The sequence below is a fragment of the Dysidea avara genome, chromosome 3 (assembly GCF_963678975.1).
Source record: "Dysidea avara chromosome 3, odDysAvar1.4, whole genome shotgun sequence".
Classification (NCBI taxonomy): domain Eukaryota; kingdom Metazoa; phylum Porifera; class Demospongiae; order Dictyoceratida; family Dysideidae; genus Dysidea; species Dysidea avara.
In genome coordinates this window covers 15,519,228-15,591,316 of record NC_089274.1, presented here as the reverse complement: position 1 = coordinate 15,591,316, position 72,089 = coordinate 15,519,228, and the positions used below count along the sequence as shown (strand labels likewise).

Genomic DNA, 72,089 nt, shown 5'->3' with positions numbered 1-72,089 from the left:
TGGTGACACTAATACAACAACCAGTTACACACTAATCCACACATCGTGACAGGATGTATGTTGTCATACATTTCATTATTGGCCCCATTTACAGTCAGCCACATATAGTGACCACTAAATGGGGAGTCTCCCGGATAGTAACAGATAGCATATAGTTCAAAGGATTTCTTCTATATATAAAAATAGACAAGTGGTTATATATACTGACTGTGTCATGTGTATGCACTGGTACTTTCTTGTAGTTTTCTGTGCTATTATAGCCTTCATGTGCAATATGTCCACGAAGGAAAACTTTGTCTTAAGTGATTATCATCAATCCTGCAGTATTGTCTTAAACATTTAAAACAAGTTACTTATATAGCCTGCCAATCGCTAAGTATGGAAGAGGGTGACATGTTATTATTGTTTAGACTTGCATAGCACACATGCAGCTATTTTCTTACTTTAACATGAACACGTCTTCTTGCATTCATCCTGTCAATCAAAAATGTGAAAAAGTTGTGAGCATTTTGTTGGTAGTAAGTAGTTTGTCTATGCGCACTATTAATATTCAACACACATTCTGGTCTTGTATACCAATGGACCTGTCTTAGTCCCACTGGAGTTACAGAGGGAAAGGAATTTTCTACCTTTGCACATATTTATCATCAAATGATAAGTTACAGTATTAATATGTCACATATAATATAATATATATGCACACTTTACCAACACTTTGTAAAGATCCCATCTCAATGGGATATCAGTGACATGGACATACACTTTTGGTCTAGGTGTTCAGTAGCTGCAAGGCACTGTAGAATATTATTCATGTAGCGCTACCTGTATACAGTCAAAAGTTATTATAAGTCTATTGTGGATGCATGCATGTGTTTCTACATTCCTTTCTATATCAAAGTGAAGTTATTGCTGAAAATAAGCCATCTAACTGTCGAAACTGCGTACTGAGTTAGCTATATGGATTCAATGTCTTGTTAACAAGGGCTTTCGAATTGTAATTGTGAAGTTGAAAGACCATCTGCAGTTACTGCCATTACTTTAAATTCACATCTCTCTAGCCTTGACACGGTATCCCAAAAGGGGTGAACCATCTGTTTTCCAGTGAGTGCAGCATAAGTGTATATGGAAATTCTAGCAATCCTGTCACCACAAATACCAAATGGAGTCTAGCATTGGTCGTGGGGGAGTTGAATCATATATAGACATTTGATATTCCAATAAGTGGTTGTTTATATATCCCCAATGTTGATAAAACCCGTCAGTGCTATACATATATGTGAAAGGATCAAACGCTTTTATGGCAGTAAATGTGTGTGAGTGCATATATACCCTTTTATTATAGACAAATTGTTCTTTATGTGCATTTCATTTACTAATATTAAATTGTTACGTATTTCTGAAATTCAAATAAGATGCAATATTAGCTGCTTCAATCAACTGTCGATCTACTGAGGTAGAAAATCTTGTAGCTGCTGCAACAAAGTATAGTGTAGTTTTTCAGCATTTGCTGAGATGGAATTTTAATTGCACTTTAAATATTATATAATTTGCATGCATTCCTTGTAATACATTTGTTTAAACACATACCTGAATCCTGAAGTAATTCATATGCACCGCTTTGATTTGTGTTAAAGGTATAAACACCACTTTATTGTCAATGGGTGCCACCTCATTGCTCTGGAGTCCTTATCAAATGCAGCTTGCATGTGCTATCCCCAAAAAAGATTTGGAAATGACTGTGGTGGAAATTCTGCTTTTTCATGATGCACACAAGATCGTCATTCATTTGTTGGCCAACGTCAATCCCTGTATCATTTATTGATTGAGTGAGCTTGTCCTTTAGGTGTTACAGTTTTTTTCGTAGGTGAAATTACACCATTGTGGAGTCTCCTCTTTTTTCACTAGGTGACAAGTACCGGTAGTTTGTGTGACTACTAATACTGGACAGGTACTATCACTGGACAGGTACTATCACTTCATGATTGCAGTTATCTTTGGTGTCGGTTCACCATAACATGCAGGGATTTTCTAAATTTTGGGCAGCAATCTCCAGATGTTGAACTCAAAAAGGACTTCATGAACATTTATTGTGTGTTTGTTATAAACCAACCTGCCTGATCTTTAAAGACTCCTTATCTGTTTTCTGCTAGAACATATCAGTGTTTCCAGTGCAAACCTTGCTATGGTCAATTATTTTCATAACACTGTTAATATGGGCAGCAGTACAGAATTTTGATGGTGAGTCTGTGAAAAAGGGACATTCCTTAATGTGGATAGGTTAATGCAGATGCCAATCATATAGTTGTGACAAATAATTAGATAACCACACCAGTATGTGGTGCACTTGTATGTAAAAAAATATAAAGAGCAATAATTATTGAAATGCATGCATTTCTCATTACTGGGTGATAGCATTCCACCAGCAACTACTTGTTGATGAAACTTGTGGACTGAGTGTGCCTGTGCTGAAGTTTCTATACAACAACATGCATATGACAAGTCATGTTGGCAATTATTGTTGACACCATTTCCATCACAGCACTCTATATATTTCCAATAGAGGCTGGTTCTTTCTCTCTTTGTTCTTCCTGTATACACTTAGTCTAAACTTGTCATCTATAGCTAGCTTTACGATTACCATGTAGGTATTCATAATGTACTGTGGTTGCTTTATTCCTGCTTCCACACAAGGAAAAGTGGTCTGGGCTTAAAACTACAGTCACCAGCTCTAAGAAATATGTGCGGTGCAAGGGCCACAACATTGCTTATTTGGTGACTATCACTCGCAATCATCATTTGTTGTAAAAACAACCTAGACAAAGTTTATAGCTAATACAAAACTTCTACATCAGAATAGTTTATACTGTTCAATTAGGTATACCCACACAAAATGAGTGTTACTAATACCCTCTGTATGATATGTTGCTGTCGCCTGCACTCCCACTAAAGGCTAGGCTCAAAACCAGGAAAAATTTATTTTACAATCTCTCTGTAATTTGATTTGTTTGAACTGGGGGTTGGAAGTTACAAATGGTAGGTGCATTAAAACTACTATAATGTTACCCATGTAGCCATGCACTTAATAATATTCAATACAGTTAATAACATAATAGGAAATATAACATAGGAATAATGTCAGCAAAGAATCTGGTTGTACACAATGTTTGTTGTGTAAGTTATACCATGATGCTTTCCCTGCTGATTTATTGTTGCTGTGACCAGTCTGTGATGTTGCTGTGATGTGTATGTGATGTTGCTGTGACCAGTCTGTGAGGTTGCAGTGAACAGTTTGTGATGTTGCTGTGAACAGTTTGTGATGTTGCTGTGAACAGTCTGTGATGTAGCTGTGATGTGTATGCGATGTTGCTGTGACCAGTGTGTGATGTTGCTGTGATGTGTATGGGATGTTGCTGTGACCAGTCTGTGATGTTACTGTGAACAGTCGGTGGAGTTGCTGTGATGTGTATGGGATGTTGCTGTGATGTGTATGCGATGTTGCTGTGAACAGTCTGTGATGTTGCTGTGACCAGTCTGTGAAGTTGCTGTGATGTGTATGTGATGTTGCTGTGAACAGTTTGTGATGTTGCCTCCGAATGCTCGATTGGTATTACAAATCTTCATGATGTCGTCGCTACTTGTTTTGTTGAGACACTCTCGAAGTATGTCCAACACTTGTACATTAGTCGGGAAACTCAATTGGAATTTCCTTTTTGGTTCTTGTGATGTTCCTGATCAGAAAGATCAATACCTGGCTAAGATGTTATAGTAATGCCGTAAAGTGTGTGTGAAGTTGCGGTGAACTGCGTGTGATCTTGCTGTGATGTGTTTGTGATGTTGCTGTGATGTGACTGTGAAGCGTCTGTGATATTGCCATGATGTGTATGTGATGGCGCTGTGAAGAGTCTGTGATGTGTATGTGATGTTCCTTTGAAATGTGTGTGCAGTTGCCGTGAAGTGAATACAGTTAAAATTTTTTTAATCAAAAGTACAACATTCTTTTGGTACGGCAGCAAAACTGCCTTGTTCCACAGTATAATCATACAAAGGATGGTCCATTTCTTTAGACAATTGCTCTACGCTGATAAGGATTTCAGTACTTTCGATTGGGTTGCCATGAACAATTGTAGAGTCTGTTACAACCCCCATCCCTTCAACTCCATTCCAATGAAATTTCACTGAAGGAATACATCTAGTTAATCGCAAGAGAATGTATATAATATAATATTACCTTTTAACCCCGTAGTAAATGTTTCTCCAGTTGTAGTACTAAATTCTGTGTGTGCCAGACCCCATGTAGGGCCGAAAATAGGCACACATAGAAATTTAGCATGTTCAGCCGTGGCCACCTATAGGATGAGACAAGCACAAGTTTATCATTGACAGGGCTGGATTTAAGGTTCAGGGAGGATGTTCATTAACATTATTACCTTTTAACCCCGTAGTAAATCTTTCTCCAGTTGTGGAGTGAGCGGAGGAAGAGGGGTGAGCGGAGGAGGAGGGGGAGGAGGGAGCGGAGGAAGTTAGAGCTACATTAAAAGAACAGTTGACACAAGTTAGTGTGAAGCTGCTGTGATGTTGCAGTAGTGTGTGTGTGTGTGTGTGTGCGTGCGTGTGTGTGTGTGTGTGAAGGTCCATGCAGTGTGTGGTCAATTGTTACTCTTACTTCTGATGGGTTTCAGTATTTTTCCATGTTTGTTTTCTGAGTGGTACAGAAATCCGTTGCCTGATTTAATGAACTTTGGGCATTCCTAAATTAAAAAACAAAATACCTTGTAGAGTCTGAGGCATGTACTGCAAAAATATCTTACTTGACAATATACGTGAACATGGAATTTGGTGTGTCCCTAAACAATTGCAAATAACAGTGCCACAATACATTAATGTACTTACATTATCATGGAAAAGATGCGTGATTTGGGACCGCTTAGCTTTCTATCACAGAATACATGATTAAAAAAATAAATCAATGTAACTTACATCTGATAACTCCTCCCAGTCAAGCTGTAGAATATTTTCAAAACTTACAGCATCAATTAAAACAATTCAAACCCACCTGCTCAAACTCTGCCCATCTCTTATCCTACATAAAAGATGATATTTAACAGCAATGTGTTCTTTACATCGCACGCACACACACACACACACACACACACACAGACAGACAGACAGACACAGACAGACAGACAGACAGACACACACACAAGCATGCCCACCTTCCTCATCTCTCGTTTTACTCTTTCTCCTAACATATCCTAGGAAAAATTAGGAAGATTCATAATAACACACTTTAATCTAAAAATATGATAGAAATCATACAGTATCTTACACAACATCACATAAATTTCATAGCAACAGTACGCACACTTCGTAGCAACATCACACAACATCACACAAAACATCACATACTCTTTACAGCAACATCATATACACATCACATACACATCACAGCAACATCACAGACTCTTCACAGCAACATCACATACACATCACACAAACATCACATACACATCACAGCAACATCACAGCAACATCACAGACTCTTCACAGCAACATCACATACACATCACATACACATCACACAAACATCACATACACATCACAGCAACATCACAGATTGTTTACAGCAACATCACATCACAGACTGTTCACATACACATCACAGCAACATCACATACACATATCACAGACTGTTCACAGCAACATCACATACACATCACAACATCACAAACTGTTCACAGAAACATCATGTTGTGGTGAAGTGTATGTGATGTTCCTGTGTGATGTTGCCTTAAAATGTGTGTGATGTTACATGTGTGATGCTCCTAAGAAGTGTGTGTGATGTTGCCGAGTAGTGTATGCTGTAAATTGTGCTAACTCACTTTCTCAGGGACATACAATAATACTTTACAACAAAACACCCCATACAACGTATGTGTGTGTGAAGCTATTGTGTAGTCATGGTGTATGTAAGTGTGTGTGAAGTACGTGTGAAATTGTTGTGAAGCTGCGGTGAAGGGTGTGTGTAAGTGTGCTTGAAGTGTATGTGAAGAAGCTGTTGTGAATGTATGGTGAAGTGTGTGTGTGTGAACTTGTAAATTGTGCTAACTCACATTCTTAGCGACTTTATCAACATTCTCAGGGACTTTATCAACATTCTCAGCGACTTTATCAACATTCTCAGGGACTTTATCAACATTCTGAGAGACTTTATCAACATCACCCTGTGTAAAATATGTACATACTACAACAAAACACCCCATACACATCACAGCAATATCACAAACTGTTCACAGCAACATCACATATACATCACAGCAACATCACAGACTCATCACAGCAACATCACATACATATCACAACAACGTCACATACACATCACAGCAACATACACATCACAGCAACATCACAGACTGTTCACAAAAGCAACATCACATACACATCACACAAACATCACAGACCGTTCACAGCAATGTCACAAATTGTTCACAGCAACATCGCATAACATCAAACACTTCACACACAGCTCAGTAACACGTTACAGTACATCACACACATCACACACACTTCACTCATTCCCTTCATCTTTTTGACATGATCTCTGTATTTCATTGCCAATTTCGTTGATTTTGTTAATGGCTTTGGTGTTTCTGTGGAAGGTGGAAAATCAAAAAATAGACTCTGTATGCATGACATACCTTCTACAAAATAGTCCAGCTTGGTATAATTATCGTCCAGTGAAATCCTGGTAACGCGCATGTGTAGAGTCTCGTCACCTTCTGTAGTACTAAATTCTGTGTGTGCCAGACCCCATGTAGGGCCGAAAATAGGCACACATAGAAATTTAGCATGTTCAGCCATGGCCACCTATAGAGACAAGCACAAGTTTATCATTGACAGGGCTGGATTTAAGTTTCAGGGAGGATGTTAATAAATTTTCCGTATTGTGAAATGGTGAGGCTACTAATTTATGAATGAAACGATCTCAGAACCGGACTGGCAAGTTACCACGTTCATAAATTCTATAAAACAGTTAAAGCATTGCCTCGCTTGTATCTTCAGTGCACGGATTATTGATAATTATGTACATACATACACATACACACATACATACCTAACCGGGAAGACCATGTATTGCCACATCTTCTATATGTCTTAGATGAATGTTCTTTCCCCCAAATTCTTCCATCTGCATCCCTATACATTGACAGTAGTTTCTAATGTGAACTGAAGAGCTTCACAAAGTAGCATGTGAACTATACACGTGCACAAGCATGCAAACCTCCAATATTAATGTACGTGCACTTTGTCCTCATGTTCACAGAAGCCAAACATTGTGCTGACAATTGATGGCAACTTCCTACATCAATGTCCTCCAAGTTGGTGAGGAGATTTAAAATGTTGGCCAATCCTAGTGATAGAACAACAAAATCATATGTACGCCCGTATGTTATAAAAGCCATTGGTATGTAAGCAAGTGGCTTACCTCCATCACTAATGTCACATGATTGCATGCTTAATACCCTTAGCTGGGTACAGCAGGCTAACAAAATTATCCCTTCGCCAGACACCTATGGTCATGATAGGGCTGCTACTTTAATACTAATTAGTACTTACCAAATAGCAAAAGCTTACATCTAGGATCTCCAACCTCCGGCATAACCGGAGGCTGGACACCCTAGCATCATCAATACTATAGCAATGCCTCACGTACAACTCTCTGTAAAATATAACTATGTCTTAATTATACATTTGGTCTGTGTGTGTAAAGACATGTAAACATTTGTGAGATCTTAATCATTCACATGTAAACATTTTGTAAGGTCTGTACCTACTATAGTTTATCCTTCATCTCTGTCCATAGTATCACAGACTGGTCACAGCAACATCGCATACACATCACGGCAACATCACAGACTGTTCACAGCAACATCACAGACTGGTCACAGCAACATCACATACACATCACAGACTGGTCACAGCAACATCACATACACATCACCGCAACATCACAGACTGGTCTCAGCAACATCCCATACACATCACGGCAACATCACAAACTGTTCACAGCAACATCACAAACACATCACGACAACATCACAGACTGGTCACAGCAACATCACAGACTGGTCACATATACATCACATACACATCACAGCAACATCACAGACTGGTCACAGCAACATCACAGACTGGTCACAGCAACATCACAGACTGGTCACAGCAACATCACATACACATGACGGCAACATCACACACTGTTCACAGCAACATCACATACACATCACGGCAACATCACAGAATGGTCACAGCAACATCACAGACTGGTCACAGCAACATCACAGACTGGTCACAGCAACATCACATACACATCACGGCAACATCACAGAATGGTCACAGCAACATCACAGACTGGTCACAGCAACATCACATACACATCACGGCAACATCACAGACTGGTCACAGCAACATCACGGCAACATCACAGAGTAGTCACATACACATCACCGCAACATCACAGACTGGTCACAGCAACATCACATACACATCACGGCAACATCACAGACTGGTCACAGCAACATCACATACACATCACCGCAACATCACAGACTGGTCACAGCAACATCACATACACATCACGGCAACATCACACACTGTTCACAGCAACATCACATACAGATCACCGCAACATCACAGACTGGTCACATCAACATTACATACTAATCACAGCAACATCACAGACTGGTCACAGCAACATAACATTCACATCACGGCAAGATCACAGACTGTTCACAGCAACATCACATACACATCACGGCAACATCACAGACTAGTCACAGCAACATCCCATACACATCACCGCAACATCACAGACTGTTCACAGCAACATCACAGACTGGTCACATCAACATCACATACACATCACGGCAACATCACAGACTGGTCACAGCAACATCACATTCACATCACGCCAACATCACAGACTGTTCACAGCAACATCACAGACTGTTCACAGCAACATCACAGACTGTTCACATCAACATCACATACACATCACGGCAATATCACAGACTGGTCACAACAACATCACATACACATCACCGCAACATCACAGACTGTTCTCAGCAACATCACATACACATCACAGACTGGTCACAGCAATATCACATACACATCACAGCAACATCACAGACTGGTCACAGCAACATCACATACACAACACGGCAACATCACAGACTGGTCACAGCAACATCACATACACATCACTGCAACATCACAGACTAGTCACAGCAACATCACATACACAACAAACATTATAAAAGTGACAGGCCCTAGAAAATGTCACATACAGCTGACTATGTGAAAAGCATGGGCATTCCATGTAAATGCCAGCTCTCACCATGTGCCTTGTTGATGTCTCTGTGCCTTGTTGATGTCTCTGTGCCTTGTTGATGGTCATAGAAAATATATGACAAACACAGTGGGAATTGACACCTAGTTAGTACAAATGGTATTTCACTGTCTGATGATGCAAGTTGGATTCGTGGTATCAATCATCATGCAAGTTGAGATTCCTCAATAACTTCACAACTGCACCAACTTTAAGTGAAAGCCTATGGGGAGGTATTCCAGATGGTGTCAAACTGTTTAAAAAACTCAATTGGATCCCTCTCTTCATTATCATCTGTCAGTATGTCATCTGAGCTAAAATAGGTTCTGGTCTCACCTGGACACGCTAATATATGTATTAACTTTACTTTACCACTGGAAACATTTGAATGGTTCATCATCAGCGCTAACGACATGCAATAATCACATATCTGGGTCATTTTTCCAAGGCTTCATGAAGTGTCTGTTGTACCTGTCTAAGCAAACCTACAAAGCTGTTGATTCACTAGTGGATTCATGTGAGTACTTTCAGTTAATGATCTTAAAGTCATGTGATGCTTTAATCAAGCAGTCCAATTTGTACATTGTCAATAATTGTGTCATGACCATCATTTACTTCTACCTGATGCACTGGTAAAACTGGCAATGATGACTGAAAGTATACTCCAGATAATTATGTTGCCTATCAAGAGTGGAGGTGAATCAGAGTTTTCCGAGTCTTAATGGGAACTCCCTGGTGCAATTCTATGATGTAATGTGAATATCAACACCAATGACAACAGCTGAAAGGGCAAGGAAGATGAAAAAAAGGCACCTAAAGAAGGCTATAGCTAGTACCATAATCAGATCCTCCAGCAAGTTCCATTGTGGTACAGCCCATAGCTTCTCCTTGTAGTAGTGGACCTAGTGGCTGTTTAAAGCCAAAAATTCATGAGCTACAAATCACTACGTAACTTCCACCAAAAGATGCTCCTTCAAATGTAGGCGTACCACTTTGAAATGCTGCACAGTGAAACTATGCTCAAAAAACAATACACATGTGTTTTGTCCACAAAAAATGGGCATGGTACATTATTTAACTCCATAGAGGTAATTATATAACCACCCAAATTAGGCCAATTTAACTACTTTTTTAGCAGCATTGTTATTTATACTCAGAATACTCACATTTCAGTAGAAACACCAACCGAGTTGTACTACTGAACTAGAACAAAGAGTGCACAGAAACAATTAACAATGCATGCGTTTGAACCCATTTGGTTACTATTGGAGTGCATGGTTTAGTTTCATATCCTGAGTAATGAATATATAACCTATGGTGGTATATACATACTTCACTATCATGGTATCAACCAGTGCAAGTTGTCTATATAACGTTGCATGAAGAGATTGCTGTGTAAACACATGAACTATAGTTGCACGACTTTACTCTAGTACACATAGTTAGTATAAATGTTGAACTTGTCCCAGTTATAGTTCCCTTCAATGGCTGTGATGGCATTGTTGTTGACTACTGGTATAGCTACTGAAGATCTAACAGAAGATAATGCACTACTCCACCCAAGATATACATATGCTTAGTCATTTATTGAGAGCCTAGAACCAAGGAGAGAGGGGAAGTATCTTTAGGGTGAGGAGGAGGTGGAGGTAGAGTTTGCCTGCCTCTGAAGAGGAAACTACTTCTAACGTTAGTGGTGCATGAGGTGCGGATATGTTCGACACTGGGTGAATGTAAGGAGGTGGAAGTTCTCACATTTGTATTGGCTAGGCTCTTCAGGTTATTGGTTAGGTCCATCCTGCTGGGAATGGGATGGGATAGAGTGTAGAAATAATTATACAGTGTGACAATATGGACTTCTAATGTGTACATTAACAGTCTCTATATTATATCCTTCACATGCAATCTGTCCACGAAGACCCCTTCTCTGCATTGTTGTATGACTTGTCTTTTTATAGTCAGAACTAGAAAAACTTTGTTATAAATTTTCACCTATGTAAATAATCAATTTAGTGATCATCAAGACGATGATGCAATTCAGTGCATGTATAGCAATCCATTTGCAGTCAAATGTTTGACATTATGCAGTGCTTGTTCCTCTTGACCTTCACAGAAAAATACATTCTGTTGATTTGGTAAGTGGATAACCAAACACAGCATGGGAAACTCAAAGAGCCACCACAGCTTCTGGTGCACTCACATATCATCCACAAATGTACATATCTCATCATGGTCAAGATGCTTGCTGAATTCTAACTGAGCACAATCATGTCCCTTGTACACATAATTGAAAAGGTATTTTACAGATTTAATTGACATGCATGTCTCCACATTAATGTGTGCGTGCCATATTTCTGCAGCAGCCGAGGATTATATGGTACAACCCATCTGTTGTCCACCTCATATGGATATCGATCCATCTACAGATTCTAATGTCTGCTCACTGTATTTCTTAGAGTATCCATTTGTATGCCTTCATCCATACAAGTTTCACATGGCCGGTGTATCATATACATGATTTCACAATATCATGTAACCAAAACAATATCATGTAGTGTGGGATTCTTGTTCACATCAGGTATTTCAGCTGATATTATAGTGTCACTATCATCACAATTTCATCGGGATGGTGACAATGTGGCAATCCACACTTTTGGAATTTAATCGTGTGAATTTTAGCAACTCCTTTACCCATGACATGGCACACTATGATGTTATCAAGCAGTTCCTTTAATTTCAAGTTAAAGTGTAACAAATCTGGTCTATTGAATGGCTGTTCAGAGAGGTTTTCAGTAATTTCACACCACTTTGGATTGCATGTGAAAGTAAAAAATAAATCTAAATACGTAGCTTACCAAACTTTGCTATCATTCTGTTGCAGTGAACGTGGACTTCTTTGAAAGGTAGATGGCAGAATCACTATCCTTCCAGGGTGCAAGTTTGATTCCTCAACTCTATTGCTTAGTTGATCCATTAGATCTTGATAATGTTTCACACGAAGTTGTTGTTGGCTTCTCTGTGTGTAGTCTAAGCGCTGGCTTTCAACTTTACATATTCATCCACCAAGTATTGCTGGAAAAGCTTTTTGCTGTGATGTATTTCACTATACTCATTGTGCATTGCTGGTCTGTATGTGTAAAATTGAAGCATTTTGACATTTGTTGTAATATCACGATTCCAACCGGAGTCACCATTTGCCTTTGTTACCAATTATTGGGAGTTACCCATTGTTACCTTGTTTAAATGTTACCCCTTGACATTAACACCTATCAAATGGTAACCAGTTCCTTTGTTAACCAAATGCTAGCCTCTATCAAATGTTAGTGGCTGTTTTTAACTAACAATATGAGTAACGCACCTTCCTCTGTTGTATCTTCAGGTTGCTTCATAGCTGTGTTAATAACTGTACAAAGGAATTGGAAACGAAAGTGTTATTGAATCGCAATTGGCAGGCTGTAAGATATTTGCTGTAAAAGGTGATCCCTTGGATAGACAGTATCTCAATGAATTGGTGGTGTACAGGTTGTGGAGGCTCACAATCCATACAGAATGGCATATAAGCATATGACAGAGGTAGAGAAATATGAACTGACCAAGTCCACCAATATAAATTGTATGACTCCATCAACACAGCTGCAAACTGGCAAAGACCATTGAAGGTACAATGTACTACATCACGATGAAGTAGCCATGCTATTTGTCAGTGATGATGGTGCATTAAAATTGTTGTAGTATTCAGGTCCTTCTTGTAGTAATTCCCTTGTGGCAGTTCTAACCCCCTTCACCACATATTGCATGACTTACTAAAATAACTTTGACTGTAGTGACAGCATTGTCTGAAGGATTTAACACCACCATCCTGATGTATTTGTAAGGTTCTTGTTTTGTAGGGGCTGGTTGTTCTCATCCCCTATTGGGTTAGGAATGTTTCTTAAGAATTCCTCCATGTCAACATCGTTCAGGTCTCAAATCTCATCTTTCATACTTGTATTCTGTCCACACCATTTCTGACTGTAAGACTACACAGATAATATATATGTTGCACATGGATTGGAAACGACTTCGTAAATTGCACGATACGGTGAAACACTCCTTGTAATAAAATTTACGGAAACGAGGGAATGGCTCCTAAGGAACCGGTACATCAATTTGACAATGGTGTTAGCGAAGCTAGTGCTAGTTCTTCTAAGGATGAAGAATGTAGTTAGTCAGCAGCTGAGTTAAATTGTTGTGAGTCACGTAGCTAGTAGCACGAGTCTGTATCTATGTGTAGGCTCTTAATGCGTAAATACTGAGTCGCCTAACTCCTAGTGATAAAACTTTAGAATTGAAAACTGTAAAAATCAGTTGTATGTATTAAATATTATTGTTGTCATGTGCAAACTACGTAGCACTGTTCTTAATTAGGTAATTTGTGGTGACTCCAAACTCGAGGGAAGAAGAAATGAGTACCACCTTCAGTTCCTAAAGACATTAGAGAGTCTGCTTGAGGAACACAACATTCAAACCACCAAATGAGGCCAGAGGGCAGCTGCACCGTGCAGAGTTGCCATTGAGAATGGAAGCCAGATTTCATGCATGGAATTTTCTGTACTTAGTTTGCAGTAGGATTGAACAGACACTGAAACTCGGGAAGGCCAAGGCTAAAAAACCATCAATTACTATAACCACTGTCTGGAAAAGTTTCCATAAATTGAGATTTAGTAGTGAGGTCCACTACTCATGGCAGAATTTACAGGCATCTCTTGAAACAACATCTATCCTACTCAGTGAAGAAAACTTGTTCTGCCAAATGCTCCTTGATCGACTCATGAAATATTACATTACTAAACAGCTTAGCCTGCTTCATGAAGAGTCACCATCAGTACCATCCCACCCAACAATAACTTTGAGCTCTAGAGAAAAGAACGTAGTACGATATATAGCTGGGTACATCATAAGGAAGCTAAAAGACTGGTACAAGATGAGCAAAAAAGACATAGAGATACAACAGAAAGATCTACGGTATGTCCATATTCTTACAAGAATGCAAACAGACCGGGAACTAGAATACAGTTACGCAGATGAAACATGTGAATGGACCGAACTCCTTGACAGAGGTGGCTTATTTCATGTTACCTGTGAGGCGTATATACCACATTTTTGAAGAAATTGAAATTAAAACTAAATGTTTTCTGGAACAAGCTGGAATGAAGGAAAGTGATCCAATTCAAGGCAAAATAATAACAAGCATCATGGAAGACACAAATATTATGAAACAGTGGGATTTAGTGGCAGCCACTACCACTAACAAGAATGATGAATTATTGGTTGAGATTATAAAACTATGGACAACTGTTTGTTGTTTTGCCTTTGCCAAGAACTGGAATGACAAAGTTATCCAAGATAAATTTCAAAAGCATGGCACCAGAAAGACACTTAAGTTGTATATATAGTGTATACTAGGTGTACCCGTGCAAAATGTGCGTTACTAATGCTCTCTGTATATAGCATGTGGGACACACGCAAATGCGCTTCATTCATATACACTCAATCATCATTACCCATTTATTCAAACTAATGCAATATATTAATCATTACATTGCATATGAAATGCACACATACATCCACAGTGTATAAAATTTTAGTTACATCAACAAAAAATCTGATCATATACAATGTTCCTTGTGTAAGTTGTACCTCAGTACTGTCCTTGCTGTGTAGATTCTACAATTTGCACAAAAACATCTACAAAACAACGGGCTCTAGAAAATGCTACATATAACTGTTCATGTGAAAAATATGGTCTCTCCATATAAACGCCAACTTTCCTGAATGTTTCTTATTGATAGTCATAGAATAAGATAAGCGCAGTTGAAATTGACATCTGGTTAAGGTTACGGGATACTGTAAACCCCACATGTACACTATCGATCATTTTTCATGATTAGGGGTTTGATTTTTCTTAATGCATTGTTATCAAATATTTATGCATTCTTAACTTCTCATAAATCGACATGGAATTCAAATGTTGTTATGGAAACATGAGTTGTCCCCATGCCAAACAGTGAAAACTGTGAACCAAAAATCAGACCAATGAAGAACCATGAGAACTTACTAACAATTCTAAGGTTTGAAGAACATCACTTGTGAGGGACTGACAAGAGGATTTGTGAATAATGTGTATAGTTGCTGAAATATGACTACAATATGGCGTAAAGCAAGACACTGTGGTCACAAAATTAATTTTTAAATTGATATCACAAGCACTAGAAACATTATTTCTAACAAATGGCTCCGTCAGGACCTAGACAAGAAGCCAGACTAGTAGTCTGTTTATACAAAATGTTAACAACTAGTTTGACAGTCCTGATTTTTGGTTCAGGAAAATATCGCCATTAGTCAGCAAAACTACGCATGCGCTTACAGGTGTGCCAGTTGCTAAGTGTGTTGTATCTATGTTATCTTGTACTGTTACGTGTGTTTTCTTGTACCTTGTAACTGTCCAGTCAGCACGCTATTATTCTCCCAACAATTTAAGCCTGTACCAGCTGATACAAAACACAACACCAAGCCCGCCTTAATTACGTAATAAAATTTTTGTTTGACAGTCGCTCACTATCCCGTAACCTTAAGACAAATGGCATGTCACTGTCTGATGGTGCAAGTTGTATGTGTGGTATTAACACTCTGCTGTTGACTGCTGTACCAATTAGGATTGCAGCGTCAATGCAATTCTCATGTAGATGGCATATCAATAGGCATGTGCCATTATACAGTCCCTCATGTAAATTGAGGCTCCGCAGTAGCATCACAACTGCACCAGCATCACAACTGCACCAACTTTAAGTGACAGCCTGTGGGGTGGCAGTGTCAAACTGTTCAGAAATTCAATTGGATATTGTGTCCTCTCCTCATCATCATCCATTAAGATGTCATCAGAGCTAAAATAGGTTCTAGCATCTTCTGGAATACACTGCAGTATGGGTTCATTCAACCTCAATGATTCATCATTAGTTGGGCACGGTATCACATGATCTGCAAAAGCGTGTCCGTCAAATTTATCACCAAAATTAATACTGATGTTACCACTGAATTGGTTACACATCTATAGGGTATTGCAACACATCCTTCAAATGGCTGATTACTCTTCACTAGTAATTCATTATTGTAGTTCTCTTGTATGTACACATACACCATACAAGTGCAGTATACTGTACTTGTATGGCTTCGTGTAGTTTTGGTAAGGCCCATTGCTATCACCAGGTGTTGGTGCATCTCTGCATACAGCCAATCCAATTCTCTGTGCATTTTCAAATATAGTATCGGCCATTGATGCAGCCCCTTTTGTGTATTTACTCTTTGGACGATCATTGGTCTGGAGAAGTGCCCTTGTGAAGCGCCTCAATACCTGTAGAATTAATGATGAGTACTATACATTCAATGTATTCAATTATTGTTTCAGTTATCCTAACACTGTGCAAATATACTGGGCATTGTCAGTCACTCCGCAAAGTAAATTACATTGGGGTGTCCTTAGTATTGAGGAATTTACATTACATAAGAGTCTATGCTCAAACACTCTACTAGAGCATACATATATGCTTACTCTAATAAGCACAAACTTACAATGAATAGTGAAATGGATGGTGAGCATTCAATTGAGGTGTCAAGGTGGTATTAATATAGTTCCTTATCACCATTGCTGTAGTTGGCCTTAGTCAATTTAACAGTGACTTATGTTCAAACAAAACATTCTAATAAAGCATATGCTAACCCTAATAGAACGCACATTCTTGGTGCTGTGCTAACAGAGGTGTCTGGATAACATTATACTCTCTATATTACCTCTGATTGTGTAATTAATGAAGAGTGAGCAGTGATGTGTAAGTGTCTCTTGTGGACTATCTCTGCTTACAGTTGTGTAGGCAGGAGGTGTGGCTTCTTGTCTCATAGTAGCGTGTGAGTGTATCCTGCTAGTTAAAGGTGTCTTGTCTACTGCAGACTCCGTATTCTTTTCTGTGGGAAGTGTCCGTTGCTCCAGTGTATTGCTATGAATTAGCTATCACAATGCTTTGGATCCCTCCTTTTATACTTGCTGGTGTGATTGCCGGATGGTATCGTACACACCTGATCACATGATCTATCTACTTTGTGATTGGTTAAATTAGGAAAAAGCAATTGATCCTCTTTTAGTGAAAGCTTTTAGATAAATATTATTGATGACATCATTTGACTTCCTATTAGCAATGCATGTGTATCGGGATGCCGTAAGATTTTCCGTACATGTTTAATGGCGATTTGCTGAGAAAATTAATGGAATGCAAAGGTACACCCATATGGATAGAAACGAAAACCACCTTATGACACATTGTTTTGGGAGGCTAGAGAATTTGGAGTGAATCAATGATGAATTGTAGGAGGAGTTTGTATTTGAAGTCTTCGTAGGCCTGGATTTTCCAGCCAGGGAACTAATGGGCAAGGCAAGATGAAACAAAGGCACCAGGAGAATGCTAGCACCATAATCAGAGCCTCCAGCAAGTTTCAGTGTGATCCAAGGCTTCTCCTTGTAATAGTGGCTACTTAAAGCCAAAAATCCATGAATAACAAATTTCCACCTCACCTCCACCAAAAGACGTGCCTTCAAACATAGATTAACGGCGCACCCCTCCGAAGTGCATCCGCCCATGAGCCAAGATGCTATGCTTGAAAAATGTGTGCGTGGGCAGTTGGGAATTAGTATATAGATTTATACAACATAATGTATAGTAGTATAAGTTAACTAAACTACTGTAGGTGCCGAGTTTTCTTCCTTTTTGGGAGGGGTTGACTTGGGCTACTTATATGTGTTTCAGTGGTATTGTACTGAACATTCATTGTCTTTAGATCTTTGTAAACACAGGCCTGCTGAATAAGGGTGGCAGTGTTCTCTCTAAATTGCTCTACCGTGGGATTATCTGCCCCTCCTCCACGATGTTGCCGTGAAAAGTACTTTTCCAATGAATCTTGGCTAAAGACTTCATTTAGTAGGTAGTGCATGTTAGGTTGCTGAAGAAGGTCTGATGCCACACTCTGCACATTTTGCTGGTCAATTCCATCAAGTACTAGCTACTCCATTGTTCTCAATTTCATTCATAACTTGTTGTACAGTCTTGTATTTCTTTGTCTTTCAATCCTCTTAGCCTTTTCTAAATTCCTCATTCGCTCATCCTTCTGTTCTGAATCAAGACAACAATAATTGACGTAGCTGTCGTGGCTAGTGTAATCAACAGTATGAGTAGTCTTCTTTCTTTCCCTGTATCTGTCAATATATAATCTTGTTTAAAATTTGAACAACGGTGAACACTCTGATGGCAGATTAATTCACAGTCACTTGTTCTTACAGTTCTTGTGTTATAACTTCCCTGTCTGTTTTCAATAAAAGCAATTAATTCTGAGCACAAATTGTACTTCTCACCTCCTCGATCTGCAAGCAACTTCACAAAATCATCTTCAGTACTCCCAGGGCATAAGCGTGCTTTTTAAATTGTGTTTAAAACTAGCTGAAGACAAGTCTTACTGAGCAGCAAAATTGGAAGTCCTTGAATGACTGAGTTGCTGCTTGATAGTTCTTGTCCAAAAATAAAAGCTTGCCAGCTGAAATCTTGTGACACACAAACTGAGCGCATGACTACAGGTGGATTACTTCCTATAATACAAAACTGTACACTGTCTGTTTCAGTATTGATAATTGTTCATTCTGGTGGTATGATAGAATGTGCTGGTTTCGCTGATTGAAATGTTAATAGTTCAGAGTCTCCCTGTTGCTGTACATTTGATGTTAGAGGTTAAAGTGGTGTCCGACTATTTTCTGCCTCTGTTAGATTCTTACGTAAAGCTTGGCCTTTCCTTTCATCATTCTTTGTTCTCTTAAATCTAGTTCACAATCCTTTCACCTTGCATCCATGCATGGCACTACCAGCAGATACAATTAGCTTTGTAATAACAATAAATATTATGCTTCTTATGGCTATCATAGCTAACTGTAGAGCTTACTGATGTTAATATATAATATGGTACAAATGATCAACATGCAAGTTGAATGGACACATGCAGTTGATGAGTCAGTGCACGAAGTACGTAATTTATAGCTAGTTCACCTATGAAGTATGAGCGCCAAAGGTAAGCACTGGATTAATACGCTGTTAGGTAAACAATTTGTAACACAGTTTGTTTACAACTTTCAGAACAAATTGTCGTAAACCGCAATATCAGCTGGTATAGCTAGCTACGTAGCTATACAGCTACGAGAAATTCACATCTCCGGCTGCAAACGACTGTAATTATCCCCGCCTATCTTGATACCACTTCACGTAATTAGTCACAACTATAACTAAAGAAACAAAACAATTGTTGCTCATTCACATATGGCCAGGCATTAGACAACATCTTATTCCGTTGCGAAGGTTTGCCTACACAAACATAGCATTAGATATACACGATAATTTTGTTGTTAAAACTTGCCAGACCGTCATATAGGCATTTTAAATAGTAAAAGAAATAAAGAAACACAGTTGTTTTTACAGGATATAACTAGCGACTACCACGGTTAAAGATTAGCCTACACAAACATAGTTATACCGTACACTTACCTATAAAACCATGACGTACTATTGAACTACCGTATAGCGGGTTTTTACTGCACCTATAATTTATCACGAATCTTAAAAGCGTGACACAAATTTCCGCGAACGCAGCTATCCGTGAAAATAAAATCCACTGATTTTATTATTTCAATTACTAGAAACGCATTGAAAGAGGTGATGAAAGCGTTGTTAAGCAGTTATATACATGGCTATCATGTTTATAAAGATATTTTGGACTCCTAGCTATCATTGGCGAGGAACTTCCTTGTGGGGATGTGTGCCGCTGCGTGACGACCCAACAGTAGTGGGACACTTACTGCGTGCCCTCTCAAGGATATGCAGTTTGTTTTCGTTTCACGATGGCATAACAATATGTATCGAGTTACAGGGCAGGAAGACACGAAAAGTTGAAAACACACAATATAAATAAGTGCAAATTTAATTATCGCGACTAGTCACTGTTCGCAAAAATATAGTCTTCGCGGTAAAAACCTGCTATACGGTAGTTGATGTATAGCACTGATACAAATCTAGGACGATAAATTACACTCTTTAGTATTAACACTGCTAGAAAGTGCAGATAACGATTTCAAACTCTTAAGAATCGCGCTCTTCTGAACTGGTCCTTCACAACGCATTCCATATAATATCATGACATTGTATTACAAGGACTGTACACTATTCGGCACGTTTCCAATCCACGTGCAACATATATAAGATAATAGTAGAGCGGCTAAGCAAAAAAAATGTTCGCTTTTTGATAAAAGCACCAAACTTGGTACAATATTTGCTTAATTCATACTATTTCATAATAGATACGGTGCCATTAAAGTTACCAATCATATCGTACTCAAAGAACCTGACAACTAAAATTACTAGAAAATGTATTTGGGAAGCCATAAAAGTGCCCCATAGGAAATATGCTGCAACTTTGCATCTGCTTAGACAAGCAAGGGATAGTCATATCCAAAAGCTGATCAAGGGAGATGTCCATCCAGGTCATTAGCTTGCCATGTTAAGAAGCATGGAGAGTCATGGGATATGAAGCCATAGATGTACAATATATTATTTCTATTGGATAGTACCTGTACTTTTAACACTGAAATATTGGCTCGATTAGAAGTGTTTTAAAAAACAGTTTATTTTACCACAGTTTGAAGATTTTTTTATTGCACCTGTAAATTTGAGATACTTGCACATGTAAATTTGAGATACTTAATGTGATTTAAGCAAAAATGTAAGATATTGGATGCACTTGTATGGTTTTCTGACCAGCTAGAAATAGGCTTATAACCCAGTTTAAAAGTTTCAAAACATTCCCTAAGGCAATAAGTTTGACGTATCAACATCCACAGAAAATTTGATACTTTTATCACAAAGTGAACCATTTCATCAAAATTTGTTGCTTAGTTGCTCTACTATAAAGCTTTTCAGTACTTTTGAACAGTCTCTATTGGTGTTACCACATTTGTCCACAGCTATTATTCATCATATCCATCCAAGAAGCATAGACAATATATTAGAGACAAACCAACAGTGCATTTGGTTAGAATGTCATTGATCAGTCAGTGATGTTCACTGGAATTTGTCACAAAAAGTATTGAGCTGTTGTCACAGTGAATGCACGACGCACCCTCTATCTAATATATAACGCTTAATTTGTGCCTACATATCAAACTATAATACTGTTTCTTACTTTGCCACTTCAGTGAATAAGTCTCCTTTGTTTGTTTCATTGTTCAGCCTGTCAATCAAAAATGTGAAAAAGTCATGAGCATTTTGTTGGTGACTATTCTTAACAGTTAGTAAGTAGCTCATCAACTCACAATTAATTCTCTTACAGGTTTAACATGTATTCTGGTCTTTAACCAGAAAGGACTTGTCTTAGTTCCACTGGTGCCACAGAGGGAAAGGAATTCCCTACATATACATTTATGCTTGCCAGATCTATAACATGAGCTTCTCCAACCTTTCTCATGCTTGTCTTTCTCTACTGCTTTTGTCTTCATTGCTATACAAAAGAATTGATGAGTAATTCAGAGTCGTTTATTACAGCAAATATGAATATACATATGCGAGAAAATGCTGTAGTGGCTTTATCTATTCTTGTCCATTTTGGAACTAGAGTACCACTGTTGTCAAGATTCATACGCCTTCCTTTGCCTTTGTCTATAATATAATAAAACATTTGATAACAAACTGCCCACTTTAACATATGAATACACACTACACAAGTACATGTCATCATAGACAACTATTTCACTACACAAGTAAACTAACTGCTACTATATGATAACAATTTTATTTGAGAATGTTATTCTTATTAAATAAGAAAACTAACTTAAACAGTGAATAGTTAGTTAGCATACCAACTGTCAGTTGAACTTCACTAAACTCTGATCTAACCCAATGGTTCCATGCAATAAGAGGTATCCTACTTCTACACTTTCATAATACTTGGTTGACTCTACCTATATAAACTGAAGGAGCAAATTGATTGTTGTTCTCATGTCAATATCATGTTGCATAACATGTTACAGCAAGCAATTGTTGTCTCTTGTTCAGAATGTCATGGGTTGGTTGTTAATTCATTACAGCTTTCTCTTGCATAGTCATTCATGACAAACTTGAAACAATGTAACTGACTATTTACATAAGGTGTTTAAATAAAGAATTGGCATGATTGTATCTCATAGATGCTTGTGCTGTTGGAGTTGGCTGCAATATCATCACAGCTTATAACTGAAAGTCTATGTGGGGAAGCATTCAGATGAGCTGTTCAGAGAGCCTCCTAGATGGTAACAGATAGCATATAGTTTGAAGGATTGCTCCAACTCTTCTATAAGACAATTGTCATGAACATTTGGTCCACTTTCCATGCAGTGATGAGTATTAATTTCTTTATATCCAACTCTTCTAAGTATGGTCACAGTAAAATGAAATTTGTTCAGCTAATTTAAAGATAAAATATATAACATAGTATAACTTGTGTTTTCTTGAGGCATTTGCACTTACTAAAGGGTTCATCTTCCATTTCTCCTGTTTCAGCAAATGATATCCAGGTAATGTAATACAAATCTCAAAAAGTTAAGAGTAGCATACAAGTGTCTTTTCTACCTGTGGAAAGTATAATTGCACCTCTAGTTCACCAACCTGTCGAGCAATCAGTTGTATCTCACTCAAACCGGTACATGTTGTACCATTGGAACCAAGATTAAATTAAAAATTCACTGGCACTCCATCTAAAGAAAACTGTCCTAGATAAAAGATTAGCATGGAGAAAAATAAGACATACTTAAGACAGAACAGATTAGGTTGAAAGTTTGAGTCATGATAGTAACAACATGATGGTCCCAGTGTTTAATCCTCAGTATCACATAGAAAAGTGATCTTGGGGGTGACATCTGGTCAGCTATCATAGTTGTATTGTTTATGGACATAGTCATATCAAATTAGAACCGTTACAATTCCTGCAGGTCAACTCTTGTAAAGGTTATGTAGTGTTAACTTTGAGAGTTGATTTGTGGCTACTAACTTGTTCATATTTGGATGGATGAAAAGATATAATCTATTTACCTTGTTTTCTTGTATACGTATGCATATTGCTATTCACAGTTCTTTCTTTAATTTGTGATCTGCCTATCAGCTTTACTGCATTATTAGCTATTTTTATAGTCAGAACGTGGCAATTACCAATCCTGTGGCATTGTCTTGAATTTTAAAAACCAGACACTATTAGCAAATGCACTATTGTTTTGTTTCTTATATCTTGTTTGTGCTTCTTGTAGATGAACAATAGCTGTGTGTGACAGGTGGTAAACCTATATGTAACGTTTGCAAATCAAATGATAATTAGCACTCTTTATTAGCTGAAAAGTAATCTGTGCAAAGAAACTGATCAACATCTTCATGTGTGTGACCAACTGGTAGATGGCAATCTAGTATGTATAAAAAAATGCAAATCGATTTTCAAATACTACATATTCAATCTGCAAACATTAAGGTAGGGTGGGGAAATTTCATGCGTGGGGCAATTTTGTAATTTCAACTTTGCTGGGCTGTAACTTGTCAACGATTTTATCAAATCAGTCAATATTTACAGTGAAGATACGTTAGGCTATGGGGATTAATTTGCACTAAAGTGGTAGGTTCTGGCTTTGCTGGTTTTTTTGTAAACACAGTTTGATTGAAGCAGTGTAGTGCAATTTTGCTGCAAAAATTAATTTTATACCAAAGCTTACTCCAGGTTGTTTCTTTTAATCATTAGTACCATTGTAATACTTCTACCTGCTTAGTTTTAATATTTAGTGGCTACCAATTTCCAAAATCAAGTTTAATTTGTGGCTCAACCAACGCAACCAAATGATTGCGCATTGAAATCAACTGAGCAAGAAATGTAGCGCTGCAGAGTATCTGTGGCTGTTTTAAGGTCTAACCTTGCTTTGTAGTATGTTTCATACCAATAGGATTGGTGATCTTCGTAGCTTGCAGCAGAAATCTACGAAATTGCCCCGCACTTGTTTTTTGACGCCTCCAGGTATTTTATGCCATATCTCCCTAACAGATATACCGAATCACTTACAATTTGGTTGCATAGAGTGCATAAACACATGGTATTTGTAACCAAGTTTGGTAGCAATTGATTGTGTTGATCACAAATTATCAATGCGAAAGCAAATTACCTACGAAATTGTCCCGCCTTACCTTATACCTTTCAAAAATATCTTTAATACTCAAAAGTCTAAAAGATTATCAATTTTTATTCTGGATTCCTGCATTGGCAACTTGCAGATCAGAATCTATTCATGCATTGCACACCTTCCCTTTGTGTTACCTTGTGTACTGGCTATATAGTGTGGCTAAACTCTTTATGGTGATTGTCTTATAGTATTATTAATTTGATTCCTTTATTTATACCTCATAATTACAGTTAATTGGTACTGCTGCTAAAATTGGTCTGGAAAAAATGATCTGATCACACTATATTTATGGCAACCACGATTGCATGCACAATTTGTTTGCATATGGTGGTTTTATTACACTATTCAGGTCCTTCTTGTGGTCAACACAGATGTAATTCCCTTGTGGCAGTTCTAACCCCCTTCACCGCATATTGCATGACTTCAGAACTTTAGTGTATCAGCATTGTCTTAAGGATTTAAGATGAGCTACCGTTTCATGTATTTGTAAGGTTCTTGTTCTGTAGGGCCGGGCTGGTTGTTCTCGTACCCTATTGGGCTAGGAATATTTCTTAGGAATTCCTTCTGTCAACATCATTCAGGTCTCAAATCTCATCTTTCACAATCTGTCCACACCATTTCTGGCTGTAAGACTATACCTATTGTACTGGTACTAGATAAGATATATAAATACTTTTGAACAATTTCTATTACTAACCAGCCAATGAACTGTTGTTTAGTCTGTTATATATTGTCCATGCTTCTTGGATGGATGTGATAGCAATAACTATGTGTGACAAGTTGTAAATTGTACATGAACACTTTGCAAACCAATTACTGACAATTAAGTTTTAGCCTACATATCAAACTATGATTTTGTTTCTAATTTTGCCACTACAGTGAATAAATCTCCTTTGCTGTTTGTTTCATTGTTCAGCCTGTCAATCTAAAATGTTAAAAAGTCATGAGCATTTTGTTGATGGCTATTTTCAACGGATAGTAAGTAACTCATCAACACACAGCTAATTATCTTGCAGGTTTAACATATATTCTTTAACCAGAAAGGACTTGTCTTAGTTCCACAGGTGCCATAGAGGTGAAGGATTTCCCTACATATATATGACTTTTATGCTTTCTCATGAGCTGTTGCTGTCTCTGCCAAAACAATTAAAATCCTGATCAAAATATTTTTCCTGATGGTTCCAAGCAATAGGAGGTATCCTACTTCTACACTCTCATAATACTTGGTTGACTCTACCTTCATAAAGGAGGATGTTGCAAATCGATTGTTGTCGATATCATGTTGCATACACATGTTACAGCAAACAATTGTTGTCTCATGTTCAGAACGTCATGGGTTGGTTGTAAACTTGAAGCAATGTGGCAGACTATTTCCATGTAAGGTGTTTTAAATGAGGATTTTTACATTATTTCAAAATATTATGCTGTTGAAGTTGGCTCCATGCTTGTTGATGACGTGGGATATACTGGGTAGTAGGACTCAGATGCAGGGGCCTGGGGGCACAACTCGTAGCTTTCCACCATTCCACACTTCAAAGAAGTCATGGATACAACAAGTTGGCTACATTGGCACTGCCAGGTCTATATAGTGTTGGAGTAACAACCATTAACAGTAACACTATAATAGTCGTTGGAGAAAAAATTTTAGAAAAAATTTTAAAGCAGCAGCCATGTCATCTTCATGAACACTCCATATTTACCAACAATGTTGAATATTTGTCTCTGTGCCTTATTGATGGCCATGGAGTAAGATAGTATAGTGAGAAGTGACACTGAGTTAAAACTATAATGACATGTTACTGTTTGATGGCTTGTAATCTATACTCTGGGATTGACTGCTGCTCCTGTTAGTATTTTAGCATCTATGCACTTGTTGTAAAGGAGGATATCATTAAGCGTGTTTCATAACTGAAAGTCTATATGGGAAAGCATTCAGATGCATGAGCTGTTCAGCTGAACGGAGAGTCTCCTAGATGGTAACAGATAGCATATAGTTTGAAGGATTGCTCCTTACTCTTCTACAGACAATTGTCATGAACATTTGGTCCATTTTCCATGGTCCCAGTGTTTAATCCTCATGCAGTATCACATAGAGTAGTAATCTTGGGGGTAGACATCTGCGGCCTGCTTCTTAATCCTTTCATTAGGCACATCTTCAAAGGCTTGCCTCGGCAGTTCAACATTCTTAAGCCCCTCAACACCAGCCGCATAGCAGCAGCCAGTCCACCTCCAATCTTAAGGATGTCATGTTGTTGACACATGCCCTGCATTTACCAACCCACTCTCCCTGTGAAACCATGGCCTCCTCAATAGCATCACTAAAGGCTGGGTAACTTGCTATGGAGTGATCAGGAGCCACAGCTAACATGTAGGCGCCAGCACAGACCAGAGGTCATCATTGCTCCCCAATCGTTTTCACTTCTGTTTCTTGTTGTGACAACTGGGAGACAAGAGCATGGTTCTGAGAAAACCCAACATTAGTAACATGTATTTAGTCCACATATCAGTTTACATCACTTTCGTTGAAACCAAGTAACACAAACTACTTCTCCAATAATATGCAACATCAAGTTTAGCTTGTGTACTCACTGTGGGTAGTGCCATATTCTCCTTTTTCACAGTTGCATGAACAAACTTAAGGTGGGCTTCCTGATTTCTTTGATGTTTGTAATTCTCTATCATCCAAAATATACTTGGTGGATCGTGAGGTGTAAATCTTTCTTTCAACTTTATCCAATTTTATTGCTACTGCTTTCTGTTTGTTCTTTTATGATGCTAACAAAGTCTCAGTAAATAGTAATGCCTGCACAAGAACTTTCTATTAATCAATTTCAAGGGGATGTTTTTCAGTACATACTCCACAACCTTTTAATGATTAGTCAAATCTCTGACAAGATGAACGATTTCAGAAGTTTGGTCTAAATCTATCTCTCTCTGGATAGCAAAAGGGTGCACAAGGAACCGAGGAAAAGCAAGAACTTTGCTGGACGTAGCTCGTCTGGCTGAATATTTTGAATCCTTGACGCTTCTTACGCTGACTCAATGATGACTTGACACTTGACTTGACGCTGACTATGTGGTGAAGTCTGTTGTACCCTTGCCTTTATAGGGCAAACTAATACACAGTATACAATTATGGTCGATGTCCATTGGCTAAAAAATACCACTTGAGCAAAAATCCATGAAAACTAAGTGTTTTTTCTGGAGGTACAATTTTGTGGAGCAGACTACAGCTGTTTTCAAATCTTTATTGATGCACATCTCATGTGCTTCATCAAGAGCAACAGGCTAGGGTGTCCTGTTAAGTTTACAGTGAAGCCTCCTTTCTCAAAGCAACATAACACTATTGAGCTAGATGATTGGGGGTGATTCTAGCATAGTATTCCCTATCAAATGCTGTGAATACGGAAGTTTAGAGTGAAACCTCCTTTCTCAAAGCAATCTAACAATATTCAGGAATCACCGTAAGTATGTAGTGTACATAGCCTCCCACACTTGAAGCAAAAAAATCATGGGTACGTTTAAAGTCAGAGCACTGCTCTAGTGACTTAAATGTGCTACCATTATATCCAGATTAAGCATTGTATAACCTGACGGCTCTTTTGTGCCCATTTTTGTGTGTTTCACTGGTACATAAATACTACAATTCAGTTTGTTTCTTTATTATCGTCTCATTATTGGAAAACTTTTGAATTATACCTTTTGATTTGGATGCACCTATATAGATGTTCTGTTCTTGTTTTCTATTGTAGCAAAAGTTTTTGTTGGAAATTTTGTACCAAACACTTTACTATTATTTTCCTCAGACATATTTACTGTTGCTCCACTTCTCATTGGTAGAGTGATGTGTTGGCTGCTTATTAATTATTGTTCACAATAGCTTTGTAATGTCCCTTATAATATATATTATTTCCTTTCCGGTTTGTCTGCTGTGTATGGATCCTTATACCCTCTCTCTCTATATATATTGCCAGATGTATTGCAGGTACAATAGTTATCATGCAAGTTTAATTGATCTATAGGTAACTTATTTTCTTAGAAAGTAAAGAATTGCATGTCTATAACTGAATTATTAGGAGCTTCTCCAAATATATAGCTATGTCAAGTCTTTCTTGGTTGTTGTGATTTTCCATTTTGGTATGGGAATCAAGTCAACACTGAAAGTCAAGTATATGACCCATCCTTGAAATGAAATATTTGGTAGCCTTCAGCTGGTAGACCCTTATGGGTTATTTTAACAAGTGTTCTGATGTGAAAAGTTTGCCTTTACCTCATTATGATCATTCAATCTATTTTTCCAGTGGTGATCTACCAGCTACCATGAGGTGCTTTATGTGTGACTGTCATAGTTGTATTACAAACCCCATTCCTTTATTTACAAACCCCATTCCTTCAAAGAGAATGCTAAAAATAGATTTCTCTTTGAACTAATTGAAGCTACAATCCTCCATGCACTTGCAGTTTTCAGGAGAAATTTACCACTTCTTTCTAACACATCCATCTTCCATTTCTCCTAGTTTTAGCTACCAATGCTGTTTATAATACCATACGAACATGCTACGAATAATGAAATACATAGTACTGTGTGACACAAGTGTGATGTGAATACCAATGTCCAAGCTAACTCTTAGATCAATGTGTGAACTGACTCAGTATTCTGTCTTCTTTTTTGTCCTTCAGTTGTGTGTATTTGTTGCAAACTCTCTTTGCCATTGTCAAATACTCTTCTGGTAAAGGTCTTGGGCATAAACCATAATAGAACTGAGCTATTTATCCATTGTTGTTCTCATGTCAATATCATGCTGCATAACATGTTGTACATAACATCTGTCTCACTCTCAGCTAGGGCACGCTCCTTCTTCTGTATGCTTATGTCTTTCCCTAGCCAATGACCCCATTCCTCAACCAAATCAATGATTCACTTCCCCTTGTCATACATCTGGTCGTTTTTGTTTCTTATTATGTACCTTATGGCCAGTCTAATCTGTCTTAGTTTTCAGCAATGTGGATGGTTTGTATATCAGTTCCTCCTGCATTACTACCAGTGAATCTCTCCAGAAACGGCAAATTTAATAACAAGGTAAGCTCATGGTTTGTGTGACCACAAGCTTTGTCCATGAGCAGCTTTATACACCAAACAATTGTCTCCTCAGATCGTCATGGGCTACTGTTAGTTCATTATAACTTTCTCTTGCTGCATAGTCATTTAGGATAAAATGGCTGACTATATCCATGAAAGGTGTTTAAATGAAGTGTTTTGCATGATTGTATCTCACAGGTAGAGTTGGCTCTATGATGGATATCATTAGATGTGTCCATTGCAAAAAACTTCATGTGTATGTTACAATATCATCACAGCTTATAACTGAAAGTCTTGTGGGGAAGCATTCAGATGAGCTGTTCAGAGAGTCTCCTAGATGGTAACAGATAGCATATAGTTTGAAGGATTGCTCTAACTCTTCTACAAGACAATTGTCATTAACATTAGGTCCATTTTTCATGTAGTGATAAGTATTAATTTCTTTATATCCAACTCTTCTAAGTATAGTCACAGTAAAATGAAATGTGTTGAGTTAATTGAAGTTAAAATAAAGACAAAATATGTAACATATGACTTGTGTTTTCCAGAGGCATTTACCACTTCTTACTAAAGCATTCATTTCCATTTCTCAACAGATGATATCCAAGTAATGCAATACAAATCTCAAAAAGTTAAGAGTAGCACACAAGCTTTGAGGCAGCTTCTGCTTGCCTTGCCAGGGGACGCGGCTTCTAATGTTAGGGGGTTGGTGGTGTCTCCTGTTTCAGGGATTAGGTTTGGAGAGCGTAAGTTTCCCATAAAGAGATCGTCTAAAAACAGTAGTTTTAATTGGGGGTCGGTGGCCTCAAACCTGGGAATTGGTGGTATCCTTAGTTTCAAGAGTACTTTGAGGCAGCTTCTGCTCGCCTCGCCAGGGGACGTGGCTTCTGGGGGGTTGGTGGTGTCTCCTGTTTCGACTAACATTACTTGGCTGTTCTTGGCTGCTGGTTGCACATTTTCAGCTGCAGCAATAATGTATGAGGTAAAAACCAGAGAAGAAAATTTTCAGCTGCTTAAACATTTTTACTGACTCCTCCTTAGGGACAGAAATTCGAAACAACAATTTTTATATGCAATAGGAAAGAAGAGATCACAAGCAATGAAGTCTCACTACAAGGCCAATGGCCTAGAACAAAGGAAACATGGCAACAAGAGAAGCTCACCACATAATTATTCCTATGTCGTCCTCAAATTTTTGATCAACTATGCTGAGGAGAATATGCAATACTGCTTCCTGGACGTGTTCCTGGCCATAAATGCGATGACATCAAGTTGCTCCCATCAAGTCGCAGTAAGAAGGTACTGTAAAGTGACACACATTTGTTACAAGTTATTCGTATGCTACAGTACATAAACACTTGTAGAATAATTACGATTCTATAAGTGTGCATTAAAAGAGAATCATAAAAGAATTTTTCACTTTTTATAGACAATTTGGAGGCTATACAAGGTATGCTGCCTTACCAGTGGAATCAAGGAAGTTACATACACCACATTCTGCTCATAATGGTGTTCGTTGTTACTCCACATATAGGTTGGAAAACAAATGGGTGACCTTTGCTGGACATGCCAGCAGAATGGGACTCTGCTCCTAAAGGCAGAAAACATGTCGCTTAGATATGAGTCTCAGGTTAGTAGCTGTCAAAACAGTTAGTGTTGGATTCTAGTCATGCATACACAATACATTTACAGTACTGTTACTTTACCTAGGCACTTAAGACCACATTCTATCAGTGACAACTGAGCAGTCTTACTACAAGAATATCTGCGAGAAGAGCAAAGAAAACATATTGAAGCTGTATTCTCCAGATGGAGAGTTTAACCCAGGCATGAGGATTCCACCACTCAGCAATGATACTGTTGTCCACTATAGTTTTGATATGGCACAGCAGGTGCGTTTCTGTGTGAATCAAGAAGGGATCACTGGGGTAGTAAATTCCTATTAATTTTTGACTCTGTGTCAAATTTTAGCAAATGACTGTTCTATTAGAGTGTTTTGAGTGTACTGTTAATAGTGTATTTCCACACTTTCCACGAAGTTTTGTCTGTTTCTTTTCGTGTGTTCTAGTTGACACAACCGCTAAGCATATACAGCACCTGTACCTTTTACCTACTTCCATACTCCAGTCATGGCATGGTTGCTCAATTAACTGAACAGCTAGCTAGCTAGCTACGCAATTAGAAGCTAAACTCATTCCTGAACACCTAGCCCATTCTTCCAACTTAGTCAGCGCTAATTTACCAGCTATCTCACCGACCAATGACATCACAAAGAAAAAGAGGAAGCGAGATAGTGGTCTGGCCATGCAAGACTAAAGTGACAGACCAACTGACTTAGACAAGTTTCACTGTATGTTTTCGCCTATATTGTTGTGTGTGTGTGTGTGTGTGTGTTCCCTGTCTTGTAACCACTTGTGTAACCATGTAGGCACATGCCATCTCACGTTAAACCGATGAAGCTAAAGCTCCTTGATCCTGTGATACCTATTGTTGAACACAAAATTGTGATAAGTAGAAAGTGGAAGCAAGAAAACTAACACTCATATTGATAGCATTTTATACAGTGACATTATTATACAGAATGTAGGTATATAATGATGTAGCCATATGTTGTGTGTATATAAGCCCAAAAATGTCTTCAGAGTGCCCTTCCAACGAGTATCTATGAAATTTTAAAATTTTCTATATATTTTACTAACTGATTCCTTTGGCAATGCTAAGCCTACAGGCATGATTTATTAACTTTTCAACATCACTTTGTCCCGTGATGTGCTTTTTCACCAACCGCAGTACGATACCGCTCAAATGCAACGTCGTCTCGTGAGAGTGCAAGCAATTAAAATGCTCGCTAATTGAAGGGCATGGCACCCATTTTGCTCGTGAGTATTCATCCTGTTTTGTTTGGGATGAATACTCGCGAGCTAAATGGGTGCCATTCCCTTCAATTAGCGAGTTTATTAAATTGCTTGCACTCTCACAAGACGGCATTACAATTGAGCGGTACTGTATATACAATACACACATCACAGACTTACCTTTGTCCTCTTTTGTGTCCCATTTCTTTTTGCTGACAACACGGCAAGTCCATGATGCGTGTATTGTACATAATGTGGTCGGAGAAAAGGCATATCTTGGGATGAAGTGACGTCGAACAGTGAAGAAATCAAGCCCGTAGCTATATCCATTGTCAAGTTATGCTTGGCTGAAGGCATCAGTTAGTTAGTCAGCATAAAATTCTGTAAAATAGGAAGGGTTTGGGGTTGGTCTGAAGACATTTTTGAGCCAAGCTGTCATTAGGCTGGTTTTAGGGTGTTATTTTTGGCTGGAAAAGTCCAGTTCTACATGATTGTGCCATGCAAAATACACAGAACATTCCATGACATAGTATGTCACAATATACAACATGGTAAAAATTGAACCAAAAACTCCGATCCATGTCTGTTATTTACACAATCACTCTGTTAGGTTTTTAGATAAAAATTAGAAATTTTATGTTTGATTAGGAATCATCATACAGTAGTACCATGTTGTATATTGTGACATACTATGTCATGAAATGTTCTCAGTGTATTTTGCATGGCACCATTATTGTCATTCACATTCCTAGTCCCATGGTGTCCGTATTGTTCAGTTCTCCAATGTACTCTGCTATGTATAGTAACCTACAATATCATGGCATTTTATTTTATTATTCTTCCCACCTTATAGGTACCTGTCACAGATGCTATCAACTTACGTAACTATATAATTAAACATTAATACCTTGTATTAAGGTAATTATGGTATTGTTATTATTTGTATATATGTGTAGAGTATTATTGTCTAACTACACACATCATTTTTGTTCCAACAATATCAGCTTATGTTTACAGTGCTCTGGTATTCTTGCATAACAGCAGCAATCAATTGACATTATTTTCTGTAATAAATTATACTTTACTAATATCTCATTAGCTATAGCCATAAACCACAAGTCAAGCACTAGCTACGTAACATACCAATTATGATGATGAGCACATTATGATCATGATCCCTGCTTGCTTTCCACTTTGTTTTGATGTGTTTGTGGTACTTAAACATTGCCAGCAACTAAACGACATCCCATTGGTCATCGTTCACTAGTTGAATGTACAAGGATCCATTGGACACACAAAAAGACAGGCGCGATAACACGGCTTCCCACCTCTGGTGATGCAATACATGCTACCAGAAGTGTAATGATACCCTGGGTGGTTGGATTATACTCTTCTACGAGGGGCCAACTGTATGTGAATGGAATGTACTTAAAGCATAGGGGCCATTAAAAAATGCTTATTAACTTCACAGAACATATAACTCATGGTACCCATCTTCATAAGGCTATCATAGGTGTTGTAATGACATTTTGTTTAGTCACAATTCACCTTTCCCAGGGCTGTTAAAGGCCAGGACTGCTCATCTGAGCTAGAGACACACACCAAGCTTCTTTTAAATTCACGATCCGGCTGAACAATCACGCACGCGCTAAAGTTCTAGCATAGCAAAGAAAGCTCAATCTAACTAATTATAGGTGTTCTGTTATCCCCCACAAGTAAAGTACGAAAGTAGTAGCTATCTGAAACTGGTGCCAAATGAGATAGTCTACTTTTCAGGGTATAAATCACATACATCGAGCTAGAAAAATACCTGTAATAAAATGAGTAGATTATGATGGGTGTTGTATTAAACTAAGGAGATTTGAGAACATGCACACTGCAAAACCTAGAGCATGCTTTAGCACGCTCTCATCTAGGGGGGTCTGGGGGCATGCCCCCCGCAGGAAATTTTTTGAGAATTTACCCATCTGAGGTTAAATCTGGTGTAAATTTGGACCACAAATTGCTTGACTAGTTTTACACTAGCAATAATAAAAAAGCAAAAGGACTGAAGTATGATGTGATAGACCAGCTCCCTCCAGGACAATTCCCTCCAGTACAAGACACTTTACACAGTGTACGTGTTGCAATACAGTATAATATTATTAATGACTACTACATTATAGTTCAATCAACTCAAATAATTTTAAAATGCAATAACACGCACACATGCATACAAATTAGTCTCTCCATCAGTTAGGTCGGTGGCTTGTGGCTCCCTGAAGACGACTGGATTTGTATAGACGATCTGCAGGCTATAAAGGAACATGTACTTGTAAATGACAACAGAAATTAGAAAGAAACAAACAGTTTATATGTTTCTTAACTAAGAAAGTTAAACCACATCAGTTATTTCAAGTATCCCTTTGATGTGGTAACACTCTAATTGATGAGGAATAAGCTGGTACGGATGGACTGCACAGAAACCCTATATGATAGTACTTTTAGCAAGGAAAAAAGTATTTTTAGGCCACATATATGCGTACAGAGAACCACTCTTAGCCAGCCCTTACATTTCACACATACAACACTAATTAAATTAAAGCTCTCCTCCAGCTACGTACACACACACACACCATATGAGTGGTAATCAGATATGGAAGGTGGTCAATTACATAGCAACCTTGTGGTTGGAAGGGTATCTGTAGTAAGGAATTTAATGGCAATACATAAATTCAATTACTGAGTCCAAAAAGTGAACAAGAGAACAGTTTATAATGAATATCGATAATGAGCACTTTAGTAGAATATATAGTTTAGAGACATGTTTACATGTCTGAAATATATACACAATTGTTGCTTATGATTAAGTAGTGAAACTGACAATAATGTTGTCTACCCTTTTAGGCCAAAAATTAGGAGAACTTTACACAGTTCTATAATCTATATACAAATCTAGCCCACTACTTTTAGTTCTATGGTATTGAAACTTTTCAGTTATCCACTGCCTAAGCATATTTATAACAAAGTATGGTTCAAAATGAGCTTTGGGATCTCCTCCTCAATAATGAAACAAAACACTCCGATTCGGTTATCTGATATCATTATAGTAACATTGTCTAGAAAATAAAAGACTGAGCGGTACCGTACATACAATACACAAATATCAGCTTATGTTTACAATGCAAGATACCAAATGGTTTTTCCACAATACTTTGAATCAACTGTGCAAAGCTGCAACTTGAGTGGCTGTATAACCAGTTGACTGGTTTTGTGCCTATAGAGCACCAGATTTTAATTGTGTTAGTTTAACAGATGCAAATTTTTGGCCTCATCGAGCATGTTCAGCTTTCAACGAATTAGGTCACCACCCCTTAGTGCTAGTATCTGTGTATTCAACTGTTTGACTCCGTTTAACTCTGGTTATCTGATGCATGAATACAACAAAACTGCAAGTGCATTGTATGACCACAGAGTACAAATAATATGAATGCTGGAGATGAAAATTTATGATCATATTATGGCAGTACTAAATTTAGAGATCTGACACCTGTGTAAATAACCCATAACATTGTATGTATAATGATTTTAAGTTATGACCTGACTCATTCATATACATAACTGTACAACACTTCAAATATTTTTTTTTGCAACACATTTACAACTACAAACACTAATCTGTCTTAGTACTTGATAAATGTCTATGGATCAGTCTGGTATTCTTGCATAACAGCAGCAATCAATTGACATTATAAATTATACTTTACTAATATGCAATCAACAAGGTGTGCATGTGTATGTGTGTCAGGAATGTTTACTTAAGAACTGTTGATATCAGAAGCAGTTAACGACTCATTAGCTATAGCCATAAACCACAAGTCAAGCACTAGCTACGTAACATACCAATTATGATGATGAACACTGCAATAGTATCCGAACTTTTGTGACTCACTACAATTAAGAGAAGAAATTACAGCAGTAAAGCAACCCACACAACTTAGTCTCGCATGGCCAGATCTCACCTACTTTTGAATTTATTATTGGCTAATTCCACCTTGATGTCAACTTTTACATGTACATATCACACACTATTATTATAAACAGTCAGACACTGGACAGCTAATTCTATGCAGATTAGGGGATCACTACTAGTGCCATAAAAATTCAAGAAAGCAAGTTAGCCATAATTTGTCAAACAGAATTTCCTATACACTCCTGTACTTGCAAGACCCTTTGTTAAAGGAACATGCTCCCATGGTTTAACACATAGGCGGATCTAGGAGGCACTGTCAGGGGGGGCCAAGGGGGGGCAAGAAGTTTTAGTGTACAACAGCATCTATTCCACTAAGAGGAACTATAGTACACAGGTTATATTCAGTTGTATAACTATATTCAGTATAGCTGGATGAATGATAGACATACAATTTTAAGATCGTAGCTAGAGAAAATTTTTAAAAATTAGACCTCCTAGGTTTGAATTTGGGAGGTAACATTTAGCTTAAAAGTGTTTGCTTGCAATGTATATAAAGATTAGTTAGCCTATCTGAGATAAAACCTGTTTGATGGTAAAGTGTAATAAATCAAAATATAAAGGTGTAGCTAGTATTGTTATGACATTAGAATTGTGACTGTTCTATTAGAGTAGTGACTGCTCTATTAGAGTATCTCGATCTTGGCACAAAAAAGTTAAACTTACTTTCTTTACAGTGTACAGTATAACTGTAAAGTACATTTATAACTGTTGTCTTCTATTTGCCCATTGGCTTTCTATACTTCTGAATACAGTGTGAATGCATGATTCCAGTTTCTGGTATCAATATAGTACTGTGGGTCCAAGGGGGGCAAGGGAAGGGCCAGGGGGGGCACAGCACCCCTTGGCCCCCCCTCAGATCCGCCTATGGTTTAACATGTGTTAGTAGTAGAACTGACAATAATGTTGTCGGTCAAAAATTAGGAGATTTTACACAGTTCTATAATCTATATACAAATCTAGTCCATTACTTTTAGTTCTATGGTATTCAAACTTTTCAGTTATCCACTGCCTAAGCATATTTGTAACAAAAAGTACAGTTCAAAATGAGCTTTGGGATCTTCTCCTCAATAACAAAACAAAACACTCCGATTCAGTTATCTGATATCATTGTAGTAGTCAGGTAGTAACATTATCTAAAATTCTGATTCCATAATTTATGAAGATACTATTAATTCCCAATCACTACTAAAATATTTGGGAGTTTCACTAGAAATTACACTGTTTTATTGCAATTGCTCATGTTTACTGTTGTGGTCATATGGGGAGTAGTGTCTGTTGGTTTTACAGCTTCATGTAAAGGTAATGTTTTTATTCAAAAAAGCCATAGAACATAGTTGCCTATCCCCTTAAGCCATACAATAACCCAGATACGTGCACCAATTACTGACATGCACATCCTGTTACTGTAAAACATATTAAGCACCCTGGGTTAACAGATGAATATAGTATGTATCATCTTAAATATGGTGAGGAGAAATTTATTATCCATTAAACTGAACAACTGGGATAAGGAAAACCTTAAAAATGGCACAACATCAATCATCAGTATGGATTTAATGGTACTGAGCATGTCTAGAAGTTAAGTGACACACGATGATATAACAGATTAGATAATGGATATTGTGTTGGTATGTTGGTTAATCACTATTTAGTTAACATTTACCACACCATCAAAACTGAATAGTTAGGTGAGTTTGACGAGATCAAAGGTAGGGTTGGAGGGCACTAAGATGAGTGTCCCAGTAATGTCTACAGCTGTATATCCCACCATCTTCCCCATATGTGGCATGATATGCTCACCCATTAGTAAATCAGCAGTACCAACATTTGTGACTGGACTTGCGAAAAGGGGTCTTCCACACACATCCAATTCTATGAACTCAGAAGACCATAACTCAGTATTCTAGGAACATATTAACCTGAAACTTTCTCTAACTACTAAGCTATGTTGGTTCTCAGTACTGACCAAATTTCAAATCAATAGCCATTTCCAATCTAAAGTTATGAGTTGTCAAAGTTGGTAAATTGGATGTGTGTGGAATACCCCTTTTCACAAATCCGGTCACATTTTATAATGGTAGTAGTAGTAGTCTCACAGGTAACCAGAAATCAGAAGAATGCATCAAATGTATATAGATATCAACCAGTGGAGGTGACATTCATCCACAACAGTATGCCCCACCAGATGGCAATCTGCTGTAGAGAGTGCACCTGACGAGTCACTAAGGTAGCTGACCCAGCAGTAGCTTGCCTTGAACTCACCCTTAACTTTCCTTTGTATACAGACAGTGAAAGCAAATCAGCCATCTAACTCATGCTCCACACTAAAGATTTGCACAGAAACTGAACTCCAAATATTAGCACATGTACATGAATTAATAAGCATTATTGGGAAGTGGATGTGCCTAACAACCACACTCTACAATACTTAAAAAACTTCTTGAAGAGCAGTTTTAGTATTAATTTTACAGTGCCAATCAATGAAACTGACCTGAATAATGATTTTCTACCCAACAAATTTGAAGAAGAGAGCCACTGTCAGTTGCTACATGACACCATACACTGTTACAAAACTTAGTCCACATGTCAGTTTCCTGAGTACCTACTACAAAAGTTACTATATAGGCAAATGTGACTGAATCATGTTACTCACCATTTCAGCGAGTCTCTCAGTCTGACACTAAATGCATTCGATCTATGTATAACATTTGTTAACAAGAGACAATTGGAAACTGAATGGAAAACGGAAATGGTAAAATTGTCATATTAATGCACCCTAGAGTAAAACCCTTGTGTAGTGGCCACCTCTGTACAAAGACCACCTCTTATTGCAATAATAGCTAGGTTCCAAACATCCTATGTATGTCATGACCGCTTTATCTAAACAACTAAAAAGACTAGGCTCTTAAGAATGTCATCATCTCCTATGAGACCTCATTTTTCATTGATACAGTAGGTTGTAGTGTACTAGCTACATTTCACTTGCATGGAATATATTTTTTGTATGACACATTCTGGTACCATAGTATTATCTATGCTGGTACAAACTAAGCAATGATGGTATATAAAAATACTACTTGAGTGAAGTGTGGATAAAGAGATGACGTTGATATGAGTCATGAAATACATGTTTGAAGCTTATCAAATTTTACCATGTAAAAAGAGGTGTTCTTTATTAAAGGTGACCACAAAGTGGTCCTTAGCCATCTTTGAGATCTAATTACAATGTGGTCTTTGTACAGAAGTGGTCACTAAACAAGGGTTTTACTCTAGGGTACATTTATATGATGATTTGACCATTTCCACTTTCCGTTTCTGGTTTCCATTTCCACTGTTTCCAATTGCCCTTTGACAAGGTATACTATATATGCCCAGCCAACTACTACAACCTGTGTCTGGACCACATGACCAGCCCTCCACCACAGCTAAAAGTAATATACACAATTAAAATAGCCACAATATTAAGTAGTGAGATACTGTAAACATATACCTAAAGTTGACTACAGTCAAGCATGTCCTCAAAGGTAATTCATAGCCAGCATCTTTGACTTGATCAACTCTCTAATTCTGCTAATACTACAGTACTTCCACATTAAGTCCTCCACCATCATATCTTTGTTAGTGCCACCCTATGACATCTCTGCCTACAACACAGCAGAAACAACAGTACATAATGGCACACAGGAGATAGCATATCAGCTGAAAAATAAGACACTATTATAAAACTATAATATTATACACAATTAGCTGGACACATTAGCTCAGCGTTAGCCAACATGGCTACATAACTGTTCATTATAACTTTTCAGAGTCTCTCATTTGCTTTTCATACCTAGCAAAATGCAATGTTCTGTTTCCATTAACTGAGCTGTAAAGAGTCCCAACATTGAGGTTGTAGTATAGTGTTGTGGGTGAGCAAGCAAGAAATGGACTCAGTGGAGGGAAGTAAATTGGAGACCCATTACCCACTAAAGTACTCAGTTGTGACAGCTCAAAAAGCATTCAACAAACTGATGCTGTCTGGCTGAATGTTTGTGGCATTTTACCTTGTGCAAATGATATAAAAAAATGTGGTTACAAAATAATCTTTAGCTGAAGTGTAGTGCACATCCCATAAAGCAAGCAAAGCCTGTCAAGTTTTCACCACATAGACCACCTGACACCTGTCAAATCACCTCAAGCTTATGTATGGTAAAGTATACCATATGTCCATAACCACACAGTCTTTGGGGAATAACCACATTGTTATATTATAATAAAGTTGTATAGCTATTATGCGCAAGAAGACTGGTATACACAACAAGGACAATAGATAGGCACACATCAATCAATCTACACAATACAATGAACAATTAAATGTCTGCTTTTAAAATGTCATACTTGTTAAATCCTGAACGTGCTGGGAGCATGCCCTTAAGCATCATGGTGTCCATACTTCAGGTTTGGCTGTCTTGTATGAAAGGCTCTCACAGTATAACAGTCATATATAGGCCAATGTGTAATATAGAGTATGTAGCATTGGTGGGAAATGGCTGAGATACTGCCATGGGTAAATTAGATAGTTTGCCAGCATGCACTGTTGTTCCAAAAATAATTTATAATTATTTTCAACTTCAGTTAACATGCAGGGAATCTGATGAGTCTAACAACTTTACCTCACCTGCTAAAACTGATATTAGCATTCAAGTTTGGCCTGCCCAAATTATTTGGTCAAAAACTATTTGATAAAATTAAGCCAAAAAGCAAACTGTATTTTTATGTTAGACTAATCTGGATGGAAACATACAGTAAACATGTTATTGAATTGACATAGTGGTTATTACAATACACAACCGTTGGAAAGAGAACAACATTATGTTCACTTCTTTCATACACTTTAGTAACCATGTAGGAGTATATCCCACTAGAGAAAATAAACACACCCACATATGTGCACACAACTTTTTCCATGCTTAGATCTGACCTGTAACTGGTTATGTAGTGCGTTCCTACCTCAAGGTATGTGACTTTGCATATCGGAAAGTTAGTGGTCACAATTATTTTAGGTACAGATTAAGGTAGCTATGTGGACAGTACAGCTGTATAGCTACAAAGAGTAGAGAGCTGTATCTTGAAGCCTACATGATTATTTAGAATAAACTGTCTAATTGTCACTATAATCACATTACTAGGGAGGGTTGACCACATAACACAATATGTCTTTGTCAAATTACAACCATCACATTACTGTTACATGCACTACCATACAAGAGCTGAACAGGTGTACAATATTTTGACCATATACCACTGATACAATAACTGAAGTGATCATACACTGACCCGTAAAACAGCTCAACACACACCAAACTAATCAAATTCACACAATATTGTGATGTTCAACTAACAATGTTCATATATAGTGTGATAACTGCCCTAAACAAAACTGAACAAAAATGAACTACACCACGATAATTATATTGGCAGTACTATACACCTTTGTAGATACTGTATTGTTCAAGATTATACAGGCACACAAACCACAATAAAAGATCTAATGCAATGACGTTAGTTGGTACTTAATCCTGAATACCACAACCATCTGTCCCATTGCAAGTTAATCCGACAACCATAGCAACTGTTACTAAACAACAGATAGCTAAAAACAACCACTGCAAAAGACCGATCACATATAGCAACCATTGCTAAGGTCCCAAAGTGACAATTACGTTAGCAACAGTTACCTAGCAACCATTGCTAAACAACCATATTATTGCTATGCTATAACATTGGTTGCCAAATCAGGCATGCCGGTACTTCCAATAGAAACATACCATTAGCCAATTATATTAAGTGCTATCGCACTAGGAACCTGTGAGAAGGCTAGGCTTGTGAATACAGGGAGTCAGAAACATGTAACTGAAACTGTGAAGAATGCAGAATCCCCGACCCAGTGGTGAGTTGATCCCCTGCAGCTGCAACATGCAATCTACCAGATTTTTGTCAAGGTACCTTGACAAACAAGTGATGAAAGTTACATTATGATTGGCATTATGATGCAAGTTACAGAATACAAATATTCTGTTCCATTACTGAGATATGACCCGTATAGTGACAGGATGTAGTTTGTGCCCACATTCCCTGTTTTCGCAGGCCCGGTCACATTTAATCATTGGTGAAATTTTTTTATGATATCGCACAAAGTTCTCAGAGACATACTGTACGTGTGTAGGGGTCCATTTAAACCAGACTATCACTGCCGGATTATCTGAGTTAATGGACATATAAACAATGGAGTTAACTCTTCACACTTCAAGTAATACATTGATACTTGTGCCACTAATTTCCTATGGAACTCATTCAAGATTCAAGACATGTAGTTCCATAAGAAAGGGATAGTTTGGCCATGATAGACAATATAATTTTGGGCAAAACTGAAATAGTGGCCTTGTAGCACGAAATCAACAGGATGGAAGTATAGCACACGGTCTATAAGCTAAAGGAAATACAGTAGTTCATATGTATGTGCAATTAAATCCATTGGCAATTAGGGGGTTTCTTATATAAGATTCTTATTATTTGTATGGCTACCTCCTTAACAAGGCCACTTGCTCTAATATTTCCCATTTTAAGGCTTCACTATAATATTAGCCAATATTAGTAACTAACCACAATTATATCTGCTAACAAGATAAGATTTCCACTTGATGTGCCATTATTGGTTGCAATTTACCCATCAATTATATAATTAACCACAAAACAAAATTATATGATATGATCTTTATGTGTGAAGGTTAGCTACAAGGTGTCAGTTTAGCTACTCATGCAAAAACAAACAAACTTGTAGGAAAAATAACCAGCCAAGTCAAAACACAGCATGTGATAAGGAAAAACGTTCATTCTCTGGTACCCAAAAGTGAGCACATTCACAAAATCTTTATTAAAATCATTAGTTAGGCTATTTGATTTAATGTTTAGTCCAGTTGATCATTGGTAAATGCTGTACATTCACCTTAGTCTGTTCTGTACAATGACACATCATACAGTTCAATAGTACTGTTAGGGACCACAAAGGAGTTACTGTAGGCATGGCCCACAAAATAACATCACCCAAAAACCAACTTCAATTTTTCCTGGCAATGATGAGGCAGTATTGGTTAGTTAAAACTAAGCCCAAACAAGCCCTCAGATCGACTCGAAATGCTTTCAACAAGTTGCCACAGAATTTAATGGAGTTTTCTATTGACTGACTGATCATGAGTAACTGACTGACTGACTGATGCCTTCAGACAAGCGTAAATCAATAGCAGCTATATAAGACTATGGGGTTGATTTTTTCAGTTTGACATCGCTTCAGCCTGAGAGGTGCCTTTTGGCATACCACAGTGCATACATTGCATTCTTAATGGACTTACCAGTGTCCTCCTTTGTGTCCCATTCAAGTATGCTGACAAAAAAGTGTCGATTTGGTGGTAGCATGTGATGGCTTCCCTTTGTAATGGAAATCACCCGTATTTTTCATAGTGGCTATTTTGATTACAGAAGTGCTTTTTGAACAGTTCTTGATTTGTCCTGCTGTGTAATAGGTTGAACATATGTAGCTGACAATGAAGCATAATGGGTACTTCACTAGTTTTCAGATGATAATTGATATAACTGGTGTGCGCAGTGAGATTTCAGATGCGGTATGCATGGGTTCACCAGTCTTAATAATTATTTATAAAAAAAGTTAACAAATACCCTCATGCAGGCCTAGCCTTTTGGTGCTACCCCTTCCTATTTGGATGAATTAGATAATAAATAAATAAACAAGTACACAAAAAAATTGGAATTTTCAACTAGAGTAGGGACCATAGCGCATCGATAAAACATACTGAGACAAGCTGGAGTTGTGCACAATATTAAATGCACAGTTATTTCCCTACTGTGCATTTCCATTATGGTGTCTTGAGCACAGTAGGGATATATAATACTTCTTATTGTTTTACTATGATTTAATATAGTGCACTACTCCAGCTTGTTTCAGTACTTTTTATCGATGTGTTATGGTCCCTACTCTAGTTGAAAATTCCATTTTTTGTGTACTTATAATATTAGGCATCAATAGCTAATTGAAACTGTTTGTTACATGTGATTTACAATTTCTGATTCACTGTCTTCACTCTCCATTACTATTTTGCAAGGAAAAGCAGGTTATTGCCAAATCCATGGCCATGCAGTTACAGTATATACATGCAAATAACACAGTCTGGTTGGTTAGAAAAATATGAGGAGTTGTTGCACTCAGCTCTCCGGGGTGGGTGATTTAAAAAAATTTAAAAGTAGAAAAACCCTTGTGGCAAATCCCTTCCCAAATAACCTTATTTTGACCACTGTTATTTATTACTCCGGCTACAAGAACTTTTAAAAAGCAAAGTTACAGAATAGACTGATCATGTAGCTATATTGACTTGAGATTGTTTTTATGGCATGTGAATGTTTCAATACACTCTTGCTATACTATAGCAGAGCATTCATGTAGACAATTAACAATGCTGGAATGTTTAATACTAAGTTAAATTTATAATGATCTGACCATGCACTGAAAAATAAATATTTAATTATCCACTCACAAAAATGTTGTTTTTGTATGTATCTAGATTAAATCAAAGGGTCACAATTCCCGTACGTGTTACAATGTTTTCTGCCTGTTACACAGCCCTATACATAGTATGTGTGAAGTGCACTTACAGTCGATCTGCTTACTCTGATTGTTAGAAACATGGCACAAATATTATGGACAATTCCTGTTTTAAATTTTACGTGATTGCTCAGTAGACAACACACTATAGCATGACATGTTACCCGTGAATATTCATACCTTATGCTACAAACAAAGAGAAAGTGACACAAAGAAGGACAATGGTAGGTGCATACTACCAAAGGCAGCATGAAGGAAAATTTAGGCTAGTTTCTAGCTGGTCAATGGAACCTGGTGATCCCTTCATGATCCCTTCTATATATGGTCCAATGAATGGCTTGGTTTTTGTAGTTTTGTACTTGCTGATCACTTTTGGCCATAATTGCATAGCTATGGCCATGGTCTTATGACCAGGAGGATGAAAGTGGCAGCATGACTTGCTCAGTTAACCAATAACACTAAAAACTGGTAAGGTATAACAGTCCTGCACTTGGCTGTGTAGCTAAGCCTTCAAATTTCAATTGTCAGTTAGTATGTTTATATTGACAGCAAAGAACTAGAAAATTAGGTTTGACTGTTATGAATATAATTATTGGGTATTTTTATAGGACTTTTTTCCCATGCAGACATTTAATTGCTTTTAGCTCTTATGTGATGACAATAATTACTCACTGTGTTTTAACTTTCCAGTACTAAAAGGCTATGGAAATGAACTTCACACCAAGAATTATCTTAGTTATCATTCTGTAGTTGTGTTCTGACGCTTATGAAACTGCTTTCAAATGGGTACTAGTTGTAGTAGTAAAAATGGAGTAAGAAGACTACTAATCAGGTTAGAGGCTACTGATGATAATAGAACCATCTTCAGCTAGCTTTCCATGCTTTACAGCAGCTTATTGCACATCATTCCAACTATATCATGGCTATGAAATGATGACTTCCAAGAATAGGTTCACCAGAAACCAGCTCCACTATAGTTCAGGAAAAATCATCTTTCTAAAGCAGAATCATCAGCTCAGGAAAATAGTGAAGTCTGCATGGAATCTATTAGTGAAGGAACAATAGTTTAAACTTGCTTAAATTTCCTATATTAGTTTGCATAGCATTGGAAATAGTTCATAGCACAAACTTGCATGTGTGCCAGACTCTTCTCAAATTGGTTATGAGCCCACTTACCCTCACACCAAGATAACTATAGCACCAAACCAATATTTATACCTAATCTGAATACCAACAGTACCTGACTGCCCAGTAACGAATATATAACTAACTAACTAACTAACTAACTAACTAACTAACTAACTAACTAACTAACTAACTAACTAACTAACTAAATAAATAAACAAATACAAATAAAAATGGTGCTATACTGTGCTGCATCATCCCACTGAGCAAGTAGTCTGAGCCTTGAACTACTCACAGTGTACGGAGCAGCCTGCAGAAAGTGTTGTAGCTAGCAAAATTATTTTCACATCCACTTTTTGGATTCAATGCTTCCAGACTCATTTAGCCAGTATATAGCTACATGTACATTTTTTGAAACCATCAAAATTAGATGAAGTGTTAAATAATACGTACAATTCTTCTTGTGACCACAAAGACCAAAGTCAAAGTATCGGTATGGTAAGGATGGATACAAAACAAAAACAAACTGACAAAACTGAAACCTCCTTTCTCCACCTTTCAAAACATACTTTATGTAACAAACTTTAAATAGGCTGTAGGACCAGGTGTCCTACAGACCTTCAGCACTTGTACTGTATAAAGCCTTACTACGTAAATAAAAAAAAACATTAAAAAATTATCTGCTATAGCAGGAGTGATGGTATCTACTCATAATATCCTATAGCTCCACCCCATCCTAACTGATATTCAGTGAAACATCTCTCATTCGTTTCTCTTACATCAGTTCAGATGTTCAATCACATGACAAATAACTATATAAACGAGTTCCTACACACATTCCTGTATACAGTTTTGCATGTTTCCTCTCTCCTACACACATACTCCAAATGTCTCAAGCAGTCATTTAGGTACTGATAGCTATAGCAGGCGGCAACTTTAGTGACTGAACATGCAATGGCAAAACAGACAACATTAAGACGTGCATGATATTTAATATATAGCTACGCCCAGTTAGCTGTCACTTACCGCTCTAGCTCATGCCGGAAACTGTGCCGGTGTCGGTATGGCCAGGTTCACACGGGGCAGTCATAGCTACGTATAAGCTGGAATCGGTTAGAGAATACCTCGCAGATCGGAGAGTATAGTATATACTAATAGAATAGGACACACGGAATGAGACGCTACTAACAGACAAACTAAACTAATGAGTCAGCAAAAACCGGCAGCAACTTAATAGATCGTAATTTTCTGTATATCTCCGGCACAGTTGAGTATCTGCATGGTCAAATCGATGTGACGCCAGTGACGTGCGTGCATGGGTTTATACAGTCTTTCTGCCGAAAGTATTGACTACGTACCATGCATAGCCAGGGCATATATCCTATAGGGTGCATGGGCGAACGACTGCAGATGGTGCGTTCCGTTGTAAACTATAGCTATATTGAGCGCTGTTAGACAGGTAGCTATAGCTATCAGAAAGCATACGTGACTAGCGAAAAATGAATATGCTTAGCTATCCATGCATTTATAGGTGCTATACTAGCTACCACGAATTGTACCATGCAGGTCTGGTAGCTATAAACAAGGAAAACATTTTAATTGTGCCATATGGGGATGTAGTTACGTATAGCTAGCTACACGTATAAATAGTTAAGCTATTTTTGTAATTGATACTCTATTGAGCAAACAACACACATGCAAGACAGAGTCTTATTTCTTCGCTTATATATATAGCACCTGAAATGTGTCAAATTTTCTCGCTTCATGATCAAATAATAAATGTACTTACTCAAGAAAGTTACTTGCTTAAGAAAGTCACGTGATCTCCCTTTTCGTGCTATTGTGGTACACGCGCAATTCACGCTGTAGCTAATACGCAAGACTATTCTAGCTACCTCTGCTCTAACTCCCCGCGATCATCATACAGTATCGTATATCAGTACTACTACGTAAACTATAGTAATTAATAGCGGATTAATATGTTAAAGTTCATAGCTATAACTTGTGTGGCTTATAGTGCAAAGTACTGCAAACCTAGCAGCTGCTGCAGCACGTGACGAGTGCTATATTCTGTGCATAAAAGGGATGCATGATATCACCTCGGATTATTTAGTTTGCTCAACTTTGCTGTAAAAAATGCTGTATATAACCACCAGCGTTGACGCATTCCGTTTCTTTGTCCTACTGGTATTGGCAATCAGTTTTGCTAGCTATAGACTATATCTAGCTATAATGCAAATTATGAGTGGACAATGGTGAGTTGAATTCTGTATACTAATAGCACCTTATACAGTCCATGGATTATCATTGTGAATATGTTAGCAAGTTATTCCATATACCTATAGCTACGTGAACAGCAACGTATACGTATACTATAAGCTAGGACATACTATAGCTGAAAACAGCCTTCTTTGATTGACGCTATATTTCCTGATTCACGTGTGACTATTGCATTTATACTTCTTTGAGTTTGGCTGTTGCCATATAGCTAGCTAATTGTTAAAAAGACAAAAAATCTAATCTGAATTAAGCTAGAGCAGATGCTGGTCTAAGTGATCTCTATGAGACAGTAGCTACGTACATTAAAGTCCATTGCAAGAGATCCCGCCATCCGGCGTAGCGCAATTAAGACTCCAAAATTATACAGCTTCATGCAGATGTTGGCTGCAGCTCAGTAGTTAACTGAAAACAACCCCATTATAGCAGGACTTCGTGTGTGTGAATGCAAGTATACCTAGCTATATATACATGTAAATATCACTGCTATAGCTGCTATAATATTACATTCTACAACTATTCTATGCTTGTTGCAGCGGATTTCCAGAACCAGAACAAGGAACAGGAGTTGACAGCAGCCTATTGGTGATCTTCAATAATTCCTATTCTATGGAATATTACTTAGCCAGATTGTTACCGTTAAAAAGTCAATTAGTATTTCATCAGCGACCATGTTCCTCGACTCCACCAGTTACGGTGTGGGAAGATTCAGTACAACACAGATATACATCAAGCAATCATATTGATGATACAGAAAAATTAGAACTGTATGACAATTGTTGAATGAACCATCAAACAACACTGACGTTTCATCAAATGACACTGAACTTTAATCAGCATGTATATATACAGTTATATGATGAGTCCTAGAAAGTACAATGAGAGCACACATATTGCAACTTGTATGCATAGTTGGTTATAGCTGCTCACTATGAATAAAGTGATGTGGGCTACATACAGTATACATCAATGCAATGAAATGTTATATACTCATATACAATGTATGCTAACAACAGTCAATATACTACTCTACACCACTCTGCTTACAAATCACATAGCAGTGATTGCACACACATGAGCTATTACTAGGTGCAGCTGTACATGTTTGTGAGATATGTAGGACATGGGGTACAGGGGCGGATCCAGGGGCTGGCAAGGGGAGGGGCACAAACAGTAAATGATTGGGGAGAGCCAGAACCCCAGCTCAGTGCTGCACTTTTGAAGCAGCAAATAATCACCTCTTAGTAGTGCCTCACTGTTGCTATTAGCTATTTTGGCCTTTTCAGAGTCTTAAAAGCTGTTTAAAAGGCTCTGAATGTCGTAATAACAGCAACATAATAATTATTTTAGAGGCGCTTAGTACGTAAGGAGGTTCGGATGGAAATTTCACAGCATATGTTCACAGCTAGTTTCACTTTGATTCGCTTTTATTTCAGGTGAATTTGTAATAAATACTGCATATTGTCATGGGTTTCTAGGCCTGACATAAGCTTAAAGCTAGCTAAGTAGCTAGAAGTATGGCTGGCTCCTCAACAAAGTGAAGGCTGGGGGGGGGGGGGGGGGGGGGGCATTTGCCCCAAATGCCCCATCCTGGATCCGCCATTGGGGTATAGCTATCAGATTTAGGAGGGTATAGGTGAGATATACATGTACGTATGTGGACACTATAGTTTAATGTAAAGGCTGTATTGAAATGCATGACCGGTGAGATATGTGCATGTGACCAGGCTTGGGGGTACATAAAATTTGTATATTTTAGCTGTGGCCAAACCTAATTAAATGCAAGTTACAGAATGAAGCTAGATACTGTAGCTACTTCATATATTGATGGAGTTTAGTTTGTGCCCAGTTTTTGCAGGCCTATATACTAAGATGGGGACATCAAATTGCCTTTTGTTATTATATACACTATAGTTGGTACACGTTTACCTGAGCCCCCGCCAAATATAGGTGAGCACATGTTCACTCCCAATGGTTTTGAACAAACATGTTTTCATGTTGTAAACATGTTTGCATGCCTCAATCGTCCATACTAAGGACATTTTTAAAGCCTCATAATTCACTTGTTCTTGCCCATATCAAAGCGCTTTTTTGACTGTTAGTTCCGATGTTTAAAGGGCTTCACATTGCTACTAAATGTTTGGGCAGCTGGCCCATGTAACAAGAGTTATTAACAAGAAATGAGGACTCAGGTGAACGTGAACAGAGTGATTCTGCATGCATGGTCTATAACCTATCACTCACTAACTCACATTTTTACACACCGATTTTTTTTGATTGTATTATAACCTCCTAAACTAATGTGTGTTTGCTTGGTTAAACGTCGCATCATTTACTTCTTTAATTCACAAACTCAAGTCAAAAACTATTCAAACTCGACCACTAAAAAAATGATTTTAAGCTTATATATTCTTGTGGCACTGCTCAAGTCTGACTACTTCTAAATGTGTGGCAGTCAATACAGTAGATAGTATCTGAAGTATCAATTTGTACTGATCCCGATTCCTTAAAAGCAAAGATTGATACACCACATTCCCAAACCAAGTTTTACACTCTAAATGTTGAGTGAGTATACATATTCATACTTAATGATTTATACGTAACTCCTCTTTGCAACAACCATATGATGTCAACATTTACAATGACTGTGTACGGTGTCATCATTATAGCCTATAGCCTGTATGCGAAGAAGCACCACTCATTCTAGAGGAAACTATATATTTATATATATATAACATGGTTATGAGGAAATATTTGTGGTTGAAGGTCATAACCATTTCTACAGCCAAACATAAACTTCAATTACTTGTGGTTACATCAATGTGCAGTCCAAAACACAGTAAAAAAAGTGATGAATTTGTTATTGTTACTTCCACACTTGAGTGGCATCTTGCTGTAATTACACATTTACAACCTAGTGGTCCACTAAGTAACATAAAATATTATACTGCTTTCTCCATTACTTATACTCTTGATCAAAAAATGTAGTCAGTAGCATGCTTGTACTGCTGAAGTCTTGCCAACAAAAAATGACAATATTGAACATGCTTGGCTATCACTTATGCAGAGCCTTACAATATAGCTGCTTATTGCTGGTCAGCACCCATGAACTATTTCTTTCATGTGTTGATCAAAAATTTCCAAATTTCATGCTCAAAAACTAGTGTACTTAGATTTGGCACACTTACAATAACAGATAGTGTATAGTTACAGTAGGACGTGTCTTTATAAAAATCCTGCACAAGTTCATGTTCATAGTAGACACTGTTGGCCCTGCAATCAAATATTATCAGCTTATTATACACATATATTGTAGCATTACATCTTTCTAGAAGTACCAGCATATACTGTACATTGCAAAATGTTGGCGGAAAAACTTTGGTGAATTGCTAAAAATCTGCATTAGCAAAATAATTTTTGGCAAATGCTCCACTATCAATCTTACTGAAGTGCAGAACATGGTGAAAATGATCGTCAGTTGCTAAAAAAAAAAAGGCAAGTGCACTTGATTTGTTAGCAAAACTGTGGAATGGGATACTGAGAATCTGAATTACGTATCATGTCACTCCTTGGTCCAGTGAGATAGAAATATGGTACAATAACCACACATGGAATTTCTGTCATTGTAATGCCATTCTTTGTCCCATGCGGTAAATCTTTGGAGGGTAAAACTTTGGCGAATGGAACGGAAGAAAAAAATCACCAAATTTGTCAATGTTTTCCACTGCCAACATTTTGCTCTATACGGCACGTACATAATCAATGGAACAAAATATTTCAAGACCACATTATCAAGGTTGCATAAATCTACTTACACTCTAGTGGTAAGAGTTATTGTACTAGACACGATAAGAATACTGATACAGAAACTATATCAGTATTGGTCAATTTTCAGGTTTTTACTGATATTGCATGTATAGTATAGATACTGTACTATGTACTACAGATTATAATCCTCATACATCTGATAAAATGACTTTCTACATGCATTTGTAGGATTTCTAGCATTGTTTGTGCGCATGGGTTGTAATCATGCATTACTGAAGATTTTTTTCATTCCACCGTTGGTGTCAAAACACTTAATAAAAGTTGCAAATATCAGAATTACATTGTTGGAAAGCATACTGTATCAGATAGGAATCTAGTAAATTTCATACAGCCATAGTGATTATATATATGCTCTATATCTCATTATTTGTAGATAAAGAATACCAGTTATACTTCTGAAGTATATGTAAAATATGGTCAAGCATTGTGTGTTTACTAAGACCAAAGTAATCTAGGACACAGTTACTTTACAACGTTTTGGAGAAAAATAGATTTCCACTTAATGACAAACTTGTCATGAAAGAAATAGACCATTACACAAAAATACTGTAACATCAACTGAGGTGAAGACTTGTTGTAATACAGGAAGTAATAGTCTGTAATTTGTGTGTGTGTGTGTGTGTGAGTATAGCACTCTCGTGCACATATGCAGTGTATAGGCATGTGTGATTGTAGCATGCACATGCGCACATGTGCAGTGTGAGAGTATGTGTGCATGTAAATATATATACATATATCTACTTAGAATACACACTTGTGATTTAGTAACAAAAACAATGCTGTGTGTGACATGATGTTCAGCTTGGAATGATACAGTGAAAAAAACAAACAGTTGTTCCGCTATCCACCAATATGCAAGTGTCAAATGTACAACTGGCTAAAACAAAGTTGTGGCTATGCTATACAGTGCTTACAAATGTGACCTGCTTAGAGACTTAATTGTTTGCATTTCCCTCAAACTTCATTTCATGACTTTTTGTTGTGTAGAGGGAAAAAATAATGTGCTGTTAAAGTTTCAGCCTTATCTGGTAAGAGTTTTCAGAGTCATAGTGATAGACAACAAGAAAAGGAAAACAATAGATTTGTACAGTGCCTATACTAGGGTCCGGAATCCAAAAAATTAACTTTTACAAATCAATCCCATCACCATTGTGGGATGTTCACTGTAGTATCCCATTACTAGGTCTAATATGAAATCGGAGACATGACTGCTGTCTTTACAGTAATATCAAGTTTATTATCTTGCAAGATGCAAAATTTATTTGTGCTCCATACAAAGGACCAGACAAAACTTAGCTAGATATTATCTACACAGTTATTGTACTTAAAAAGTATGCACAGTAATAAGCAAATGATTCACTGGGTTCCTGGCACAGGGTTGCTTTTGTTTTAAAATCTGAAAAAAACAACACAATTTTTCGAATTCAAGCTGCCCTACCAGCCAAGACAAGAAAAGCCAACTCTTCCTCATAATGAAGTGATAAGGTTGGATGAATAGTCATATTAGTCTGGAAAGGATCTCAGACTTCTCACCATCTGGGTGAAGAGCGTCAAACCTTTGTGTGTGTCATTCCACGGGATTCTCTCAATGGTGCCAAGGTCCTTTCCAGTAATACATGTTGTACTTCTAAAAGAGGAAACCCTCTATATTACAGCAAAAAGTGGCCAAAAACTCTTGGTCCCAAAATGTCCATGATAAAGAGGTTCCACTGTGCATAAAATCTTTCATTTTTAATTCAAGCTGGGTGGAGCTCCTGGTGAACTGCTGGTATATACTGCATCATATGAAATCACAGAAACACCAACTGCTACTATGTACTACCAAACATTTTGGACCATCATTATTTTATCATCATTCTTAACAAAATATGTGACCAGTGTGACATCAGAAGTAATTTTCCAGTTTGTTTTGGGATATTTTGCGACAAGATAGTGATGTAGGGTGATCTAGTAAAGATTTGAAGCTGCTGTTGAGCATGAGAGATGAAGTCAAATTTGGCTGGTGCAGTGACATATGGAAGCCGTGTATGAAATAATAATTGACAACTGCTAGTACCAAACGTCCAGGGGCATCTTTTACCATAGTTCTAGTCAATAATTGACCACTGTTGTGGCTATAAAAGCACTGGAAATGACTAGAAAGTGGGATATAATTCTTCAATGCTGCAGAAAACTTTGACACTCGTCACCCAGATGGTGAGAAGCATCAGATCTTTTCCAGATCAACAGTATATATAGACAGACTATGCATCCAACCATGTGACCAGATTTATAAAACCAATCCAAATCGCACATCAGACAAAATTAATCTAACACCACCAATATCTACACTATCGTACTACTAGTTTTGATTCTCAGCGCTACTCAAACTACTCGAGGGTGGTTTAAACAGACGTCTATTCTGGGTAGTGTGGAGAGCTTGAATGGGAAATTTCTGGCCTTGTGAAGGGTTTGGCCTGGCAAGAATCAGTGCTTTACTGGTGGATGGCCTGATAATGTTGGCCAGACATTTTTCGCTACATATCAGCCACTAATAAGCCAGCATAGCCCTGTAATCTTGTACCTGAACTCCAGGACTCCAAACATGGTCTGCCTCCATTTTGAACTCTATCTCTTGCCCACCCCTCCACCACCATCCCCTCCCCCCTTTGTGAGCACTCGATCATAATACTACTTCGCTCATCTGACTGTTCAGATTTTCTATTTGACAGGAAACTCTACAAGTAGTTACAAGTACTGGAAGTGAAGGTAATAGATTGATGCAACTCTTGTGTAAATTTCATATGCATGCTTGCTATCTTTGGCGAGTTATACTGACTTGAATTATTTAAAACCGTTTATCTCAAAACTTCTAATGTGTGATTTGGAACATTTTTCCAAAATCCAGTTACCCATATTGGAACACTATGAGAAAGAGTTGGTTTCACTTGCCATAGGTGGTAGGGCAGTTTAAAATCAAAAATTCATATTTTTGTCTGTTTTCTCAAAGAAAGCAACCCTGCACTGGGCATCCAGCAAATCATTTGCTTATTACTGTGCTCATTTTTTTAACTACAACAACTCTGGATATGATCTGGGTAAGTAACAAGTTTCATCTGAAAATTTTAAAATAAATTTTGCATTTTGTGAGATACTAAAAAAAGATATTTTTGAGAAGACAACAATTGTGCCTCCAGTTTCATGGTGGATCTAGCAATGGGATGATACTACAATGAACATTTCACGATGGTAGGGGGATCGATTTGTGAAAGTTGATTTTTCAGATTGGACCCTACCTACATGGAAAAAAAATTACAAGCGTTTGTTTAATTGATCAACATCTTGAATGTAACGGACTATGGAGTTGGAACTTGTGTCATTCTGTTCACCATGAACTGGGGAATTCCATCAAGGCATAATTTTTGGCCTAACCATACCTATGCTATCAAACAAGAAAGCTGTTCAAGCTTAGAAATGGCAACAATAAAGTTACATTTTACCGCAATGTAAACAAACAAACAAACACACGTAACTCATGTGGTACAGAAACAAAACAAAGATATTCTTACTCTCCATGAAGAGGCAAATCCATTGGTATATTAGATATTTCAATTTATCTTCCTTCATTGTTTACTGAAGTGATTAAAACATGCGTAAAGTGATTTATGTAGCCGCATGCATTTTTACTCAATGTATTTCAGTGGCATTTATCTCAAGTCATGCAACTTAGTGGATCATAAATAATTCTCAAGGTACCGATGTATTAAAGTTTTGTGATTACAACAATCACATGTTACATTTGTGGACTATCCCATCAGCGTGATTGTTGGGACTAACACAGTTCTTTATTTGGTTCAGGATTGAGTTGTGTTGTAACTATGTAGTTAAATTATGGTGCTGCTGAAACAATGAATAATCAATTACATACCCATTGTATATCTGGCAATGGCTTCATGGATATTCCTCATACACACATGTATCAGCATAAAGCATACTCAATTGTTGGCCTGGAAATATTTGAAATATGTGTAGCTTATATGGATTCAAGAATCTATGCCATTTTAGAAACACGAAAGATGTTACACAATTACCAATACCCACAGCCTGTACACATGCACGCATGCTCACACACTCACGCACGTAGGTATGCACACACGCATGCACATGCACACCTAAAAAAAGCAAACAAAGCCTTTACCTGTTGTATAAATGATCATGCTTACCCAGGCCACCTGTACACTACTATGAAACACTGTGGTAAAGCTTTCCTGAGGCAGGACTGGTACCCTACTGGATACTGTACTATGTCTCATGATATGTGGGCACTCAAAGTCTCACATGAGCTTGATGCATCATGGATATACTTGGCATTCGCTTACACAGTTACCCACTGATGACACAGTAGCATGGGGTAGGCTGCATTCTGCAGGTCTACATTTAAACAGTAGTATCATCCCTAGCCACCCACGCACTTGATTATGTGAAGGTTGTCTGGTGACATTAGTCCAACTTCTTGGCCCAGGAAGTACGCATTAAGTGGTTGTCTAAAGGTCTTCTTTTCCATTGATTATTGTTCTAAGTCAAATGCTAAGAAGGTTTCCATACATCAAGTTTTAATCGGCATTCATTATGATTATGATTAAAGTACCTGGTAAAGGCAGAGCCTGTATACCAGAAGGCCTTATAAAGACCTAAGATGTTTATATTAACTGCACTAAGTATGTTTGAAAAGTAGGAGAAAGAAGAAAAATCCATGACTGGACCTGGGCAGCCTCGAACCTGCAGCCATCCGATTAACGCTCGAACGCTTACAGGAGTCTGCCAGGCGGTCAGGATATTTTCTTCTTACTATTTTCATGTATTTGTATCCATAGGAACCCTAGAGAGTGACTTATTATCTCTAAGTACCCCAAGTGGAACCAAATGGACATTGTTTTATTATGATTAAAGTACCTGGTAAAGGCAGAGAAAGTACCTGGTAAAGGCAGAGAAAGTACCTGGTAAAGGCATTCATTAGTCACGCCAGTGATTTTTATAACAGAACACTCCTTAAAGTGGCTGGAAAGTTTATTCATTTGAATGCAAGCATGAATAAGCATAACAAGCATGTTTGTAGCAATATTCTACTAGGGCCAAGAAAGTGTACCAAAGTAAAAATGTTGCCTGTTTTTACTGTATTTGTGAAAAAGAGTCTTCCACACATATCCAATATCAAGTTGAAAGACCAAAACTTTGTTTTATAAGAAAGACACAAACCTGAAATCCGCCATACCCGTTAAACAATGTTATTGCATCCTTCTCCAAATTTAAGGTCAATCACTTAGTCTATATCTATACAGTGGAACCTGTTAATCAGGACACTTGAAAATGAGGACACCTACATAATCTGGATACTTGGTAATGGTCCTAAAGTATCCCTTAGTATGTAAACTGACCTGGAAAATCAGGAAACCTTGATAATCAGGACACTTTTGGTCAGTCCCAAGGTGTCTTTAATACACAGGTTTCACTGTAGTTATGAATTGTCAAAATTGGTATATTAGATGTGCATGGAAGACCTATTTGCAAATCTGGTTGCATACGTATAACATCTCAATTTACAAAATCATGAGACTACACACAATATAAAGCACTATTGTGCAGACCCCTTAGGGAAGTTGAATGAACATATGGACCATTGTGCCAGATGACAACATGTGGATCAGCTTTGGCATGATTATCACATTGATAAGCATACAAACCAGGTATAAAAATGCTAATGAACAACTCCAAATTGCACAAAATAAGCAGCAGTGAAATAGTGTAGTAACTTAGACAACATGTGTACCTTGGTACCAACCCATTAGTCACTAGCCTTTTATGGCACACTGTATTTTTACCATATAGGGTTACCATCCATGTGTACATGATTCGTGAAGGCTTATCAATTCAAAGCTTCAGTCTAAATCTTTGGGATCCACAAGAAGCCTGAAATGTTGTAGATCGCTAGTAAAACCTGGACAAGGTTAACAATAATTAAGATCTTATGGAAACCCTGAAATCTCACTCGAAATCTTTATGATTTCAAAATCTTGTCCCTAGTTTTGCTGAGTTTGTTGATCCCTCATCTGAATCAGTGTAGATGTAATACACTACTATGGTTGAAAAGAATATATTGCAGTCAGTTTTGTATATCGAGAGTTCATCAAGAAGCGAGGAAGGCCAAGACAAATAGCACATATCGCCATAACTTTGAATAAAGCATTTTCAGAACAATGCACTTGTTTCATCTAATGGCACCTTGTATTTAACCTATAAACGAAGTACGCAACACTTAAAGCGGTAACAGACAAATTTGCATAGAGCCGTAAAAGACAACTTGGTGCCCTGAGTACATCCACAAAAATTTTCTTTTACGTGAACAATGCATGTGAATAATGAAATTAAATGATTCATTATATATAAGCATAGATGTGACCCAAGATTACAATCATTAATATAAACCATATATCCCATACTATCAATTAAGCCCATAGTGATCAAAGGATTTCCTGCAATTAAATTACCTCAGCAACTGATATTGAGACATGAAAAATAATAACAAAACAGAAGACTTACAGACAGTTACAGTTCATAACTGTACACACACAAGCTGTCTCATCTGACTTTACCACATGCAACAGATCTAGAGGTGTCACTTAAGCTTATTGCTATGTATCTCATACAAATGTGACTGGATTTTGGAAAAACTATCCAAATCGCACATTAGAAGTTTCGAGATAAACAGTTTTAAAGAAATCAAGCCAGCATAACTCTCCAAGGATAGCAAGCACGCGTATGAAATTTACACAAAAGATGCATCAATCTGTTACCTTTCAGGCCACGTCCAGTACTTGTGGCTGCTTGTAGAGTTTCCCGCCAAATAAGATAGAAAATCTGAGCAGTTGGACGAGCAAAGTAGTATCATGATAGTCTCGCGTGGCCGGACCGCTTTTTCTCCGTCACGGCGCTTATCGATTAGAGATTATAAGCGCCTACTCCGAAATAGGGTCTGGTCCAGAATCAATACGTAAACTCGTTTTCACATCCCAAGCAAGGACTCGGGGTGTTTAATCAACTTTCGTCATAAAACGTATACTTCCTTTTAATTTTCAATCCACGTACGCACTGGAAATGCCATGAACGATAGCCGGTAGAGTCGATGAGAAACACTGAGGCTGGTTTTCTAAGGCTAAAAAGAACACGGGTTAATTCCTTGCTCAGTTCGCATTTAGCCTTTTTGTTTTCACAAGGAATCGATCTGTGACCTTTTTAACCATAGAAAACCAGCCTCAGTGTCTCTCATCAACTCCACCGGCTATCGATCATGGCATTTCCAGTGCATACGTGGCTTGAAATTTAAAAGGAAGTATACGTTTTATGACGAAAGTTGATTAAACACCCCGAGCTCTTGCTTGGGGTGTGAAAACAAGTTTACGTATTGATTCTGGACCAGACCCTATTTCGGAGTAGGCGCTTATAATCTCTAATCAATAAGCGCCGTGACGGAGAAAAAGCAGTCTGGCCACGTGAGACTAGTGCTCACAAAGGGGTGGCGGGGAGGGCAAGAGATAGACCTCAAAATGGAGGCAGACCACGATTGGAGTCCAGACACGAGATTACAGGGCTGTGCTGGCTCCTTAGTGGCTGATATGTAGCAAAATCAACAGAGAAAATGCCTGGCCAACATTATAAGGCTGTCCACCAGTAAACCACAGATTCTTGCCAAGCCAGGTCCTTCACAAGGCTTGAAACTGCCATTTGAGCACTCCACACCACCCAGAAAAGACGTCTGTTAAAACCAGCCTCGAGTAGTTTGAGTAGTACTGAGGATCAAAACTAGTAGTACGATAGTGTAGCTATCCACTGGCGGTGTTAGTTTGATTTTGCCTGATGTGCGATTTGGATCCGTTTTGTAAAATCTGGTTACAAATACTTATTGGTAGAGTTGTAACACTTATAGGAAATTTGTTTCAATGTTTCAGCACTGACGGTATGTCTAAGGTGATAGCCTGGCACTATCCTATAGAATACATCTTAGTATTAAATGATGGAGTAGAAAACGTGTATATAGAATCATATTTCATGCCTAGCACTTTATACATAATTATACTGTTGACACTACTGAGAAAGAAAATAGAGAACTGATTTTGTTGTCTTGTCATTTCTTTACTAAAATATGATGGATCATAGTATGCAATTAACAGACTGCACATGTACTGCCCGTTGGGTACACATAAAATGGTCTAAGGCACATTGTCCGTTTCTCTTGAATAACGCCTTTACTATATATCACTAACTGACATTTACATCTCCATTGTTCAAACTGCATGGTACTGTACATGATTGAGTGGCATCATGCTAATGAGGTAAAACCTTAGCCTTTTATGGTACACACTCATGTCCCACGTGATCATTGCAAGACTCGGCAAACCTCATTATATTTCCCACTCACCATATGAATGTTGAACTAAGTTATGGAATCATGATTGAAGATTTGAGATTCTGTCTGGTGCAAGCAGACATACAGCATAAAAAGAGCTAGAAGGTTCAGAAGCTTTTCAGGGGGTAGAATTTTTTACAATGGACATGACAGGGAAAAATATGCAAGAAAATATTCACAAATGCATCTGAAATCACAAAATTAATGACTGCTTTCTTCCGCAACTGATTCCCAAAACAAGGTAACCATCAAACAGAATGGGAGTTTAGTAGCACTGACTGGCTGGCCAGGCAAACACTATCTACTACTGTTATTACAGGAACCTTTTTAAAGTGGTAATCCTGCTAGGTATGGGGAAGTTTTGCTAAGTGGAGGACAGGTCAGGATAGCTCCTAATTTCACATGGATGGTTACCAAGATAAGGTGTGCACATGTGTGAATGTGAGCTTCATGTAAACTGAGAACCAATGGAAGTGTAAATTAAGTGCGGCTCATGTAGTGCCACCATACCACTGCACCATCACACATCACCTGTCATGCATACACTGAGGCATAAAACTCACAGTACATCATGCAGGAAGAACAGCTGGCCCACAGTGGTAACTTCTACGTGATGGAATTTGATGACATTGATGACCACTAACTATCACTAAAATGACTACTGTATGAGACAAAAAACATGGCTCACCACAAATTATATTCATTGTGTATGAATACAGAGAAACAGCAACCACAAGCATAATCAACCAAACATGTCTTAAACCACAAGACAGCCTATGAAAACAATAAAGTGACAGATGATATCATCCAGATCAACACCCAACATACACAATACACACTATGTACGTAAAATTTATGTAGACTGTACACAAAGTTCTTAACTGATGCAGAGAATAGTGCAGGACTGTCAGCTTAAACAAACACTCTCTAATAAATAACATGTAAATAAACAGCAGCCTGCTATTACCAGCTTACTTAAAATAGAAGAAAACTGAAGAACAAACAACAGAGCATTTACAATTAATATTCTCGTCTGAACCCGCGCCCCAGCTATCAGCTATTGACTTGAAGTGGCCATTATGTTTCGCTTTCAGCTATGTTCAACTCATTACACAGCACTACAAAGGCCAAAGAACAGCAGGAAAAGCATTTCTGCAATCAATCCAGCCACCATGAAAATACTAGCAATTTGCAAGCTCTAACTATCAAATATTGATTTGAAACTGAAGTGGCCATTGTGCTTCACTGTCACCTATTTTCAGCACATTACACAGTATTACAAACAAAGAACACCTCTGCAATCAATCCAGTCACCATGAAAAATATGGACGATTCCTATTTACAAATGGGAAGCCATGCATCGTGCTACCATGAATTGACACCTTGGGAAGTTAGGAACGCAAAGGAGGATAAGGTAAGTCCATGATGCATGTATTTTACGTACTGCGGTATGCCAAAAGGCACATCTAGGGATAAAGCAATGTCGAACAGTGAAAACATCAAGGCCATAGCCTTAGCCTTTATCATGTTATGCTTACTGAAGACAAGCAGGCAGGCAGGCAGGCAAGGCAGACAGGCAGGCAGGTAGGCAGGCAAGACAGGCAGACAGACAGGTAGGCAGGCAAGGCAGCCTGTGAAACCAAAATTTGAGTTCTGGCAATTTTTAAAACTCTAGATTCAGCCACCTATATGGTTTTTTCAGTTTTAACGGTGTATTTGATGCTAGATGGAGTAATATTATTCCGTAAAGGTGATTTTAGTTGCATAAGATGTTTCTAGGATGATTTTTTAAAGGCAGCATTTTTAAGGGCAAACTCAATTTTGGCGATCCCCACTTAAATAGTACTACTGTACTGTTCGATATAGCTTATATGCCTTTAAGGGTTAATGACAGCATTTGGGGGACACCATGTGGTTTGGTAGATTCATATTATTACTGTACTTAATCACTCATGCACTGAATATGATTGACTATGAAGCATTTAAACTGCAATGTGTGATCAATGATACAGTGTTGTCGTGTTGAATAACTGAAGCTTTTTTTTGTCTAGATAAAGTGGGTCATATTCATTTTTTTTAAAAAAACAAGTAGGTTTGATGACTTTCTTTTGCATACATGGTCATGGGACATATGAAGAGACACTTTGAGAATATACTACGATAAAAACGTTAACGTAGCACTCCTGACAAGTGTAGAGATATTTTGTTTTACTATAGGGCAAAAGTTGTCTGCTACATAGTAATTCTTGATGCATTGCAATAAAAATTACTTAATCTTAGTGCTGTCATTTGGTTTTTCTCAATTTTATAGGTTTAGCTTTTTCTATGTATTTTACATTGGCACGACTTTATGATTTCGTCCTACACTGATGAAAGTAGTCAGCAGGTTCTATACATATCAAACAAAGGAGAGCCATTTCAGCAGTGTATAACAGTTATTTGTTTGAGTTTGCAATGATTAGAATAGTTTTTAATTAATTAATTTTTTGCTCTATTAAATAAAAATGTTAAGGTCAATACAAATGACATATATTTAAAATTATAAATTTAATGAAGTAGGGATCCAAGGGGGGTTACTATTCAGTGGACTGGACTACTGGACTGGAACACTGGACTGGACTACTGGACTAACATATTTTTGGTTTTTACACATTCTGAGGTTGGTTTTATTGAGTCTTGCTAGTAAGAACCCTTTGGGCACCTGCAGCCCACTTCTAAACACTGAAGACAAACAGTGGAATATGCGAAAACTGTCTCTTAATAATTTCGCTACTGTTCATCATGCCACTAGCTATACAACACTTATTCCTTACCCGGTGTATAGTAATGCTGCAGGCAGTGCAGGGAATTGAATGTGACAGCAATAGTTAACCAGCGATCAACTAGCCAGTAGACAATCTTTCGAGATATCCTTGAGGAGCAAGCTAGTCTCGCCAGCGTGGCCAGACCTCTCTAGTCAGTACAGGAGCTTACCAATTAGAGATTTTTCAGCATGGGCGCTTATAATCTTTATTTGATAAGCCCCTACACTGAAACAGCGAGACTAGTGAGAGCAAGAGTAGTGATACTAGCTTGCTCCTCAAGCTTGCTCTAAGGATATATCTTGAAGGATGTTGTCTACTGGCTAGTTGATTGCTGGTTAACTATTGCTGTCACATTCAATTCCCTGCACTGCCTACAGCATTACTACACACCAGGTAAGGAGTAAGTGTTGTATAGTGACATAATGAACAGTAGCGAAATTATTAAGAGACAGTTTTCGCATATTCCACTGTTTGTCTTCAGTGTTTAGAAGTGGGCTGCAGCTGCCCAAAGGGTTCTTACAGCAAGACTCCGTAAATCCAACCATAGAATGTGCAAAAACCAAAAATATGCCAGTCCAGTAGTCCAGTCCAGTGTTCCAGTCCAGTGTTCCAGTCCAGTGTTCCAGTCCAGTGTTCCAGTCCAGTGTTCCAGTCCAGTAGTCCAGTCCACTGAATAGTGATGCCCGGGATCCAAGCAATAAAAAGTAGTGAAACAAGAGATGAACGATGGTGGCTATTACAGCATAGTTCAGTGGGAAATCCCTACTTTAGCATGGTATAGCAATTATTTTGTGTTCAATGCCAAAGTAGGGATTTCCCACTGAGCTATGCTGTAACAGCTACCATCGTTCATCTCTTGTTTCACTACTTTTTTTATCACTTGGATCCCTACTTCATTTTTAAGTTTATAATTTTTAATATACTAGTTTGTTTAGTTTTTTGTAAAGCATACAGCTATTCTTGGTTATAATTGTAAGAAGCTAGTGAATAAGCTTCATTCATTAATTTAAGGTAGCTTTATTACTTCGTTGTGGCTTGGAATTAGTCAGTGGATTACTAACAAGATTAGTAACTTCCGTTACTTGTAGTAATAAAATTACTTATATTAGACTCGTTACAGTAACTTCTTTACTTAGGTAACACGTTACATTTGTAAGTAAAGTAACTTGAGTTATATTACTCATTTTTATAGCATATTTTGTTATATTACTTTGTTACTACAAAAGTAATAATTATTACATAACGCGCTGTTACATAAGTAACGTGTTACCCCCCAACACTGTTTGGCTGTGCCTAACCAATGCTGTCAAACTGTCATGAAGGGAAATTGAGGCTGGCTTTAGGATGATATTTTTGGCTGGGAAAGCCCAGTTCTACCAAGTATATTCAGTATATTCAAGTATATTAGTACTACCACACTGTATGATACTTCAATAATCCATTCCTGAGGGGTACAAAATTTTACTCGGCCTCTTTGAAAGCTCGTGAATGCAGAAATTTGAAAAATTACTGTAAAGTTTCACATATTTCCTATACACATTGCTATACACATCATCACATTGCATTCTCACAATATAGCTACAAATATTTAGAAATTTTGCAGTTTGCAGCAAGGGGTCCACAACTGTACAACCTGTAGAGAATTCAAAATTTGAATCTTATCTTGTCACAGTGATAGAATTTTTATACATTTCTGGGTGCATAATTCAAATATTTCAGAAATTCTTTGAAATCATGTCACAAAGTCTTGAAATCTAGCCAGAGATCTTATTTGAAATGTCTTACAGCACTTTTTGAAGTAGTGGACTCCTTGGTTTGTAAAAATCCGTACTAATATTCCGGATACTAGTGTAGGTCGCCTATTATCAAATGGTACGCATTATCGAACTTAATACATTAAGCAATAAGTGAAGGTTGATAAAGGCTAACTGAAGACTTGCTGAGCTGTAACAGCAACAATACAACATTTACAATAGTTCCCTTCAGTGGTTTCTATTATTAAAGTGCTCCAGAGGCTCTATTAAATATTCAGTGGCATGAATCGAACAAAATTACAATATTATTCTAATAGACACCTATAACTTCTCACCACAACAATGCACATATGTCCAGCTTGGACCTTACAATAGAGCGATCTTTGTTCTTCCTGAATCCCACAGTTTAAGTAAATCAACCCAGGGGGCTTCAAGTTAAGAGCGAAACGGCAGCACCTATAACAATCATTGTTTCAGTCAAACCTGAATAACTCGTGAACAGCGCATTCAATCTCCATAAAATTTTGGTTGCAGATTGTTAACACAAGTGTAAAATTCCTTCCTGCATTTTACCCATTATGATTTCTTATTTAATTTGGCATATGCTCAGTGTGCTGGTGTGATTTACTTACAACTTGGTAGCCAAGGAAACCAAAGGCCGCTCTATCGAATAGTCCAAACCGGAAATCTGTATGTTGTTATGGCGAGGAAATATAAGAGCTTGTTGATAAATGGTGACTTACACTACAGATTTTCTTTTTGCTTTGAAACCTTTTCAAAAATCCTAGAGATTTGACACATTACTGTAAAGTGTTAATAATAATAATATTTTCCAAGTTGCGGACCCCCTTTAAACTTTTTGCGATTTGAACGTCAGTTGAATATCAGGTTATACCTTTATTTCCCTTACAGCATTCACTGCCCTTCATTAGTCACATGACAGTCATAAACAAATTCCCACACATTCTTTTTTACTTCCTTTCTCATCTCCTACACATACTTTAAATGCCTCAACCAGTCGGTAAACACAGCATTCACTGCACACAGATAAACAGTGTGCAAGAGCTTGAACATAAAATGGCAACAAATAAAATACTGGGACTTGATGTTTACATGCTATAGCTACACCCAGTTAGCCAGTGATGCTCACCTTCATGCCACCGATCAGTAGTAGCTCTCGTAGTAGCTACACTCATAGCTAGTTGCACGGATGCGGGTCTCACAGAGTACTGCAGGCTTCACTTCAGTTAACGTTAAACTACTCATAGCAGATCAAACACGGTAGGAGACACCATCCGCTTGTGTAGCTCGTCAGCAACATAACCATCCGTATACTTTCCGTACATCTCCGCACCGTGTAATGGTGAACAATCGATTATGGGTTTATGCTAGAGGATAAGATACGAATGATGTAGCGTTGAAGGAGAGTAGTAATGTTTCTAAAATGTGTGATACCTGACTTTTTACACTACAGCGGGTACTCCAGTATTAATAACTTGTGAGGAGGTTTCTATCCACAAAAGAAAAGGCTTTTCTCTAGGGGCTGGGGCCGCTAGACTAGCTAACTATTAAACGCAGCTGCAGGCATGGTGTTAGTCTCGCCCCCAGACCACAAGGGTCTTAAGATTGGTACAAATCATGTCAAATGGATATGACTACAAGTAGTTAGTATTCGTGAGTACTCAATCGTTAACACTAGAGAGGAGCTACTTAGTCGAATGTTAAAAAAAAACCATGATCGTTTCAGCCCTATGTTGAACATTTGTTATTAATGATATTTACTATTTGATATCTGAGAATTACCATTGCAAAGTTTGGTATGCAGGCCTTTGATGTTTGGAACTGCATTATTGTTGCATCATTCCTCATTCACATTATAATCCGACAAGTGAATGTGTTACAAAAATATATAGTTGTTGAATAGTGGTATGTGAATTTGCAGAATTACAAGTTAGAATTGTCAAAAGCTCTATAAATTTAGTAGTACATACTGTTCTGTTAGGGTAGTTGACTGCTCTATTAGAGTATTTCAATCTGAACATTTGATACCTTTGCAAATCACCACAAAATCAATTTTAATGGCCTGAATATACTTGACTAGTTTTTGAAAACTCAGAAACCCCCACCACTGCTGCTTGACTTTTATAATGATTGACTAAATTATTCTCTGAATAAATTTTACCCTTGAAATCAAGTTTGTAAGCCTTCATGAGTGTTTTTGTGTAGGAGTGGAGAACAGCACTCCAAAGTGGAGGGGCAAGTCATGTGGGGTGGCTGTCAGTTGGGAAACATTTAAAAATCATTACCTTGCACATGAAGCATGCCAATACTAGGAGGGTCTGGGGCCTACCCACAAGAAGTTTGAATGCTTTGAGATTGAATGTGAGAACTTTTTCAGTAGTAGCTACATGTGTACTTGATTAGGATACTCCTATAAATGGCTATCATTTAAGATACTGTACAAATAGCTAGATTCATCGATTATATATAGATCCATCTGTTAATGGATACAAATTGAATAATTGCATACCTTGATGTTTTATTATAGAGTAGTTAGGTGACTGCTCTATTAGAGTATCTCAATCTCGTGCACTTTAATACTGATTTACATTCTTTTACTTAAATTCTCTCTCAAAAAAGGGTATGGCCCAGTATCAAAATACCAACACACCTTTAGGTGTTAATGAGCATTTTGTCACAAAACATGTACTTCCTTTATATCATAAGACACACAGGACTATAGTCAAACACCTGGTGAAGTGGTAGAAAACAAACAGAGGTCAGACTACCTACCTTGTGTAAGACTCATAAACCTCAGCATAACTGTACAATTTACCCTTAGCCTTTTCCCATTTTACAAGAAGTCATTTTCAACCTCAGAAAAAACAGTCCCTGTGTGTCAATCGTAAGAGTGTAATATATAAAAAATACCAGGGTATTTTTCTTAATACCGTACTGTTTTTCAAAAATGAAATACCACTCATCTTTACATTCAAGATTCTCTCGGCAACCATTGTGGACAATTTCTCATCATTAATATTCTTAAGAAGAGATTGAAACAGCAGCTGCCACATTGAAAATTCGTCTGCAGGTTGATTTATTAATACTGCTCTCATTTGCTTATATTAGATACCTATATAGCTGAAAAGCCATCCATTAGCAGGTGCACAAAACTATCTGACTGTCTGCATGATGTCAGTCACCAGCTACTACTGCATGTATACTTGTGCTAGCCTCACATAGCCACACCATAGTTATTAGAGCTATGGCCAGACCGCTACCTTTTCTTTAGTGTATGTAAATGGAAAAAAGTTGGGTCTGGCATGGTTCACATGGCCAGACCCTATTTTCTTGGGGTAGCACTTATCAGTTTTCTATTATTTTCTATTATGATGTGAGAACATCTGCATGGAATATCCTTTTCTTGAGTAATTGAAATTCAATAAGCGTTAACCCCAGAAAACAGTGTCTGGCTATGTGAACTAGGTCTGGTATAATGACCTTTCCCACAAAAGAAAAGGCTATGTGAGACTTGCCTCGAGTTTTTATTTCAGTTATAATGTTACCAATTATTCCAATGCAAGCTGTTTCTTTTAATTTATTCTGGATTAACTCCCACAGGAAAACTTTACCAATTGAAGCCATCAAGATGTTAGTGGATTCCCTTGTGTTATCTCACCTGATTTATGCTTTACCAGTTTGGAGTCCTTTTTTGTCTCAGTCAAACATTTATCACTTACAACGTTTACATAATTGGGGTGTGCATATCACTGCTTCATTGCAGAAATTTGACCATGTGTCAGAACATCGTGCCAACTTTAATTGGCTGAGTATTTGGAACTAATCATAAGCATCATACTAGATCCAAGATTTATTCAGCCAGCCTTCTGTAGATTGTCCTTTACTAAGAAACTGTTTAGACATTCTACCGCACTCTGGTGAATGATCTGCAGGATGAAGTTGCTCTGTCCTCCACTTTTCCTTCCTCAGTGTATAATTTTATGTTGTGTAATGATGTGTAATTCTTTTGTGTGGTGTACGTATTTGTGTTGTGTACAAATAGTTCCTGTATCTATGTGCTTGTGTTGTACTTATTGCTTCTGTACTCGTTTGTTTATTGTAACTGTACATTTGCTCTTTGTATGCTGTTGTATGGAAGAATGGCTATGCCAAATATTTGAGCTAAAATAAAAATCAATCAGTCCAGTAACTTTTCTTAATGATTGTTTAACCATGCCAACAAGTCTTTCATAAATCCCCCTTACCATGGGGTAAGAGCAGTTGTAAAATTCCCTCCATTGCAATATAGTAGTGTGGTATACTATCATGATAGTATAATGGTAAGTACTTTGCATTGTGATCGTAAAAACCCACGTTCGAATCACCATTTGTTTCAAAGACAGAGCGAAAAACTAGCTGCCACTTGTATTGAGATATTGTTGAGACTGATTTTAATCAAACAGCATAATATGATATTTATACAATAATTAATAATTGGTGAAATATAAGGAAGTTCAGCTTCATTACTTAATTACAAATTCACAATCAGCCTATCTTCTCAACACACTATATGAAGCCAGCGTCCTTGTTGCCCTTAAGACATTTAAGTGACTTGAGCATAAAAGGAACACCTCAGTAGCCAATAGAAATTCCTGGCTACTGAGTGGCTATAGAGTCATGAACTTGTGGGCATTGCTACTACAGTCAAATAATTGGAGCATAGTCCCTCCAATGATACCTAATGCATGATTATTCTATGTACTCATGGTTTTATTGTCTAAACCACATACACTCTTTACATAAAATATGACTCACTCACCTAGTGTATTGCTAATCTGCCTGATCACAATGGTGGTGACAAGTTTATGCTGTCTCAGCACATCTGTCACTCATCCCCATGCAGAAAATTAATACAACTGCCTTACATAGGTATGGTAGAATAGAAGCCATTCTGAGTAGTACATACGTATAATGCAAAACTAATTTACAGGCAGTGTTGGGACAGTTACTTTTTAAGTGTAACTCGTTACATATAGCATATTATTTACAACTGAACTATTTAGTTACAGTTACATATTATCAATATAATAATAATATTACATTACTTAGTGTCCACAGCCTTAAGCTGTCACGTGTGAAACTACCACTTTATCACGTGACATGATTGCGTTGTTGGACAATGTGCAAATCTTGGTTATAAGCAAAAAGCTGGTGAATAACCTTCATTTAGTAGGTTTCGTTACTTCGTAGTGGCTAGGCGTTACTCAGTGGATTACTAACGAGATTAGTAACGTTGTTACTTAAAGTAATAATATTATGTAATATTAGACTCATTACAGTAACTTCATTACTTAGGTAACACGTTACATTTGCAAGTAAAGTAACTTGAGTAGTGCTGCAAGTAAAGTAACTTGAGTTATATTACCTTACAGCATATTTTGTTATATATTACTTCGTTACCACAAAAGTAATGAGTATTACATAATGCGTTACTTATGTAAAGCGTTAGCCCCAACACTGTTTACAGGTTATCCTTCCTTTATGTATACTTAATTGAAGTAATGTTGTTCTTCAGGAGAAATACATGGATGATCCGCAGGTGTGTTGAATGCCAGCCAAAACGAACCAAATAACAACCAAAGTAGCTAGTTTCAACAAATCCTACAGTGGTCAATAGTTACTATTCACACGCACATTGACCAGGCTTGGGGCAAAGTACATTGGTACTTGTACTTAAGTACACCTTTTAGACTACTTGTACTTACATATACTTTTTGTACAAATGTAATGTACTTATACTTAAGTCCTAAGCAATGTATTTAAGGTGCTTGTACGATGAAGTCCTTTCATAATGTGCATAAAGCTGCATATATACATGTTAATGCAGAAGCTGACATTGGAATTAATGGTCAAAGTGCATGCAATAAGGACTCACTTGAGTCCCTCTACTACTCATGGTAGATTTCAGGTTAGTTGGCTAAGAAAATCAAATTGAGTAAAAACACTTCATACTATATCCAGTGAAAGTCGTTAGCACAGCCAACTGTAGTTTGACAAGTCAATTTTGGTAAATAGGACGATTTGTGTATTTGGATTCATGGACAACCTTATTGCAATATCAAATTTTCACACCATGCACTGTAAAGCAAAAAATTAATGGTGTTCACTCTTTGAATATGCCACTTATCATGCATAGAAACTACATGTACATTGCACAATCATGAGATTTTGAACATTAGGTTATAACAGTAGTAATTTCTCTTTTAGTGTGGACTTGGTACTTAAAATAATACTATCAAAAGTACTTGCATTGTATTTCTTGAAAATCATAATATGTACTTGTACTTGAATTTCGTATGCATGTACCCATCAAACATACACATGCATGAATGGTTATAGCTATACACCACTATAAAAATAGCTATATGATAACAATTTGATGTTACTTGGGTACTAAGTTAAGCTACAAACTATAATCTTGGTGCATTGTTTGATGTAAAAAATAAAACTACTTATTTGTAGTTGCCTCAGCATCAAAAGCATTGTGGTCAGGCTATACCATAATATTG

The 72,089-nt window shown here is 37.5% G+C and overlaps 2 protein-coding genes and 1 long non-coding RNA gene across 6 annotated transcripts; 1 reads left to right on the top strand and 2 right to left on the bottom strand.

Annotated features, from left to right (window-relative positions):
• Nucleotides 1-4,033: 4,033 nt before the first annotated feature.
• On the bottom strand, nt 4,034-7,657 carry LOC136248359 (uncharacterized). The gene is made up of 15 exons (XM_066040146.1): nt 7,649-7,657; nt 7,484-7,568; nt 7,280-7,408; nt 7,117-7,194; nt 6,565-6,647; nt 6,111-6,221; nt 5,214-5,252; nt 5,054-5,080; nt 4,978-5,001; nt 4,891-4,932; nt 4,809-4,844; nt 4,664-4,748; nt 4,428-4,526; nt 4,229-4,346; nt 4,034-4,175 (listed from the first exon to the last, which is right to left on the bottom strand). The coding sequence occupies exons 1-14, from the start codon at nt 7,655-7,657 to the stop codon at nt 4,333-4,335; spliced, it is 861 nt and encodes a 286-aa protein (XP_065896218.1). The 3' UTR covers nt 4,034-4,175; nt 4,229-4,332.
• A 17,781-nt stretch (nt 7,658-25,438) lies between these two features.
• On the top strand, nt 25,439-33,731 carry LOC136249586 (uncharacterized). Its single transcript, XM_066041646.1, has 7 exons — nt 25,439-30,751; nt 30,811-31,068; nt 31,199-31,219; nt 31,304-31,399; nt 31,480-31,661; nt 32,198-32,352; nt 33,478-33,731. Exons 1-4 carry the CDS (start codon nt 30,747-30,749, stop codon nt 31,362-31,364), a joined length of 345 nt encoding a protein of 114 aa, XP_065897718.1. The 5' UTR covers nt 25,439-30,746; the 3' UTR covers nt 31,365-31,399; nt 31,480-31,661; nt 32,198-32,352; nt 33,478-33,731.
• Nucleotides 33,732-34,751: 1,020 nt separating this feature from the next.
• On the bottom strand, nt 34,752-66,860 carry LOC136249583 (uncharacterized). 4 transcript variants are annotated; one of them, XR_010698280.1, is made up of 7 exons: nt 47,444-47,631; nt 45,965-46,336; nt 40,127-40,280; nt 39,290-40,061; nt 39,128-39,241; nt 36,507-36,554; nt 34,752-34,918 (listed from the first exon to the last, which is right to left on the bottom strand). It is a non-coding gene; the product is annotated as an uncharacterized lncRNA (long non-coding RNA). The 4 variants fall into 4 exon arrangements; XR_010698279.1 differs by having other exon boundaries at nt 39,290-40,280; XR_010698282.1 differs by lacking the exons at nt 45,965-46,336; nt 47,444-47,631 and adding an exon at nt 66,671-66,860 and having other exon boundaries at nt 39,290-40,280.
• Nucleotides 66,861-72,089: the final 5,229 nt, after the last annotated feature.

Coding starts and splice junctions, on each gene's coding strand:
- LOC136249586 (XM_066041646.1), top strand. Junction 31,069..31,198: donor CATCAAGTCGCAGTAAGAAG/GTACTGTAAAGT, acceptor CACTTTTTATAG/ACAATTTGGAGGCTATACAA. Junction 31,220..31,303: donor CAATTTGGAGGCTATACAAG/GTATGCTGCCTT, acceptor CTCCACATATAG/GTTGGAAAACAAATGGGTGA.
- LOC136248359 (XM_066040146.1), bottom strand. Junction 5,253..6,110: donor TTGATAAAGTCGCTAAGAAT/GTGAGTTAGCAC, acceptor AATTTTTCCTAG/GATATGTTAGGAGAAAGAGT. Junction 4,527..4,663: donor AATACTGAAACCCATCAGAA/GTAAGAGTAACA, acceptor CTTTTAATGTAG/CTCTAACTTCCTCCGCTCCC.